The sequence below is a fragment of the Numida meleagris genome, chromosome 3 (assembly GCF_002078875.1).
Source record: "Numida meleagris isolate 19003 breed g44 Domestic line chromosome 3, NumMel1.0, whole genome shotgun sequence".
NCBI lineage: Eukaryota > Metazoa > Chordata > Aves > Galliformes > Numididae > Numida > Numida meleagris.
In genome coordinates, this window is record NC_034411.1 from 67,990,164 (window position 1) to 68,044,554 (window position 54,391).

A 54,391-nucleotide genomic window follows, 5' to 3' on the forward strand; every position below is an offset into this window, starting at 1 on the left:
TAAAGAGTCTGTCCCCTTCCTTCTTATAGCACCCTTTAGATACTGAAAGGCCTCTTTAAGGTCTCCCACAAGCCTTCCCTTCTCCAGGCTGAGCAGCCGCAGCTCTCTCAGCCTGTCCTCATAGGAGAGGTGTTCCATCCATTCAACCATTTTTGTGGCCCTCCTCTGGATGCGCTCCAGCAGGTCCACATCTCTCCTGTACTGAGGTCTGCATATCTGGATGCAGTACCTTGAGATGAGTCCTCACCAGCACAGAGCAGAGGGGCAGGATCATCTCCCTCAACCTGCTGGCCACACTTCTTTTGATGCAGCACAGCATACTGTTGACTTTCTGGGCTGTGAGATCACATTGCTGGCTCATATCCAGCTTCCCATCCACCAGTACCCCCAAGTCCTTTCCAGCAAGGCTGAGCTCCATCCTTCCATCTCCCAGCTTGTACTGGTGCAAGACCCTGCACCTGGTTATGTTGAACCTCACGAGGTTTACCTGGGTACAGTGCTTGAGCCTGTCATGGTCTCTCTGGATGGCATTCCATCACTAGGGCACGTTGACCACATGACAAAGCTTGGCAAAAGCTTGTCATCTGCAAATTTGCTGATAATGTACTCTGTAGCAGAAATGCTAAGTCATGACCTGAACCAGTGATTAAGCACCTGGTGGGAAGGCAGTTCCAACCCAGGGGAGCTCAGGTGGAGCGAGGGTCCACCCCTTCCCAGACCTCATTTAAGGGTTGGCAGTGGAGATAAGAGTATCTTGCTGGAGATCCCTGCTTACCTGAGGCCTTTCAGAGGTAAGCAGCATTTTTCCTTTGTTTCTGTGTCTATGGCTGCTGCTGCATTTGGGCTTGTCCTTGTTTGCTGCAGCCAAATGGTTTGCCACCCCGCTATTATTGCTGTACTCTCCATCACGTTACAGTGTTAAACACTCAATCCCATTGTTGATGCCGTTGTTGAAGATGTGAAAGAAGTGTTCCAACACTCACCCCTGAGGGGCACAACTTGTCACTGATCTCCATGCAGATGTTGGGCCATTGACCACCACTCTCTGGGTATGCTCTCACAACCGATTCCTCATCTATCAAGCAGTCCACCCATCAAATCCATATCTTTCCAATTTGGGGAGAAGGATGTTGTGGGGGACTGTGTCAAAGGCCTTACTGGAGCCCAGATTGATGACATCAGTGGCTCTTCCCTTGTCCCCTAACTTAATCCCATGCCAAAGATGTTTCATGCTTAAATGCTTGAGCTACAAGAATCTAGAGATGATTTTAATTCTATTCCTCAAGACTTACGTATTGACCAAGTACAGTACATAAGTGGAGTACAGGCTGACTATGAAACAAAACCATTTTGAAGAATCAGTGATATGTCATTGGTTTGACTGGTCTCTGTGGATCACGTCTGCAACTACCACAGTAGCATTTCCTCCAGCACGTCCATTCATATTTGTGTGAGATGCTCTGTACAACTCAACAGAAGCTCTCCACTCTTCCTGAGTGGAGAAATGATTTTGCACTTAATGTGCATGGACATTAAGCTTATCAGCACATGTAGAAAATATTTTTTCATGACTGCTGGGGTCTTCTTAGATGTAAGAGAGCAGGAAAATGGGATAGATCAGAAAAAATAATTTTAATAGCTTCTACAGACGAAACAATAGATTTTTTAGAGAGAACAACAAAAATAAGCACTGTAAAAGCAGCAAACAACAGTACTCTGCAGTCATTCATACCAATCTCATTATTATGACAGCAAATTCAATAACATTTTCTACTCATTTCTGAAGCAGACTAGCATAATTCAGAGTGAGAGCTTCATTTACTGTGAATAACATGATCTTCTTTCAATTTAGAAAACAATTAGTCTGTGACTGCTGATGCCTCAAAACCCTGGAAATATCCAAATATTTCCAGTGTTTATTGTTGGATAGGTAGAAAAGAATAATCTGCTCTCTGAGTGTTTTCAAGACCTCAATGAAGCAGCATTATGAGTATCTGGAAAATTAAAAAATGTGCTACAAACAGATGATTTAGACTTTACTGATGTACCATTGCTTGCATTTGCTACAGCTAATGTCTTATTTTGAAAACACCATTTTCCCTGCAAATTAGTGGAAAATAAGAAGCAATACTTGGTTCCAGCTACTTTTCTACATCATAGGCAGCCTCAATCAGAGGGCAAACTTGCTTCTGATGTTGATATAGCAAAACCTTTTGCTTGCTCTTCTATGGGTTCTTGAGGAAAAAACATAAGGAATCATTCTGTCAGCTCTCAGTATATGGAAATAGTGAAGCACATCCTAGTAAGATGTTTATCTCTCTAACCTGCAATGAACAGTATCTTAAAATATTCTACAGCTCCTATCAGTTATTTCTGCACATTAGGTAAGGCTACAATTATTAATGTTTGTATATTAAGGATGATGGAGAGCCTCTTTCAGTGATTGCATAATGCTTCTACTTAACAGCACCTCAAATGTTTTACTATTAAAATAATTGCATCTTGACTATGATATGTTAAAGAACTTCTATAACTACATTAGCTCATTGAAGAACTGATGATAAATATTTTGGGTGTAAGTACAAATCACATAATTGGCCAGTAAGGTACAAACACTTTTTATCTGATAGCCTATACTAGCTCTGAAATTTCTGACTTCTTTCTGGTTTCAGAAGATAATTGTCTTAGTTTAACTCAACTGCTTTCTCTGCAAAAGCAATTCAGAGTACAGGCAACTCTGTTGGTTGCTATTGCATATATTGCATACAGACTTGACAGAAGGTTGGGTACTGTGTTTGTGTAAGGTGTATGATGTGCTGAGAGACTGGGGACCTTGTGTTTATGTGCTGTGGGAGCACTGATTTAGGAAACTGCATGATTTTTTAATCTTTAAAGTCTTATTTTCTTTGTTATTTAATAGAGTTTATAAATACTGCTCCTGATCTGGTAGCTCAAAGAATATTTCCCTTGGGTAAACTGATTTTGGATATACTGTGGAAACCTGATAAATAATGATTGTACTGAGACTAACTTGGAAAAAAAAAATGTATTGTGTGTATACGGAGTAGACTAAAAAAAACATCTGAAATGGATAACCGTTACTTTAATATGTATTTTCTTTGCAGGGTATGATGTGTGCACTTGTCAGAAAGCTACCTGACCTGCTGAGACCCGTTTTCCTAAAGTCTCTCTGAAATATCATTTCTAAATCTAGCATCTAAATTTCTTTATCATTTCTAAAGTTCTTTTGCAAAGGGGAGTGACTGGTTTATTCTGTCTGGAGGAGATATGACAAGAAATATATCTCATATGCAGAGAAGTGAGGCAATGGGGAAGGATTTCAAAAGTAAAACTAGTGAAGTAGTGGAGCAGATTAGAGACTTTGACAGACTTCTCAGGTAGATTTCCAACTGTGTAGAGCAGAACAGACAACTAAATATCAGAGATGCTCCAAAATTTATGCCTCCTATTTGATTACATTGACCCACAATGTCAGAGGCAGATGTTGGTGGCACAATAGTAGAGGGTAAATCTTCCTGCCAATGCTCTGTTACATTTTTGTTGCTGTGCAACAGAGGGCAGCAGAGAGGCAGTCTGCTACAACGGTGTCTGACATGGAAGTGTGAATGTAGCAAAGGTGTGCCACTGAATTCCTCCATGTGGAAAAAATGGCACCCATTGATGTACACTGATGTCTGCTGAATGCTGATGGAGACCAAACAGTGGATGTGAGCGCAGTGAGGTGGTGGTGGTGTGTTTCACCAGTGGCAGCAAAAATGTGAAAGACAAGGCACATTTCAGATGGTCATGTAGATTTTTACTAGCTCATCAGGCAGTCTCTTGCTCATTGCTGGCACAAAAATGCATAGCTAATGGCAGTGACTATGTTGAAAAACAGTGTTCTGTAGCTGAGAATTTGCTCTATCAAATAGCATTACTGTGCTCTTTGTATCTCTTGTAGTTTCTATGGAAATAAATAGGAGGCGTTACGTTCAGAGTGACCTATGTAGTCTTTTTGTGTTGAAGTTATACTGATTGACCTTCAGCTTTCTCAGGTCACACCTGGTAGCCTTCTTTAGCAATCAAGTAGTTCACTTGGTTTCTGAAACTTCTGAAACTGCTTTGTGCTTATCTAAACAGTGATATCTTTACATTCCTCAAACTTTGTTTTCATGCTTGGTGCAATCCTGTTGCCGTTTATGTGGTATTTAGTAAATGCAAGCTTGTCTTTGCTGCATTACACTGTACGTTACTTACCCATAGCGCTAGTAAGCTTACAAAGACGGAAAAAGGACAGCCTCTTAGAAAACACCAGAATGTGTTTTTCAATTGATTTATTAGTGGGGAATTCAAAGTTACGTTGTAACACCTTGCTTAATTCCTAACTGAATGTAGGCAGTAACTTTCTAATGAGAGCAAATGTGTATTAATATAAGTTAGTACATTACAAATGTTTAGAGATTTGGTGGTCAACCAATGTATATATTTTCACTTTAGATTTGCAACAGATAACAAAACAAATATTTTATACAATGGCATAACTGTAGGACTCTTGATGATTGCAACAGAGTGCTTAAACGGATCAAGTGAAAAGATGCTTTTGCCTTTAGACTGGTTGCAGGCTGTGGTGTGGGTGATGCAAGGACTTTGGCAACTACTGCCAATGCAGTCTTAATGAGAGACTCTACTGAAGCAGAAATTCAATTCTGTTTGGATTTATATTGTATTTTCTCTCCCTCTTGAGCATCCATACTGGAATCTGGCACCCTGACAGGAAGGACAGACTCTGAAGGACTCAAAATACATAGTAGAGATCAATCAGATTAAATATAGGATGCAGGAACAATTCAATGAAAATTAGTTATTTGAACCACAGCCACGTCAAGCCTTTCCCCTTCCTATAGGCAACCATAAATCCATAAAAATTAAACTATCCTCCTCTTCTTGACTTCTGCCAAGAACTTTGCCAAGGAGTTACACAAAATTTCCTGATCAGCATTTTTTCCCTGATGCTTTTTGCAAGTCTTGATGTTGTAAGTCATCTTTATGTAAGTCTGGAACAGTGCCAGAAGTGGGACTGAAGAATTGTACCTCAGTCATTTCAGGAGCCAACATCTGACTCTTGCTCAGTGCAAAAGGAAGATTCAAAAATGTTATTTGCAATGACTAGGTAATTTCTTGCAACTGCAGACATAACACTGGAATGTATGGAGTCTGCTTCCCTTGTCCTATTGCTACCAGATTGTGTAAAAAGTCTGTCTCCCTCCTGTTTGTAAGCTCCCTTTAAGTACTGGAAGGCTGATGGCAAAGCCCAGCTTCTGTCCTCTCCTCTACCACCTCCTGCAGGTGTGCCTGATCTGTTGATGTCCTTAAAGTCAAAGTGTTCTGCTTTGCCTAGGATTTTCTACAGTCTTCATCTACAGTTCTTGCAGGTCATAGCTAAGACTGATAACTGGATATTCCCTGATTTCATCTCTCTGGATCAATACAATTGCATCAGAGACCGCTGATGCAGGAGGCAGGAAGCTGGGTGTGGTACCGTGCCATGCTCACAATACTAAACAAGCTGTGTGACCAGAATACAGCAGCATGTTATGTTTGCAGTACACAAGCCCTCAGAAACAAAGACCAGTAGCGTTGAAAAGGATCTGATTGTTGAGAAGTACAGGGCAAACAGCAATGCAGCTTTTTGGAGGTCACGTTTTCAAGCCCTTGTATTTTGAGTGATGCTTAGGCACAGTAGAAGTGGCCAGGAAATGAAAAGAACAAATAGTTCAATGTCAAAAGCAAATCGTGTGACTGCAAGTCAGCCTGCTTGCACTAGAAGTGCAGCCAGCTTACAGCTGGAAATTCCCACTTGAAACATCAAACGGGGAACTGTTTTGCCCTGAAAGCAGCCGGGTGGTGTGAAGACAGCTGTACAACTCTCGTGTTCTCAAGAGGGCTTCAGAAAGTCAGGTTTCAGGATGAGGGCAAAGCAGCACAACTATGTTGAGGCTTCACTGCAGTCCACTGAAAGCACTGAGTCTGAGCCAGTCACCAAGGGCATGGCTCCAACAAGCTGCCTGCACCTGACTCTGGGCTCCTCTGGGAGCAGCCCCTCTCCTGTCTAGGCACCCCTAGACACAGCTCTGTCAGTACTGGCTACGGAGGCCTGATTTACGTGAGTACATGCAAGCAGAAGAAAGCCACAAAGGCCTGGGCAGAGTTTTTGCTGTAGAAGTGCCCTTGCTCTGCTTGCTAGTTTTTGGCAGAGGTGTCTCCTACTATGCTCTCTTTAGCAGAGGATTGATGACGTATAGCAAACCCCTTCTGACATTCTCAGGGCAGTGAGACTCTCTCCCTCTTTAACAGTTAATGATCTGGAAAGAGAAGCGAGGGGTAAGGTGACATTGGCAGTGCTGCAGCTCACAGGGCAGACTGGCTGTCTGTAGGAGCTTGGACCTGATCTGGAGATCCTGGTGCTCCCTGGGCCTCAGGGACCCCCACTGGGAGCATCCTGTACTGAGAAGAGCTGGTCTCCCAGGGTTCTGGCAACAGGATGCTGAGCAGTCATCTTACATAAAGATGACTTATAACTTTAACTGCTCTCTTTAAAGCAGAGCAGTTAAATGAAGGCCCGCACTAGGGATTGGATCTTGCGGCTCTCATAATGCTTATGTACTTAAAGCATGATCTGTTTTAACATCCATGCTCCTTTGGTGAAATCCCCAATGTAAACACAGCTGTGCTGGCACAGTGTGGTGCATCAGCAGGGCTTGGCCTGAGCTACTGCCAGGCCGCTGTGTTATGCTTCTCCAGAAGCAGTTTTTGGTACAGGCCCCTAGAGAAGCTCTGGCCCAAGGTGGGCTCAGCATTGGTGTTTTTTGCCATCCCCAGAAATGACAGGAGCAGCAGTGAAGAGGCAAGACAGCAGCATGAGCTATTCCCGCAAAAGCAACCTCTTTTTGCTATCAGTCAGGTGGCAACGGATCGGTAGGGGACTGGAAGCAAGAAGAAAATGGTGACTGCTGAACTGGCTGCAGCAGCAAATAGCTATCAGTGATGTGTTAATTCTCATGAAATTAAGATAAGCTTGACACAGTTGCTTGGTGATGTTGTTATCCACTTTGTGCAGACTGGAAGCTGCTTCAGTGCTTACAGGAAGAGCTGTCATGAGCATGCTGGGTTTTGCCAGGAAACCCAAATCTGGGCAGGTCTTAGGGTGTGAGAGCAAAGTCTTATGGTGCAGTGCCAGAGCTCAGCACCGCATCTTTCTTGTCCAAAACAAGTATAAAAGCTTTCAAACTCCAGGCCCTAGAACTGAGGTCCTAAATACACTACCTAGGACATAAAGTGAAATTCAGATTTTAAGACCAAGTTGAGTAGTCAGTAACTCCTAATGAACATATTACTCCTTCCTCATTTCTCTGAATCAGATGTTTCCAAAAGTGGCCAGTCCCACTGTGTCTTTTATCCTCAATTAGCACAAAGATCTGCACGGTATCTGCTTTGAAAACTATTACTGGGCAAGTCTTTTTGGCCATCCTGGACTCTCAAAAGATGCCCTTTCAGAGAGAAAACTATAGATGCTTGTGAGATGTAAAACAGCCAGCTGCTGTTTTTAAATTGTCAACATGTCACTACTGCTCAGGTATCAAGAATGTTAGGAATACAACAGGGTGACAAGAGCAAGACACTGCCTCCTGCCCTAACCACCATATGAATAATTGTAGCTGTGATATTCTCATCCTTCTGTTTGTAGCTGAGAGCAGAATCAGAGGTGGCAAGGAATTGTATTTCAGTTTTACACACTCAGATATATTTCCAGTGCGTTTATATTTTTGAATTGAGTAAATTGCTGGAAAATACAAAGCTTTATTTCTTCCCTGGATCCAAGTAAATGTAAGGCATTGATTTAAGACTAAATAACCATTAATCCCTTTAGTTATTTTGACTTTAAAACTCACAGTGGCAATGCTGTTTGGAGAGAGTGAATTATCTTTTGCTGGCTTTTAAGATTGCAGCAGAGAAGATGAAGCTCCTCCTGCTCAAATTCTTGATGTCACTACAAAATAATAATGATAATTACATCACACCAAATAGACATTCACAAAGCCAGCAGCTCAGTTCAGCTTAGCTTGCAGCATGCTGTTGGCATTTTGGGATGCTTTCCCTATTTGCTGGTGTGATGGGGTGTTCTGCTTGACAGTGTGCTGTGGTACTTTAGCCTGGAGATAACCAGAAGATAACTGCATGGCATTTTCAGTGAGACCTTCTCCCTTTGTGCCTTCAGCTATATTATACACATATGCTCTCAATGCTTATAATTCTGTTGTAGTATCATTCTTGTTCTTGGCTTGTTTCTGGGAAAAACAGTTCTACCGCATTTTTTCAGAGGGATGATTAAAAAAAAAAAAGTGGGTCCCCAGGCTCCAGAAAAGTAAAAATGTTGTTGGTTCAGGTGCTTTACTTTAGAAAGATGAAACTACAGCAGTTCTGACTTTTCATTTTCCCTTGTCCCATCATGTGAGACACCTCAGGTCAGGTTATTTGATCTGAAGGGCACGAAACTTGCACAACCTGTCGTAACGTGCGGGAGAAAGCAGCGAGGATTGTCTGGGCTCAGGAACATATGGACTGGTGTGCTGGCATCCAGCAGCCCTGGGGAAGGACCTGGGGATCAATAGCTCTTTCAAAATCACCAAGAGCTTTACAAAAGAAATCACCCTGTCTGTGGGCTGCCCATGGAAGAGGCAGGGAGTAATTTTGATTAAAATGCAGCTCTGAAATTGGACATGCCTACAGAGTACAGCTTATTCTGCCACAGACTGTCATGGTAGATAAAATGCTACAAGCTCAATGCGGGTATAAAGTAAAAAAGCAAAGTTTGCAAAGAAAAGTCACAATTCTTATCATAGAATCATAGAATCCTTAGTGTTGAAAGGGACCTTTAAAGGCCATCTAGTCCAGCTCCCCTGCAATGAACAGGGACACCACAGCTGGATCAGGTTGCCCAGAGCCCGATCTGGCCTCACCTTGAAAGTCTCCAGGGACGGGGCATCAACCACATCTCTGGGCAACCTGTTTCAGTGCCTCACCACCCTCACTGTAAAAGACTTTTTTTTTGTATCTGACTTAAATCTACCCTCTTTGAGTTGTGTTTTTTTTTTTTTTTTTTTTTTTTCTGACAGACCAATTTACTCATGGCAAGTACCATGCTTGGTGGCAAGTGGAATGTGAATGGTGCTTCAGGGGTCCTGGCTGCCATGACACCAGGTTGGGATGGGCTGGGAACTCCATGCAGCTTTGCTGAAAATTGATGAATTTCTGCATAGTTGTGAAAAATACTTTTGTACATTTGCTACTGATGGCTTTCCAGATGCTTCTTGTGTATTTTCTGTTGCGTCTAGGTTTTATGCTATCTGAAATAGTCACGGTGCTCATTCATTCATTTGCCGTAGGAATTGTGACAGATGAACCTTGGAGGGTTTTGACAACTGGCTAGAGTGCAATTGGCACATGAAGAGGATATGTTATGTCAGTGGCTTTAGCAGCATGATCAGTGATAAAATAGCTGAAAAACTCTTCATTCCAAATGGTTGTCTGCAGTCCATTGAGATGCGTGAGGCAGTTCATGTGTTCTGAACACCACTGATTTAGTCTAGCTGCCAACTCTGGGAATTAATGCTGAGGCGATTTGCACTTGTTTCATGTTTCCATAGCCATAGATCTGGAAACATAAGTACAAAAGCAAAACCAGACCCTTCCGTTTTGGAAGATTTGAGAATCCTGAGCTCCATGGACTATTGATGAAAGAGTATAAATATGAAGTCCGGAATGTTATTCAGATGTGATAGTTTAGTGCAGCCGGTACCTTTATTCTTGGTGGCTATTTTCTTGTTTTTGTTTGTTATTTTTCTTTCTCTAGGCAGAATTGCAGGTCTCAAGGATTTCCTTGCAATATCCTTGTGGCAGGATTGGCCTTGAATTGAATCCAGTTTCTTGAGGCATTTGAAGCAATAAGGAGGCCATTAAATGTGAGTTTGTATTAGTCTAAGCAAGCAGAGTAAGGAGTGGTTATGGAGAATGCAATGAACGTTTCCTAAGTAAGAAAATGCTTCAGATGTGGGAGGGGAAAAAAGTCTCAGCTTTTAAAGTGACTATGCAGGCAGCAGTTCCTCCAGGACACCCTGCAGAAAAGTTGCTTGTTTGATCTCTTCAGATGATGTAAGATCTCTCAGCTCAAAATGCGGAGACATTAGATAGAAGATCTGGAGGGAATCATTTCTCTTCTGGGAGTAAGGGAATACTGCAGCTGAGATTTTTATTCTGCAAAGACATATAAAGGGCTAGAAGTAGAATATTGTGCTACTGTATTGGCAGGACGACAAGATTTGAAAGTGGCAAATACATAAAATAAATAGGTGCAAGAGCAATTACTTTGAATAAATTGCTTTTTCTCTCCTTTTCTTTCACCATTTTTCTCACTTTCTTTCGTTATTGCTGTTAAGTACTAATTACAGTATGATTTGTAGAGCAATCTGCAAGAATAATTGGTCCTGGTTTAAAGCATATCCTGTGAAAGAACCATTTTAGAAGGCATTGACAGAAGATTGCAAAAGCTGTTTTTGTTCAATGTCCAGTACTTCTCAGACAAGACCAGGCATGATTTCCAAGAAGCATGCGCTCTGACTGTTTGTGTGGTGTAACCACCCTGATGCTATTTTGTAGAATACTAAAAATCAAAGGGCAGAACTGCACTCATTAATGCCTGAGTTGATGCAGAATGTACTGGTGTTAACCTTTAACAGGGTTCCAGTGTTTTTAGCATCACCTTTCCTATAGAACAATGAGAGCTGAGAGCAGCAGCTAGGATATAGATAGATAGAATGATTTTTACTTTTTTATTTTTGCTTTAAAGACTCGTTCCTGTTTACCCTCTTGTAAGGTAGTCATGAAGCAAAGGTTTTATTATTTTAAGGGGAGAGGGAGAGCTAAAGCATCACATTGTCAAGTATTAACCAGAATAACAACAGAAACCACTTGTGCATGCCTCAGAAAGCAGGCTTCTTACCGGGCAGGGGGAGCACCTATAAAATGCCTCCAAAGAGGAAAGTTTTCAGGCAGTGCCAGTGTGACTCAAATATGTAGTATTACAGTAGTCTGCTGGATTTGTTTGAGAGGGAGGAGGATTCTGGATGAGTGGGCAGCCCCTAAGCAGGCTGGCGGAAACCACTGCTTCTTCCCCTCCTGGGAAAGGGACTCACAGATGCAAGCATGGGACCTCTGCAGCTCAGGCGTTTGTAGAAAGTGAAAAGGGGTGGGGGGGAGTAGGAAACAAAAATCCCCTGGTCCCTTAACCATGCTCCAGTGAATAAAACCAACCCAGTTCCCAAGGGCATGAGGAGGAGAAATTATTGAGCTGCTTAAGCCAGTGCAAGGATCCTAGATAATAAACAGGCAAAGTGGAATTGCTCATTTATGACCATAAATTCAATGGCATTGAGAGATGGCATTGCTGAAGCTTGATGGGAGACTTCTTCTTGTGAGTGAAATCTTTAAATCACTGGCTATGACCTCTTTAGAAAGGTCTGGTGGGCAGAAGGAGATGAGAAATGGCACACTGTAACAAAAAAAAGGCATGATTTATTTACTAGTGACTAACGACAAAAAGAAAACGATCTCCTGGATTAATTTCCCACCATGAAAAGCACAAAATGCAGTATAGGTTGCTGTCTGTAAGAGAGCAGCAGTTCTTATGGAGGAACAGATGACTGCCTCCTTGAGCTACTATTCCTATTGTATAGGAGGAAAAAGAAATGTGCATCTTCATGGGGGACCTCAATCCGAGTGATGTATGCTGGCAGTCTCCTGTGGCTAGGACTGAAGTATCTCCAAAATCACTAAATAACACTCCTAATTTTCTTGCTTAAAACATATTGCACCAGAGAAGCTCTAAGCAAGACTTTTGACTTAGCAGAGGAAAAGCGTCATGGTAAAAAATACTGTTATAACAAGAAAAATGTTTGTAACATCATTACATTTGTTGAAGGCAAATACAATGCTAATCAGTAACTTTAGCCGATATAATTCACAAAGAAAATAATTCTAGGCTAAGTCAGCTGAGAGGGAAGAAAATTGTAAATGATAACTGGGAAATGTCTAAGGGTATTTTACAGGTAATAAAGCTGTAATTGGGGGCAGGGGTGAAGGGAGAATGAGGTACACTGGTTTCAACAAACGCAACATCTTGACTAAGGGGCAGCTCGTAAGACAATACTTCTGCTCTCTTTGAAAGTATATAGAAGAAATAGAAGAAAGGGGAAACTGATATTGAAAATCATGAAATGGACACTTGTAGCTGAAACAGCTGATATGGGTCTTTCTGTAAGTCAAGGTAATAAACACTTGAGATCAGGTATGATATTAGACACTTGAGCTCTGAGCTTTGTGAAGAACAAAAATCAACTTTCTCACCTGAGCTCCTGTTTGCCTACCAGTGCCATTGACAAAATGGAAGCTTTGTCAGTAAGAGCAGAGAAAGGACTTAAAAATATTGACAAATACAAAGCAAGGCTGTTACAGCTCTGTTATACCAGTGTGCAATACCTTCTCTTCCCATAATAATTTGAGAAAGTACTAAATAGCACCTGAACACGCCCTGTGAGGGGTGACTGAGGGAACTGGGGCTGTTTAGTCTGGGGAAGAGGAGACTGAGGGGAGACCTTATTGCTCTCTTCAAATACCTGAAAGGTGATTGCAGGGAGAGCGGGGCTGGTCTCTTCTCACTGGTGACAGGACAAGGGGATAATTACGGGATAAATAGGAGATAATGGGCTATGAGAGGCTGGTTGGTCACCCAAGGCTGCCTTTACAGTGAAGAGAGAGCAAAAAGCACTTCTTTCGCACCTTCATCACACCTCAAAGCAAGAAAACGCATGGATTGCTTTTCCTGTCTGTTTACTGTAAAAGGTAGTCCTAGCTTTGACTTCAGTGACTTGTCTCAAAGTACCTAAAGAGAGGTAAAACAAATGCCACTCCAGCAGCTATGCCAGTTGTGCACAGAGGTCCTGCTGAGAAATGTCACAGTGTTGTAGGTGAGGCAGGGCTGCACAGTCACAGGACTTTTGGCCTTCTAAAGCCCAGTCACTGAGAAAAACAGAAATGAATACAAGATATTGATGCCCTTGGATGGCTGCTGTTGCAGTTTGTAAGGCATGTATCCCAATGAATGAACAATGTAGGTAGTACACGGAAGAGGGGAGAACTGGACTTTGGTTGGCAGGTGGTGAGCAATTGCTTGTGTATTACTTGTTTAGTGCACGTATATATGTTTATACATTATATATATATACATAATTATCATTATCTTTTTTTCCCTCTTCCCTTTCTGTCTTAATTTTTATCTCAACCCCCAGTTCTTTGTTATTTTTTTCCCTTTCAATTCTTCCCTCAAATCCCCATCTCACTGGGAGTTGGGGAGTGAGTAGATGACTGTGCGGTGCTTTGCTACCTGCCAGGTTAAACCACAACATTTAGCCTTATTGAAACAGCTCCAAAGGCTATGCATGATCATTTTTACATTTCTGCTATGTTTTCCAAGAGTTTACAATTTTTTAATGTTATTTCACACCAATGCTCCTTAACAGTAATTACAGGTAAAGGTTACAGCTTGCGGCAGGTCCTAGAAAGAGATATTAAGAGAGAAATAGATCAACAAAGTAATCAAGTGGTGCTTGGTTTTCCCGTTCTCTGCCTTAAGTAACAGCACAGTGGATGGGTAATGTCAGCAATTTCTGACTATGAGAAATAGAGTTTGGGATGAGTTAAATTTTTACATCTTAAATAATATTGAAATAAGTACATTCTAAAATGGCTCAAAGTGTTGTTAACTCATTAGCACTTTTACTCTATTAAGGCTGGAGGGCATGGAAATACAACTTCCATTTAGTGAGTGTGGTCGTGAAAGCCCTAGGTGATGGTTTAGGGAATGTCTGTGCTTTTAGAAAGAGTGGCAGGATTTTGGACGCTTGTGTTAAGAAGCATGTACATCACTATGGTTACTGACTGTGAGATGTTAATTTTGATAACAACACATCCAATCTATTGACAGCAAGTAGAACCTGTTTTCTTCTCACATTTCTCCAGCATCTCTAGTCTGTCAATGAATTCTATGTTGATTGGCCAAACTCATTAGGAAATCTTATTTTTAAATGGAATGCATTTGGTGTTGGAGTGAAAGAGCAGGAGTCAGAGATGGGCTGCTTGTAAAGTGCAGGTATCACCCGGAGCTGAGCAGTTGTTCCATAAAGTTCGTCTGTGTTGTAACTTGTCAAAGGGTCTCACTTCAAAAACAATAATTAAAAAAAAAATCTTTAGTATCTATTTTATTTTCAGTTGGGATGCTAGTTCAGTGCAGGCTCAGCTGAACTTGCTGTTAGCAGTTCATCTTAATGACAAGGCACCATTCTATCTATTGAAGGCTTTGTTTTAGCGTTTCAGCATGTTTCCATTGTCTGCAACTGAGAGCAGATCATTCAAGCTCTTGCATTTCCAGCGCTGTGGATACAAAGCAAAAAGGCAGCTCTTGTTTGAAAGAGCTTATTATATCCTGGGTGTTTTGTTGTTGGAGGGGTCTTTGGATAGTTGCACAACAGACATATGCTCTTTCAAGGGAGAGGTTCTCCATATTCTTCAACAATGTTTGTCACAGCAGGGCTCTATTTGCTTGTAATGCTCAAAGGCAATATGAGACAAAGTGGGGACCAAAACCCCATGTTTTATTAAGGGTGGTTGGAGCTCCTCAGGCTGTAGCTAGCTGCTGCCAGTAGGCAGCAAACTGACCCAGTTCCTCAGTGCATAGGTTAGACTTTCAGAGACCACAAAGAAGAACCTGACATGTATTGTCCTCTAAGTCTGTGTGCAACAATGGCTTATTGCGATGAGATTAAATCAGTGGTGATGAGTAAGTTATTTGGAAGACATATTCTTTGTTTTTTGATGACACGAAGCTGGGTGTTACTGTCAAAATGGTGGAGGATTGGACTCTCCAGGAAGAATGGGAAAATGCTGGAAATATGAAGAGCATTAAGGAAAAGGAGTGCAGCATCATGAACCTAGAGCTTTAATAATGAGTTTTCAGCTCATTAAAAGCTATGAAGACAGAGAAAACCTTGAGTGTATTGGTTAATCATAAATTGCCTTTGGGCTGCTGGTCTGGTATAAAGTGTCTGAGCAAAAGATAAGTGCAATTCCAGAGTGTTTTGGGAAGGCATTCTTCAAGAGATGGGGCAATATTAAAGCAGTTGTGCTTGTAAAACTGCACCTGGAATTGTCTTTACAATGCTAGTCACCCATGCCAGAAACAGATGAATTCAGCTGGGGCAGGTGCAGCGAGCGGCTGCAGGGATTAGCAGTGCGCAGTCTAATGTAGAGGAGTAAACTAAAAGAGTTTGCCTTGTCTGTTCCTAGCAGAATAAGTGCTAAGGAAGAATGCAACTGTGATTTATAAATACAATAGTGAATTAAACACAAGGAGTGAGAAGGCAGATTAAGCAGAACAATATTGCCTTGAGCAATCAGGTGTGTGTGGCTTGGCTGCAATCAGTTTTTAACAAAACATTCTGATTGGGAGAAAGAATCCAGAATACTCTTTAGACTCGAAGGTTTTAATACATTTATAGAGATGACTGCATGAAATAGTTACCCATAAAGAGAAATCTGGCCCACAAGGCCCCTTTTGCTGTGTGTTCCTAAGCTTCCTGTTGTTAATAATGTTTTCATTTTGATTTTAGTTAAGCAGATACTGTGTACCAGTCTCAGACCGTGGGACTTCCTTTTGAACTAAACACTGGCAAATGCAAGTCTTAACCACTCTGATCTTGGACTAAATCAAGCAGACTCTAGTTCAGAGAGGTACAACTCAAAAATGCACCCACCTTCAAAGGTTTCAGCTTAGGAACATGGAACCAGGGCACCTCCTTCACCACACTTCCTTATCCCCAACTGCGTGTGGCAGCCCCGTGGCTTCCCATTTCTTTCTCCAGGTGCCCTGCACTGCTGAGCTGAAGAATTCTTTTACTACTGTTCAACAGCAACCATGGGAGGATGCCCATGCTAGGTGCAAAAAATAAATCTTGTTTACAAAAAAAAAGTTAGCTTGGAATTCCTTAATTGCATCTGGACATTAATCAGCCGAAGGAGTGGTAAGCTAACTGAGATAATAGTGTTTTTCATTTCATGCCTCTTTCTAATGATGGTGTAATCGGATACCTTTCTCTTCATTTGAGAAACATAATAAAAAATAACAAATGTAGGTAACCTTTTTTGCTGCTCTTTTTTGCTTCTTTTTCCCAACTTCTTGGAGCCCTGGGCAGCCTGATCTAGTCCTTGGTGACCCTGTCCGTGGCAGAGGGGTTGGAGCTAGATGATGTTTAAGGTCCTCTCCAACCTAAGCCGTTCTATGATTCTCTGGTAGTGTTCCGGTCAATAGATTAAAATGATGTTTGACTGCCATATAACCCTTCCAGTCTAAGACTTTCAGACATGCTCTGTGCACCTCTTTATCCTCTTCAGTTACCCAGGTCCTGTAGGAACGCAGCATTACAGCTCACAAAGGAAATGTACACTGGGGGTAGAGCTGAAGGGAAACCCCGTGATGCCCCAGGCAGCAGTGCTGGTAGCCCGTTTCCCATGGCAGCCCTCCGGACAGACTAGTTCCTAGCTAAATCCTTAAAGAAGTGGAAAAAATGGCTAACAAACACTACGGAATGGGAAGCAACAATGAGGTCACAGTGATTATTAAGTGACCTACACCTGAAAACTGAGAAACGTGGTAATAGTGAAGACAGCTGCAGTCAAAAGTTTGCTTTGAATTTGCTCTCAGTGTGAGCTCATTACGGAAGGTGAGGAGAACAACATATGCACGGAAAGTAGATGAACTGCATCACCAGAATGCAGTTGCATTTAAAAACACCTTACAGCAAAAGGTCTTTATTTTCTGTTGAAAATAACTTCTCCATTACATAATACCCTTACAGTTTCTCATTGCCTGGAGAAAAGATTTAGCACCCCCAACTGTTTGAGCAGATTGCTTGTTTGTTAATGCTCTAGCTATTGTTTCTTCGGGACACACTGGAATTATCCTCTAGCTACAAATCAGGGCTGCCTGTGTGATAGGGTTACACCTAGCCACCTGCTGTGGCCGTGCTACAATGCCATAAAAGTTTCAACTCTATTATTTCAGCAAATTGTTTTTCAAGACAACTGTACAAAATGTTCATATAAGCTTTTTTTTTTTTTTCCTTTTTTTCCCCTAGACTTACTGTCTTGTGTTCTGAAATTGCTCTGCTTCTCTAAGAAGGGTTTTTGAGCTTTTAGTAATCCATCACAGAAACTTCTGCTGTTTAAAATTCTGGAGCCATGACTTGGCACTAGTAGCAGCTGCACAAAGATCTGGTCAGAGATACCACTTGCAAACTCTCTATCATCTGAGTTAGGCTGTGTAGTCAAGCTACTTCAGGAACTGCTGAAGGGCCCAGAATTAACTATAAGAGAGTTTTATAACACGGGGACTGCAAAACTCCCTTAGATACCATGTACTCTTGCTTACATCCTGAAGTTGCTCAGCCATACTGGTTCTTAAGCTCTAACCTCTAGCTTGGTGAAATTTCAGTATTAGGGAAGCATCTGGTACATGGTCCCCAAAAAACACAAAAGAGCAGGGAGGAAGAGGAGGACAGAAGCCTTGTCAGGGCTGCTTTCAACCTAGTGACCCAGAAACTTACCAATCTAACCTAAAGTTTTGTTTCCAAATCTTAACATCATCTAATTCAAAGGTGGGTCTCAATCACTAACAAAGTTATAAACGTCATGCTATTCAGGGCTGGAGGACAGTGTCTGTCTACTTTGTACTCTACTTCAGAATCTATTAACAGAAGAAATTCTGAAGGACTTGTGTCAGAACAACCAGTTGCCTTGATAATCTGAATGCTCATTTGGAGGATACTGGAAACTCGATTTAGTATTCTGCTTTAAAAAGGAGCAGTGCAGGTATGAGACCAGTTTCCCCTCACCTACCCCCTGCTTGGCAAACGTGCCTTGATCCAGTTTTTCCATCAGATTTGTCTTAACAGTAGAGGAAGTCTAAAGAGAAAAATTGTCTAGCATAAGTCAACACCTTCCTCTGGGCAGGCAGTCAGTCCAGAACTAATTTCTGTGCACTCTTCTATTTGCTTGTTCTCTTCCATAGTACTCTAATGCCCTTTATGCCCAAGGAACGCTCTCCACAGCCTCCACAGGATTTTGTCTCTCTCTCTCATCAGAAGACATTGATCCTTACTTGAAGAACCACTAAGCAGGTGGGAGATATGGACATAGGACTTGACTGTAAATCAAAAAGTAGGGATTACAAGTTGGATTGTGGATAATCACGCTGACAGCTCTGGCTTGAAGGCAGCTAGAGCACAAGGCACACACAGTGACAGTATGATTCGAGCATAACAAGACAGTAGTTAAAGTAAAGTAGTCTTTTGGGACCACCATTTATCACCACCCACTAACAGCATAACCAAGTACCTTGAAGACTGTTTTATGACAAGAATACAGCACCAGACTAAAACAAGGTGTACCTTGTTTTATGACATTTACAAAAACAAAATAAAATTAATTGTGCAGCACTTAATTGCGGGAGAAAGCTATTGGTATAGTTGACATTAGGCTGTGGGAAATTCCTCATTTGTGATTTTTAGAAATGATGATTTTTTTTTTCCAGGTGACAGTATGGTCTAAGACAGGAAGTATTCAGGAAGATTCTATATGTTATTGTATCACAATAGTTTTCCCTCACCCTACGCTCCTTATGTCTTTGCAAGCTGTAAACTGTAACTGAAAACAAACTTGATGCAAAATCAAATCTACAAACTTAAAACTCCGTACTTTTTCCAGCTTTAGAAAAATGGAAACTACAACAGCTTCTCAGTTGTTTAGTTATGTCTTCTAGTGTACTAACATTATGGTTGGGAAATTTATTTCGAACTACTTTTGTTCTGAATAAGTTTCCAAGAAGGAATAGATGGTATTACTTGTATGGAGAGTTACACTGCAGAAAAGAAAATGAACATTAAGAAATTAACCACTGATTATAGAGAATTACAATGAAGAAAGAAAAGGATTAATCAGCATCTTTCCCCCGAAGAAGTCTGGAATTCATCCTTCTGATGATGGATGTAACCAGAGATCGGCAAGATTTGTATACGTAGAAGGTACTTCATCTCCTGCTATGAGTTTGCTAGGAGGATGAGGTTGTTTGTTTGCTTTTAAAATCAACTATCTATATGCTGTTTTCTTAATTTCATTTGTATTTACTTGTTGGCAAATGGACCCTCAATAACTTTGTTCCATTACAGCCTGTGTGGTTGTTTCCATTACTAAAGTCTACGTTCCAGAGAGAAACCAAGCTCTCTGGCAACCATGCAATTTTCACATGAAAATTCAGGTTAGTTTTTTAATGAGCCAGATACCTTACATGCCCTCTGGGGATGGAAAAAAGCAGCTCCACAGATGTAAGATAAATATCTTCAATCTGGTGTTTTTAATATCAGTAAGAAGTGGCTCTTAGTAAGATATACGTGTTTACTTAATGATTTGCTTTGCCTTAATTACACAGTAACAGGCTCTCATTCCATCCTGCATTACTTCATAAAGTCTTCTTAAATGGGATTTTTTTCCTGCAGAAGTACATTTTTAAACTATCCCAACAACTGTCTTGCTTTCACTGACCAGCAAATCTCATATTACAAAAAAGAAGCAGATTTCTGATGCTGAAGGACACCATCATCACGTTTCTTCACTTCTTCTAGCTGAATCATTGGGAATTGTACTTGTTTTTCAAACCATTTGGCTACTGTGAGCAGCTGCTTCTCTTGGAATGAACGGCCAATGAACTGAAGCCCAATTGGCAAGCCTCTTCCTGAAAGAGCTGTCGGAACATTTACGGCTGGCAATCCTGAAACAAAAGAAGTTATGCACACAAAGGCTTACTATTAAACAAATCCAGTTAGAGTCATTTTTGTAACAATTCTGAAAGAACCAGAGCAAAAATAATGCAGAGGAAAAAGAATAGCTCAAATGACTTGAGACAATGAACTACAAATACCAGCACCAGTGGTCACAAAAAAAATGAACTGGAATGACTGAAGGAGTCAGCATGCAATCAAAGTTTCCTCAAAATCAGACTTCAGTCTCTGGAACCCAAATGGATTCACATTATTTGTGACTCCTTCTCAGCAGCATTTTAAAATCTAGCCTTACATTTTAAAGCACTTTATAAATGAACCATGCTTATGTGTTTATCACTGTAAGTTAACGAGAGGGTGAGATATCTTGATTCTATGTAAGAAGTTAAAAGGCTGAAAAGAATGGATGTTATAGGCCAGAGAAAACATAGTTGAATTCCTGTCCCTGCTCACCAGCCATGTTTGCAGCCTGTGTTAGGATGTCATCTTGCGTGCTGCGGGTTCTGTTGTCTTCTTTGATGAATTCCATATATGGGACTGCATCGCTCAGAGTGGTAGGAGTGAGTAAAATATCAATACCGCTTCCAAAAACCTTCACAAAGTCATTGGCAATGAGACGTCTGACTTTCTGTGCCTTGACAAAGTAATCCTCATAATTCCTACAAAGAAATATGGGTGTGAGGGCGGGATGCTGTAATTCTGAAAATACAGAACAATTTCTTACTTACTATAGAAAAGATAAGCCCTATATTCCTCCTGATGAAGAGGCTAACACTTATTTGAGTTTTTCATATACCACAAGCTTAGTCACCAAACACAGTGTTTATGCTCTCATAGCCATGAAGATGTCAGAGAAGGAAGACACGAGAAAATTATGCTGAAGAAAGGTGAAGGGAAAACAAAACCCTAGTTTAAAATACTCAGCTAAAGATCAGAGTAACACTCTTATGGCCTTTCTGAAACTAAACTGTATACTGGATTTCACTGCAGAAAGGTACAGCAAAGTCTAGAAATAATATAGAAGCAGGTTTGCAAAATAGGCATTAAACTCTAGGATTCAATCCAGCTAGACACTTAATGAATGTGAAAAACTCCTATGATCTACAGAGAGATCCAAATGGACTTAAAACCAAGTATGTGCTTGTAGTACGCTTCTTACGAGACTATTATAAAGACCTCATCTTTCCTCGATTGTTTTCTTTACGTAAATATTGGGTTTATGGCTTTCTCAACTGTCTTTACACAATTCTGAAGCAGAAACAAATTAGTTACCTTTATGTTTATTGTTCTTTTTAACTTCACATGCAGAATTGGTAAACATGTAACAGAATTATTAAATTCAGAGTTTAGTTTCAAAAGCAATCACCAACAACTACTCATAAAAAGGAATAAAATACTGATAAATCAAACCTACTCAGTTAATTCTGATGCAATGTCTACAAACAACCATTGTTTCATGAATGATCAGCTGGTTATTTTATAAAAGGCAAGACAAAAATATTCTGTAAAAGGCAATGTTTGCAGGAAGCACAGATGTTTGCACTCTATTTGTCTCAAGAATGCTTGTAGAACCCTGGATTTTGTTCTTCAAAAGTAACTTACTGTTGACAGAAACAGGACTCTCTTGTTCAGTCCTGATGGAACCTAATCTTATGCTCCTTCACAAAAAAGTGAGCTGCGTGAAATTTAAAGCAGTCCTTGGAAAGCTGACCTGGACAGTTGTGACCAGAACAAGCATACTTGGCAAGAATATCAGCATTCCATAAAAGCTGCTTCTTACATACTGACTGACAACATTCCTGTCTCTGAGAGCAACTAGAAATCACTTCTGATGAATGCTGTTGCTGACAGAAAGAGCTCTGCCATGCGCTTGTTTTGAGACAAATTACAGAACCAGTTTTTCTGTTAGTATCTAAACAAATTAAGTGTGACTCTGATTTTCCCTAACGTACTTGGGCTGTTAAACAAGGAGTGAAAACAGATGAAAAAAGTTAAATAGATCCATTCACACGGTTTGCTACATGAGCTGGATAAAAGACTATCTTCTATAAAAATATTAGTTCAGGCACCTTTGCATACTAAGGGAGAAAGCTATAGTTAATTTAATTGCTGTATCATCTGGCTTGCTCTAGAAGACCTCAGCAGAATGCACCAGCAGTTTTTCTACGCAGCTTTAATGAGATTAACACCTACAGAACTTTTAACATTACTAGAGGGATGGCTTTACTATGATTTCAGTGTCATTCTATAGAATATATTTTTCCTCATTTTAACTATTAGGTGACAATAATGCTCTGTTGGGGAAAAGAAATCACAAAGGTGTTTTACTTAATTCAGAAGGCTCCCTGGTACAGCTAAGGAAAAACATTTTAATACAGTGCTAACAGTTCACTAGGTATTACATAGCTAAAGCAATAATAACGATAAAAGTAGCTACTAGCTTGAGGACATTCTTTTTCATGCCTTGATGACCAATTCTTCGCCATTTGCTTACCAAATTATTAACTTAATAAATTTGAGTTTCAAGATGTGTTCCACTTACTGTTTCAACAAGAAATAGTTTCCTGATAGAATTCTTCCTCTTACAGCATCACTAAATCCTTCTCGTCGTGTTGCAGCATACATGCTTTCTGTGGACTTGTTCACGTTAGAACGATGTCCTGGAAAGAAAAGGCAATTTAGAAACAGTTGTTGTGATTCTTAAGATTCAGTAACGTAATGGGACACATAACAGGCTGCTGTTTGCTGCAGACTGACATGCTGCTATTCTGGAAAATCAACAAACCATATTCCTGTTCCATTACTCAGAAGATTTTAAACCCAGACACTCACGTGTGCATAAGTAAAACACAATAAAATATTTATTTATTTACTTCAGCTTTTATTTGCCCAGGGTTCTTATTCTATTCCAACCCAAAAGAAAAACACTGAACATTCAACTGCGAAATCCGTACTATCAAAACTGGTATTTCTTAATGCCACTTAGCAAGGTTTCCATCGTCTGAGAACAATATAAAAATAAAAATAAAAGGCCTTACCGTATTCCAATCCGTCAAACCTGGCCATATTTGATGCCACTTCTGCTGTGCAGAGCACATGATAGCAGACAATTGAGTAACGGGTGTGTGGTAAACTCACTTCAATTACTTTAGCACCTGCATTCTTAAAGAGGTCAGCAGCCTTGGACCAAGCAGCCAGAATTTCACCAGAAAGCCCTGGTACATGGTACTCCTTAGAGAAAAGCAAGAATAAGGAGAGTGATATTTACTTTTACTGGCAACCAACACATAAATACTATTTGCTAGAAATACTTTGAAACTATCAACACCATGTGTTTTTAAATACTCTCTACAGCCTAATGCATCTACTAAATATTATAAAAGCAAGCAGTACAAAATAAACTGGACTCTGTCATCTGAAGAATACTATGTTCACCTTTGGAAATTATAACCCAAAACTCAATCCATAGTGGAATTTCAGCAGTTCTCTTCTGGAGAAGCAGTCCACTTGTCCATCTAGTCACAGAGACCACACTGCATGGCTCTACAGTTCATAGGTAGAAACTGTACAGATGTAAGCCCTAATACTAGGGGTATTTTTAGCAGGGAATAGCCATGCTCACAGCACATCAGCAGCTACTAGCACGCCTCAGTCAAACAAGCAACCCACCAAAGAACTACAATCACACGGTTGGGATAAGACTTAGACAAGCAACACTCCTGTTTTAAGATATTTGCTTTAGTTCTAGCTCAAAATATCTGGGTCAAAATACCATGTGATCTCTGAATAGCAACAACTCATACGTATGAGTTCTCACTAAACCATGTCCATAAAGGGGACATGGTTTAGATGAACTATTGGCAATAGGTGGACGGTTAGACTGGATGATTTTGTAGGTCTTTTCCAACCTTGGTGATTCTATGATTCTGTATTATCATATATGCATTAACCTGTTTGGGTTAATCTGTAGCAGCAGAAAACAACTGCCCAAGAGATATGAATAATTTATCAATACCACTATTTTAGATTTACCAAAATCTAAACAGTATGCAGCAAATACATTTTCTAGACATATATTTTCTTTCATTTCACAGATTCTGAATAATTGTCAGTGGGCATCTCTTCTTACGAAGTTGAATCTTCTGGTTTACCTGTTTTATCACAGGTTCAAGTACTGAGAATCAAACCAACAAATGTTACGCACATTGCCTCTTTGAAGACAGAGCCTTTATAAAACTATAATAGATAATTAAAAAATAGGCTGCAGCTCCAAATGTCATGCTTAAATTACAAGCATACTTACAAGAACGACTGAATTATATGCACTGGAAGCCAAATTACTTGATGAAAACATTAGTGGTTATCATGAAGTTTTCTTTCCATCCCTATTAGAGCTCTGTGAGTCACAGCTCCTTGTGCCACTCAGTTGCCTTTAAAATTATGCTTTATCACAGTGCCATTTAGACAAGGACTTCAAAACATTGCACAAACCAGTAGTAATCTCATCGTATGAGAAGTCGCTAAGAGTAACTTGTTTGAAGTTGTGGAGGTATCTGATGAAAAAGCCCCAAGAAAAGCAAGAAATGAAGTCTCCCATTTTCCCTGGAACTTCCTGGCAATGTTTCCCACAACGATGACAAAGTATTTTAGACAAAGCGTTAGCAGATGCTCTCACTGAATCACCTACATGGGCAACTGAGCACATACTGCTCTCTTCTGGGAGCTGCTCATACTATCTTCACTGTTTCAAATTATGAGAGATTGGGTGGTGACAGGCAATACAAAATACTTTATTTTGGAAGGAGTTATATTTGCCATCCCTGTCCGCAACTGTTGATGGGATTTAAATGTTACCTTAGGAATCCCTATGGAGAGCTTGCTGACATCAGTCAAACTTGGCAGTGCAAATGGCTGAAAGATGTCCTGAACCGTGGTAGAGTCTTTAGGATCATGTCCAGCAAGTGAACCTGAAACATGACATGGCGCATTGAAAAAACAGGAAAACGTATATTGGGTAGGTGGAATTCAGCTTGCTTTGAGACAATCTTTTGAACAAAGACACAGAGCATACAAAGATGTATGTAGTCACAATACCTAGCACAACTGCTGCATCATCCACGCATCTGGTTAGGATTCCTGGCACATCCATGGAGTTCACTAGGGGAATGAGACCATGGCGAGAGATCAGTCCATATGTTGGCTTTAAACCTACTACACCACAGTGAGCAGCAGGGTTTCTGGTAGATCCTCCTGTGTCTGACCCTAAAGCTCTATGGTTTCAAAAGGATTACCATTAGTAAAATGATTCAGAACATTTCCAAACAATAAATATTTATGGCTTTAAGATGCATGGATTTAAAAATGTCTGAGTTCTTCTCAACTACAAGTCATAACCACGCAACCTAAACTTTAGTCCACTCCCTACGTCTGCTATTTTTCAGCTGTTCTTAGCATTTTTCTTATGTCCTCTGAATTAGCCACTGGGAGAGATTGGTTCTCTCTACAAATCAGAGGTAGATAAATAGAAATTAGGCATTCAGAATAGAGCCCTAGATAGCTACTTCCTGCTTCTCTGTTGGTCTGGTCCAGTTTTGTGGTCTGTGAAAGATGTACTGTGTTTCAGTGTATGATTTCCAGATATTCATGATCACGTATTTATTAATACACGATGTATCACATTCCAGCATACAAAGAAGCAGTGACACAGTATGCTTTCTGTTCCTAATAACAAGGCATCATTTTCAATATATTTTTTCATGTTTCCAAGCCTACAAAGTACAGTAGCAGAACTTCCAGTTTTGAGTAGTTTCAATGCAAATTTTTTTTCTTCTCTTTAAGTTGAATTCTTTTACTGCTCTTTCACAAGTGAAACCTTGTCCTAAACTGAAATTTTCACTGTCAGAATTTCAGTGGAATTGGAAAGTCGCATCAAAATTAAGTCTGTTCTCTTGTATTTAGCAACTTTAAGACCATTTAAAAAACAACAGTACCTTAATCAGAATAAAAAAAAAAAAAACCTCAAGTTTTATGCATAGAAATATAATGTTTTCTTTTTAAAATCATAATCACCATGAGCAAAAGTATTTTAACAAGAAAGCAGACACATATAGTATATGGATAAACAAAGACGTAATAACGAAAGAGCATTTTAAACATCTTCCAGTTAAGAACACAGCTGAAAATGTGGTCCCAAATGTAGCTCTCAAAACTGCATAAAATGAAAGGTGTACATTTTTAAGGAACAGATTTCTTTTAACAGATGGATGGGAAAGAGAGTATAAACAATCAATTTGTTAAATAGTGTGTTGCTTTTCCATGTAAGTAATTGTGGTAAAAAAAAAAATACAATTTTTTTTTTAATAAACTAAAACTCTTCTAACTTTTTAAAAACAGACAGGATTCCAAATATCTTTATAAGCTGGCTTCCTGTTTTCAAATTGGGTATTTGAAAGCTTTTAGATGTCAAATCTCAGGTATCTATATTATCACATACCCAGCTATAAAAACAAAGGCCAGGAGGAAAGATTTTTATACTGTTACAAGTTGACAGATACCTCATCATTTGATGAATTAAGTTTTCAGTGTGCACGTGTTTAACATACTTCAAGAAGTAGAGGATACATCTCAATCTCTGTGTTATTTTTAAGAGTATGTGGGAACAACAATAACGCTGTCATTCCTTTACTGCCATTATCACTTTACCTCATGCACTGCAAAGCGGTCATATCAGTACAGTGAATAACATTCTAAATGAATAAGCCTAAATCTGCCTGCAGGGAATCCTGCTGGCTTCATGCAATGCCATGAAAAACTGAGGATGTTGAAATAAGTTCTTGCATGCCAGCGCAAATAACGCTCCCATCTCAGGCAAGATCAACATCTTTTCAGAAATTTAATCTATAAACTACATTATTAGAAAATTATTAAGTGAAAACCTTGCAACATATTTCAAGACATTTAATTAGAAACAATTCCAAAAAGCTTCTTACGCAAAACACGTGAAAGCCGATACAGCAGCTGCACTGCCTCCTGAGCTCCCTCCTGTTATTACCCAGTTAGAGTTTTCACGCTCAGAATCAGATTTTGGTACAAATTTTTCCTTGTACTGTCTTGAATAACTCCAAGGATTTCTGACTGGTCCAAATACCCCATCTGTACTCCCAGATCTAAGACAGAACAAATACAGACAGAAGTGACAGACAAAACATTGCATTCTCCAAGTTTTTCTTCATCCGGTTCCTCATCCCTTACCCTAACAAATTCTCTTTCAACACAAAAAGACTGACATATGTACAGTCTAGCGCAGACAGACAACTTGCACAAGTTGAGATCTTCAAAGGGATCTTCACCCCTCTCTCGCACAGAACCTCAGCTTGTACTTCTTTCTAACTTCTGCTAGTGGGTGGCAACCTTGCCTATGGCCGGGGGTTGGAAATGAGTGTGCTTTAATGTTCCTTCCAACACGAACCATTCTGTGATTTTAACACCACTGGAAAGGATGCAAACACAAAAATATGAAACAGATTTAACGTACCTAACAGTAAAACTATCTATTTGCTACAAAACAAAGGCACTCTGGCTTCTCAAGCCTGCAGCTGGAAGAAGTGAACAAAGATGACCACAGCCTTGTGGGACACCACTCCAGAGGAGGGGAGGAAAGCCCTGCAACAGCAGCAACAAGTGCTCCCCTGTAAATAACCTACTATTACTTACTCTATAGCTCTCCCCTGAGGCCACAGTTCGTTGCTTCAGAGTGCTAGACTGGGTCGTCTAGGAATCTGATTTCAGCCTGTGGTAATCTAGGTGCAGGCCGACACCAGAAGCAAGGAGGGGCTTTCCACCTTCCTTGCAACTGCCACCTCAGGTTCCCCAGCTCCATAGTGTCGGTGTTATTAGCCAAATCAGCTGAGCTGGCAGTTTACACAGTTGACAATGAACTTAATTGAGACACTGCTTTTCAGCTGGATCAGTTCCCCGATCAAGCTGATGGTGCAGCCATATTGGTGCTGGCGTGAGATCATACAAATACATGGTAAAGAGATGAGAGCCCAGGGGTGAGATAACCCTTTTTAGCAGAATCCTGTGCTTTAGTGAGCTTAGACTACTTCTAACCCTGCACAATGAGGGGGTTTGGATGTTTCTTCTTCTCCTGTGTTTTTTCCCTGCTTTCCCTCCGAGGCGTGTCTCTGACGCGGAAATGACTTTATCCAAAATGACCCAATCAAAGTATTTTAACCCAACCAAACCTATGCCTTTGGCTTAGATAAAATAAAGACAAAGCCAAGATGCAACACGTAATGTTACTCATTGGTAGCTGAAGTCCTGGACATTTATAGAATCATTAAGGTTGGAAAAGACCTCTAAGATCATCTAGTCCAACCATCAACCCATTACTACCATGGCCACTAAACCATGTCTTTTCAGTATCCAGCGGATCTGGTGACAGAGGCTTCTGTCTCTGCTCAGGGCTGTCCCAGGCTATTGCATGCTGCCTTCACTGATTTGTCAGAGAAAAATTTGTGACAGTATTTTCCAATTTTTTTCCTAGCAGAATTCACCAATATTAGGCAACATTAGCATAGGCAATTTGAAGTGTTGCTCTAGTTTATCCTGTTCACAGCAAATCAGAGAGTACTCATACATATTAGTCCAGTGGCTGGCAGAGGCAGTGACTGTTATCAAGGGCATAACAATAATTAGTTAAGGCAGAAACCACCAGTAAGAAAGGAGAAAAAAAGTCAGCAAATAGCCAGTGTGGTAACCAGATCTACTCACTGCTGGATATGCAAGTTTAGTCCTCTGCTTTCTGCAAAGGCTGTACTACTCGTTCCCCTCAAACACAGCCATCGTTGAACTCTACGTTCATAAAAACTTGACATTTAGATAATTTACACAACAGTATAAATGTTTGTGCAACGTTTGAGAAATTCACGCAACTCTAAATTCTCTTCGCAGATAAGTGTTTGTTATTTTCTAATTTGATAGAAAGAAGAGCTTAAGGATTACAGATAGATCAGAGCAGATGGTGTGTAATCTGTTTAATGTAGAATCACATGTTAAAAAATAATAAACATCACTCACCCCATTGCAAATTCATCCAGGTTTGTTTTTCCTAAAAGCACAGCTCCCTGATCCAGTAATTTCTGAACCACTGTAGCATTGTAAGGAGAAATATAACCTGAAAACAATCAAAACAGTTAAGGGAGTGGTTGGTGAGATACGGTTGATTTTTAAACAAAGCTACACCTCTGAACACTTCAAATTTGTCACTATTCGTGCATAAAATTAATCACTGCACAGTGCCCAAATTTTGCTTCAAGACAATATGGGTAATTCTCAAGATTTAGCAAAAGTAAATCAAACGCTGTTCTGTCTGTAATACTTTCTTTTTCTCTCCACAATTTACAGTCCAGTAATTCTGGATTATACATGTCTAGAATGTGGAACTAAGCCTTTACACAAACAAGTTACCACAAGGGCTGCAAATTATGGCATTTGGGCAATTCGCAGAAGCTGTCTAAAATGAGAAGAAATGAGGAACAGCTCTTTACAGACAAGCACTAAGCTATCTCAAATTTTTCCCATTACCACGAAATGTGGGAGCATACGGTTGGTTTATCACAAGCTGAAACACAAACTGGCTATCCTGTGACCTCATATAAACCACAGTGAGTATCGTGCCACTTCCATGAGATCCTGGGTTGCAACCAACTCCTTTCGTGAATAATGACAGTGATTTCTGCACTCCACCCACAGCTGGAAGAAGGACAATGTCACTTCAAAAACTCTACCATTACACTACAATACAGCACAATGGGTCTGAGAATGAACTTAAGGAAAAACATCTCAGGTAATGGAATACATTCTTTAAATTGCAATACCATATTTTGTTTCTTCTGTTTAAGAAGATATGTAATAGGATTAGCTCAAGTAAATCAGAAGTCTATGTTTCTCAGTACTTTACAGTTTTACTTTATGCAGAATAAAAAAGATAATAAGAAATGTTTTCAACTTTCGCTTTCACTACGGAAATATTAGAATGTCTTGAAAATTTTCCTGGAGTGCTAATGGAAACAATAAGCTTGGGAAATTTAAAAAAATTAAAAAGTCATACAAACCTGTTCTGTAAAGCAGGAATGCAAAGAATTGTTAATATCTACTCTTCCTACAGCAATATGAAAGCACTACGTAAGGCAACAGTTATTAACAGAACACAAAAGGACTGTCTGCATTTTGCTGGACACAAGAGCAAGCACTAGTGACTGCTCTCCTCTGTAAATCTAAGTGTAACATGAAGCAAAATGTGAATTATAGAATGACTCCTTTTTATAGATGGGCTAGAATAACCGTTGCATTGTTAATAGCAGTGTAGCTACGTGAATAAAGGAGATAATGCACTTGCATAAGAAAAAGATACATCTGTAATAGTAGATGATCTTGACAGAGGAAATCAGATAAATACGTTTCCTCAAATCAGCTCAGCTCATTTTTGAAAATGCTGAGATCTCTGGAAGACTTCACTTCACTAAACCTCTGAGGAGAAGAGCCAGAGCTCCGATTTCACTTCAAAAGCTCTACTGCACCTTTCATACTGTACCTTTTAGCATGTTTGATGCACATGTTGTCTCAATGCCAGCTGTATTAAAGTTGTCCTTCACTGCAATGGGAATTCCATCCAGTTCTCCCAGTGGCTGACCTGCGTTATGAATTATTGCAAAGACCACAGAGATTACATCAGCGTGCTACGTACACAGTCAATTATAATTTACTATATGCGTCACTTCCAGTGCACGAATGTTATCCATTTAGCATTTGATGGGTGTCTGTTACATTCCCAAGACCCACTGCCTAGAATTCCTATAAGCACTATGGCCAGAGCTGTATCTGCAAAGTGCAGCGGGTCCTAAGGCAGCAGGCAACTGCTTTCAGTCAGACTCTGCCCCAGCAGAGTCCACGTTGCTTCCAGTGTGACTACATGCATCCCAAGAGCCAGGAGTTCTGCCCACCTATCACGCACAATAGATACAACTTACAAAAAAAAAAAAGCGCTCTTCCAGGAGCGACACCGTTAATAAACAGGCTGACGTACCTCTTCGGTATCTTTTCTCCGACTCCTCAGCCTGCTTTAACGCAGTTTCTTCCGCTACCGTAATGTAGGCATTGAGAAACTGGGTGCTTCTGATGACAGCGAGGCACCTCTGGCAGAGCTCTGTGGGGGTGACCTGTCCTTCCTTTAGCGCTGCTGAGATCTGAAAGGGCAGCGCCAACTGTCAGCGGCACGGAGCTGCTACCAGACCGCAACCCAGAGCGTCCCGGCAATAAAACGCGTCCCCGCACACGGCACGTTCGGGCCCCGCGAGCCGCGGTCACCTTGAGCCCGCCCCGCTGCCGGGCGCAGCACCCGCACCACACAGCTCGGCCCGGGGCCGCTCACCTGGCGGAGAGAAACGCGCAGCATGGCAGCCCACGCCCCGCCGCCTCACCCCACCACGACCTCACTCCCACCCCGGCTCTGCGACGAGCTCCTGGGCGCCGCCATCTTGCCGCAACACCGAGCGACGCCATTGGCGGAGCGGCCAAGACGGCGGCCGCCGATTGGCCGCGGGCGCTGCGGAGCTGAGCGTCGCCCGGCGAGGCCGGGGACGGGGTTACGGACGCGGCGGGGCCTGGTCCTGGTCATGCTGGCGCGGAGAGCGCTGCACTGGGCAGCACGGCGGGGCGGGCAGCGGCCGCCGGTGCGCGGCCTCCGCGGCTCTCTGCGGGCGCGGTCTGCCATGCCTTCGTGGGTCATCGACCGGTACGGCCACAACGACGTGCTGCGCTTCACCCGGGACATGGTGTTCCCCGTCATACATTACCCCAACGAGGTCATTGTTAAAGTGCACGCCGCCAGCCTGAACCCCATAGACCTTAGCATGAGAAGTAAGTGGCGGGGCCCGAGCGGCCCTAACCGCGCTTCTGAGAGGCGGGGATGTGAGGTGGCGGCAGCTCCGGCGTGCCTGCGGGGCTGAACCCTGGGCTGTGACCGGGATTCCCCGAGTGAAGCTCCCAAGTCGATAGCGTAATCACGGCGTGATTTGTTCTTGGGCTTTCTCCCCCTTCCCCCCGCCTGATTGCCGGTTGTGTGTCCCGGAGCCAGTGTAGCAGGGCTTCCTCGGGGGGTCCTGGCTTCCCCATCTGCTTTGGATCAGCGGGGTGAAGGTCAGTCACCTCCAGATGTGTGTGTGAGCTCAGCAGAGCTGTGATGAGCGTTGTCATCTTCCTTCTTTCTTCCCTGGCCTCCCAGTCCCCTCTGTGAGCTCGCCCAGGAAATCCCTGACTTGGGCTAACTCTTTGACACGTTTGATTAGATGTTTCCTCAATTTCAAGCTTCAAAATTCAAGGAAGGTGCAGTAGTAGAAGACTAGTGATAGGAGAAGAGATGATTAGGTTGTGCCAGGGGAGGGTCAGCTTGGAGATTATGAACAATTTCTTCTCAGAAAGAGTGGTGAGGCACTGGCACGGGCTGCCCAAGGAGGTGGTGACTCCACTGCCATCCCTGGGGGTGTTCAGCACACGTGTGGATGTCTCAGGGACTAACCACTGATGGATGTTGTTAGTGGGCACTGTGGGGGTGAGTTGTAGGGAAGGGTATACATGCCTGAATGCAGATTTCTTTTAGGTTATTCCTTAATTTTTACAATGACGTTTATGTTGATTGCTTACAGTACTTTATTTGAAAAGGTGAACGGAACATGGGGAGTTCTTTTGGATTCCTAGTTATGTGATGTTCAAAATGGAACATGTCCAGCAGAATTCTTAGAATTTCTGTCAGTGTTGCTGCATAAGAAATGTTTTTATAGTAAAGAGCCATTTTATGTAGTCTAATTAAATCATGACAACAGCTTGTTAAATTGTTATATAGTGATTTGTGTTTTTATATCTACTGCGTGCTCTTTGTTGGAGGTGGGTGAATAGACCATAATTAAAATTTCCTTATTGCTTGTAAAATCACAAAGTACTGCAGATTTTGTGCATAAGTAAATTATAACAGAAGTGCAGAACATGCTGAAAATGAGGCATTGTATACAGGCAATTCCACTTTCTAAGTGGAATGTTCCAGTTAATAGATTAAATCCCAGCGAGGTATGTCGTAGCTAATGTCATGTTTTCTAGGTGGTTACGGTGCAACTGCATTAAATATGAAGCGGGATCCCCTGAAAATCAAGAGCATGGATACAGAATTTCCACTGACGCTTGGTCGAGATGTCTCAGGTGTTATCATGGAATGTGGATTAAGTGTGTCTTATTTCAAACCCGGAGATGAGGTGATACCACTGATCTGATTTTTTTCTATAAGCGTGTAGTTAAAATGTAGCACAAGCTGTTCAGCTTCGTTTCTCCAGTAAGAAAATTCTTACATTGTTGCACTCTAAATGAGGACCGTCTTGCAGAACGTTCTTAGAATGCTGTCTTCCCTGTGTTTTTTCTCTGACAAACACCTTTCGCTAACTTGTGTCTGCAAGTTGGTTTTTCTTTTGATTTTTAATTTTTGGCCCAGCATTTGTGAATGCACTCAGGTGAAGGCATTCTGCAACTTGAAAAAGTTTTCTTTACTGAATGTGGCTTTTCCATGCAGGTATGATTTTGTGCACAAAAGTTGATAGCTGTTTTCTGTTTGTTTTCAGGTATGGGCAGCAATTCCTCCGTGGAAACAAGGCACTCTCTCAGAGTTTGTGGTAGCTAGTGCAAATGAGGTAAACCTGCAGATGAAAAAACGAAATTGTAAATACTGGTGTTCTCTTCCTTTTTTTCCTTTGGTGCCTAAATAGCTGTCCATTTCTTAATATTTGACTTGATCTAGACTCCTGCTAGATGTTAATCTTCAAGATAGTTGAAAATGTGGAATAGCCGATCTGCAATTCAGTAAAGCTGATTTAAATATTTCAGTATCACATAGGATCCGCTGTGTGATTTAGATAAGACTGATTTTATTTCAGGTATCTTTTAAGCCAAAATGTCTCAGTCACGTAGAAGCTGCCTCCTTACCGTATGTAGGTCTCACAGCGTGGTCTGCAGTTAACAAAGTTGGAGGACTGAACCAAAGTAATTGCGGCGGGAAAAGGTAAGTAACTAGTGCTGGTGCTAAAATATAGTGTTTCATTTTTATACTGATCTGCAGCTTGTAAGACATGTCTAGCAGTGGTGAAGGCTGCTACGCCATGGCATTCACAAAGATCAGCTGGCCTGAAGATGCCAGGTTCAGTCTGTGCAGCTGCTGAGGAAGAGGCTGCTTCAGAGGGAAATTCAGATGTAGAGCCTAACTGAAGTTTTACGGCCACTTGCTGCCACTGCCTCTCTTCCTCTAAATAGTGACTCTAGAGAAGCACTCCAATGTATCTGTACTGTGTATGACTATATTGATAATTAAAGGACAGTATCTTTAGAAATTTATTGGGACTGCCTTTCTGCTTGCAAGGGCAACTGCCCAAATATAGTATTCTCTCTCTTAAACATCTCATCAACTCACAGAAAGTCCTCTCAGTCACAGAGGTGCGCTTCACTGACTCACTCCTGCGTGCAGGAACAATCTGGGGCAGGCTGGTTTGCCAGCTCTTTAGAAAAAAGCGACTGGGTCTCATTTGACCATAGGACAGAACTCTGATGAGGTCAAGAAGGTAGAAGAGGGGAAAACAGGCAAGACTATCAGCGAAACAGGAAAAAAAGTGGCTTTGTCAGCTTGTTAGTTTGATGGTGGCAGGTGAAGGTCAGGAGAGGAGAAATGCTTTGAAAGATTGGAGCAGGTACCATTTTTCTCCTCATAATGGAGATGTGTAAGGTTTAATGGGAAAAGTGAAAATACTTGAACTGAAAAATAATCACTAAAACTACGATGCTACCTCAAAAGTTTAAATCATAAAAGAATAATTGGGCAATACGAATTGAGTTACTTGCCCTCCTCCTGTCTGGGGTGTTAACTGTTGTAACGCAACACATAGCAAAGGATGCCAGATTTACTGAAATTCTTCACTCACCTCTTTAGAAAGTAATTGAGAGATTGGTTTTTAATACGTCACGGTAAATTTCATCACAAAAATACAATTGTTTGTTCTAAAGGCAATGTTCTGGGAAAACAAATTGCAAAATCTGAAATAATTTCAGAGATATCTTTGAAATTAACCTCCAGCTAGTGATAACATACTGAATGTATCATCTCCTTTTTTCTTTCTTAAGTATTTAGATTATTGTTTGTTATCTTAACTTTCATATGTAAATGGAATTAACCCAGAAATCAGTTGATGGGCTAACCTTATTTAATGTGTATTACCAATCTTCGGGTAAGTGTTTAGATTCTTAAAAGTGAAATGCAAACTGCATTTACACCACGTCTTCATGTGTAACATTTACTTCTAGGTTCCTAACAAGTATGTAATTGTTCTGTCAGCAAAATAAATAAATAAATAAATAAATCAAGGCAGTAATCTTACAAGGCAAAAATTTACCTCATGTTTCTTAATTTCTTGTTATAACTGAATGTGTTAGTAAGAAGTTGCCTGCATAAATAATTTTATGTCGGTCTTTTTGTCTCCTGTAGGTGTGTGTAAATAGCTATGTAGGAAGGTGTATAAGAGTGTGTCTTATTTTGAAAGAGTACCTGTATTCCTTGATGAAAGCTCCTTCACTGGTACTTTATTGCAGTATTAAGACATCTTAGAAACAACAAGTGTTTCTACTGGTGTGTATTGTTTTCTTTGCCTCTCTAAGGTGGAAGGGTGGGCTAAGCACAAGTACTTGCTGTCAGTCCAACAGTGCCTGTACCCTGATCTGACAGAACGACCTGCTGCATCAGCTGCACTTTCCCAAACATGTTTTCACAAGTTACCTGAAGTGTGCTCACATTGTTTGTGATGTCTCCTGCTTCACTGCGGCTCTAGTCATTTTGCCACAGTTTTTATCCTAAATCACTGTAATTTATGTCTGTGCTCTTGCACAAAGTAAAAGTGAACGTGCTTGTTATCCAGGGTGTGTGGATAACATAACAGACTGGTTTTCAGGTTCTCTCTGGATAATAATGTGATGAGCAACTTGTGGGTAAGGAACCTGCTTCAGTAGAAAGGGAATGGGATTGTTCAGCAAAAGCTGTTAAATCTTGCTTGCTGTATTCACAAAAAGCATGTTAAAACATGACCATTTGAGAAGTCCTTGAAAGCTTATATGCTGATAAGGAATGGGGGTCTTCATGTAAATAAAGAGTAAGCATTTCATACATTGGAATGTACTGGGAAGAGATGCATCAGGATTATGCTACTGTGGGTTGTTAAACTTACGCTTCTGGTTTACGTTTTTGAAATGAAAATTTGAATGATACAATAACCCAGGAAATTTTTTTTCAAAGGGTGTGTGTTATTTCATCATTTTATGTGATGAGAATTTCAAAGTGAGTATAGGTTGTAATAATTCTTGATAGGGTAAACACTTCTTGATACAAGAATAAATGTTTAGGGACATTTTGTTGGCATAACAAATGAAATTTGATTTTATATTCTAACAGCCCTTACACTGTCAAACACTTTCCCGCATCCTTAGGTCAGGCCAAACAGTGTGCCCTGTCTCCAGCACTGTACAAAACACTGAGTTGCTGAGCTGTGGCACACATACCTCCTGATAATACAAGCACTTCTGCAGACGTGTGACAGGCACGGCAGCATGCACACAGCCCAGGGCAAGTGCTGTGCAGCGTGGATGAGGGCGGTGACCTGCTTTGTGGGTGAGAGTCACTTGTCACTTGGCCTGGAGGGTGGTACATTACTCAGTTAAGCTGAGATGCCCTTAGAGCATAGGTATAGTTTGTAAAGTGAAGAGCTTTCTTAAGGCTGCCGTGTATGAAGTTCTAATAACTAGAACTTTTGGTAGTAAGTAGCCCATGTAACATAGAAACAGAATAAAGCTGGACCTTACTTCTACTTTGGGAATACTGAGCGTGTTTATTGGAGCCCTAGCCAAGCAGCTCCCCACAGCTGAACATGTTACATCAGTCCTCAAGCAAAATGTACATTTTGAAATTACAGCTTTCTTCACATTCTGTAATGAGAGAAATGCCCTTTAGACAAGGAGTAAAATTGGAAAGACAATTTGACAGGGTGTTTTCTGTTTGTTGGGGTGTTTTCTTGGAAGGAGTTAACGGTAGCTGTCTTTTGTAACGACAAAGATGGGCTTAGCCCAGTATCTTGAGCCTAGTATTCCTGAGACTTTTCAAGGATAATCAGATCTGAGTATAAATGTTGCTTCAGACATCTGTTGTTGGAAGCGTGGTTCTGAGCATAAGTACATTTTGGCAGGTTTCAAAGCAGCGAGCATTGTGCTTTCAAATTCTTCAGCTGAGCTCTACAGTTTACATCAGTGAAACAGGGAACAAAATCAGATGAGTTTCAAAAGAGTATCCATTTTAGAATGGTTACTGTGACCAAAGCCAGGTCTCTTAGGTTACTTCAAAGAATTTTTGTCAGCTGATACTCTAGATTGTCTACTACAATTCTGCATTGCAAAAGCAATTTCCCTCAGCATACGGCACGGTGCGATATAGAACAGGAACATCACCGGCTTTTGAAAATACTGAAACTTTTCTGGCAAACAGAAGTTGTGAGAAACATGATTCTTCACAGCCCTGTGCCAGGACTTTGTCTTGGATGTACCTTTTGTTCTAGAATTACCAAATGAGTCCAAAGTTGAAACACCGTTTGTAGCTTCGCCTGCAAGGCTTTCTTACTGATTCCCTTTTTGAAGTTTAGCTAATGAATAAAAATACTTAGGTGTAATTTTTGAGCAGTGATTAGGCTGCTGTAGCATTAAGGTTTTCAGGCCTTTGAAATTGCATTCATTTGTATGAAATTTAGGATGATGTGTTCAGTTAAAATGAACTCTCATTTGATTATAACTTGGTGATAATGCGCCTTTGTTTTCTTACTTGTTTGCCAGTGTCGAGAACTGGGCATTTTACATGGTGTTGCCATGATGCACTGAACTGTTAAAATTCTACTGCCATTTTCTTCAGATAATTTAATAGATTTTGTGTTTAGTGAGGCTACATCACTATCATTTGTCTTCCTTTTAGATAAATACTCAGTGATACTGGAAAATTATGTTCTATATATTCTGAATTCCCTGGTCTCTTTAAGTAAGATGACACCAAACTACTTCTGCTAGGTAGCACCAATTTGTGTAAAATGTTAGCAAAATCTTTTTTTTTTTTTTCTTCAGCAAAAGTGACAACGGAGTCTGGGAGACAGAAAGATTCTTACTGACTTTCTCCCAAACTAAGCAATTAAATTTGGGAAAGTGTGGACAGAGACAGGATTTTTTTTTTTTTTTCCATGATAAATGTTGACAGCTCCACTGCCGGGAATTAGTGGAAAGCACATCTGAGGAAGTCCGTGTGGCTGCGCTGAGATAATGCTCTTAGCTCAGGAAACAGGATGAGAGCTGTTCTAAATCACATTATTAGGTATCTGAAGAGTTAACCGTAAAGTAATACTGAATGACAAATCTTTTGCTTGTAGTAATTTGATGTTGGAGATATATAAGAATAAATAGTTGCTACACTGTTTGTTTGAAGAATTATTCAATAAATGTTCATTTTCTCTTACAGAGTGTTAATATTAGGAGCTTCAGGAGGAGTTGGCACATTTGCTGTACAGGTATTATAACACAGCATCCCCAGGATGTGTCTTCAAACTGTTCAGTACAAACAAAAGAAGGGAGTCGAGGGACGTGAAATAGGAAGCTACCCATTGAGCTGTCAGAGCACCAAGTTTTGGGACTTGCTCCTTTCCATTTGTTATGTTGTATTGTTTAAATTAGGAAGAAGGGGGCTTTAAAATAATGGCGTTGGCATGTAGCTACTAAAAGAATACGTTTCACAGTTTAAGTGCAGGAATCACAGAATCATAGAATGGTTTGAGTTGGAAGGGGCCTCTAAGGTCATCTAGTTCCAACCCCCCCTGCTATAGGCAGGGACACCTCCCTCTAGACCAGGTTGCTCAAAGCCTCATCCAGCCTGGCCTTGAATGCTTCCAGGAAGGGAGCATTCACAATTTCTTAATTTAAAGAAATCTCTTAATTTGCAAAACTTGAAATATGACGCTTGTTTTCATTTTCTTTCAGTCAGCTCTGCTCCATAAATATCAAAAGAACTTGGCATATGAGTAGAGAAATGGAGTATGTAGATGATTGCAGTTGTGATTGTCTGTACTATGGTAGCATTTATAGCTGTTGTGGGTGGACAGTGATACAGGAGGCACGAGGCTTTCACAAGCAGTCTAGGGAAAGCATAGGGGCTTATGTTAACGTTCCATCATTGTCTTTGCTTTGTTGCCTTCTTGCATTCTTTCTTTCCAGTTGCTCTATACTTCAGAGAGCCGACAGTCTTATATTGACCAGTCTTTTACTGATTAGTCTTTAATTTACTTTGCTTTAAATTCTGAAGCAGAAGAGAGAACCTGACATACTCCTTGGGATAAATCAGAGATTATGTTTTCTCATTATTAATACTTTATTTACTGTGAGATAGAGGTGTGGAATACTTAATGAGCGGGTAGGAAGATAAAATTAAATCCCTACAGTGGTTGATCTGCTGACAGTTTCAGAGATTGGCTCTGTTCTCTCCCATTTGTCTTAAATATCAGTTGGTTCTAACCATTGTTTGATATGTGATACGTTACCTTGTGTAATATAATAATATTTTTTTCTTTTTAAGTATTTCTTGCTGAATTTTAAACCTTTGCCTTTTTTTTTTTTTCCTGCTTTTAGCTAGTGAAGGCCTGGGGTGCTCATGTGACAGCAGTTTGTTCCCATGATGCTAGCGCACTGATGAAAAAGCTTGGAGCAGATGATGTGATTGATTACAAATCTGGAAATTTGGAACAGCAGCTTAAAACCTTACCCTCGTACGTGTTTGTGTTGCTTAATACTGAGATGAAGGAGTTGGCCATCAGTCCTTCTGCCTTTTGACTCTGGGCTGCAGTCTGTCAGGACTCCCTCTTTTCTGTTTTTTTTTTGTTTTCTTCTGACCCACTTCTAAAACCTTATTTTCTAAAGCAAATTCATCCTAGTCCCTTTGTGAATGTAATTTGCGAAGCGAGTATTGCAAGCACAGATTTCATTGTAGGATTAAGCCAGTTAATTGGGTTTGTGGAAACAAGCTCACACTTTCACGTGTTTCTAATGACTGTGATTTGAACAGCTTCGTCAGCTTTCACTGTAGGATCTGGGAGTGCTTAAAAAAAACATGAATAAATCAAAACAAGTCTCAGGAATCCTGCATGAGGTTAGTAAATAGAAAAACTGATCTTCTACAGGGAAGAATTATGTCAGCAAACAGTTAAGTGACTTGCCTCAGGTCCTGTAGCCACTGTGCAACGTAGCTGGAAGTAAATTTCTATAACACCAGGTTACAGCTGCCTCTGATGAATAATCACATGTATCTGGTCACAACTGTTATGTTTTCAGTAGCTTGGAGAGATTTCTCAAGAACTGTAGGGTTTTTTTCTTTTTGGCTTTTGCAATCTTTCCACATCTGTTTAAACTTGGTCTTCTATGACTTTTATTTGAAGATGGTTTTTACACTGCTGGTTTTAGCTAGACTGAATTAATCTGGGTGGAGAAATAGAAGCTGTTCAATCGATAAAATGATCTTACTATTAATGGCTCTAAAGAGACGTGTACCCTTTTACTGGGGTGTGATTGCTAGCAGGCCTGAGATCAATTGTGAGGGTGTTGGTTCTGTCTGTTTGGGCAGAATATACAAAAATTAACAGTTTGCAAGCAGCGATAAATTGCTAAATTGTGCTCTTGAAGATCTTAAATGCTAAACATCCATTCTAGCAAACAGCCATTATTTAGAGCTATGAACCTTTATCAGAGTGCAGTTTTGTGATATAGCTAAGCCCATCAGTAACGTATACTGACAGGAAGGTTCCTATAGCCCTCCCCTTTCCAGTTGTACTGACTCTCCATACTCCATAGTGAGCTATTCTTTTCTGGACCATTAGTTTTCACTGCGTTAATTCCTGTTTTGTTGACAGCTGTTAGGTTGACTCAGCTATAACATGAAATCTCACCTTTGGAAGACAGTCAGGAAAACTCTTTCCAGAGATAAGAACTTTTCCATTTATTTACATAAAGTATTTTTCCTTTTATTTGTGGATTCGTTAGATGAGGTATATGCATTTACATAATCTGTTATCTATTTATATAATCTATAGTGCATCTATTCCTATCTGGAGATTGCTGGAAATGTACGGCAGAGAATGAGAATGAGCTGTGTATCTAACAGAATAGGTTCAGTAGCTCCCAGTTGCCATGTTCAGCCTTTACAGGTTTGTGTGCTGCGATAATAAGAACAAATGGTGAAACTGTGCCTTATTGCCAGTGGTCACACGTGACCATAATGTGAAGAAATAGTTTTAGACCCTTTGTGTTGTGAAGTTCTACTTCAAATTGGGAGATGCAGAGAAAAGAGCTAAAATGTCAATAATTTGTTTATGTAATTTGGGCCATTGGAACCGGCTTCCGTGTGAATACAGCATGGACAGGAGATGTTCCTAGTCAGGGCAGGAGTCCAGACCAGAATTCAGACATACATAGCATACTGTTGAATGCTAGGACCAGACCTCAAGAACGTTTCAGTAACTTCAGTTGGAGGGATGAAGAGAGAAAGCTCTAGAGGGCTTCAGGCAAATAGAGAATGTAATTGTGCATCTATGAGTCTGCTTTTTGGAGTTAGGAGCCATTTAATTATTGAAACAGCCTCTATCTGCTATTCAGTGAATGAAATTCCGTAATTTTTAACTCCCTTTCTACAGTAAAACTGGGGTTTAGCTGAAGTCTTGGGGTTTGCTTGCTACTGTCTTAGAAGCAGATTATTTTAATGTATCGCAATGACAAATAGAAATGTGAACTAGAACCGATTTCATACATTAGTTCATTTATGATTATTTTCCCTGCATCATGACCTTGAGCCTGTTCTTCACATGTCTACAGATTTGATTTCATCCTAGATAATGTCGGTGGATCCACTGAGAAGTGGGCACTAGATCTCCTGAAGAAATGGTCGGGAGCAACATACGTTACCTTAGTGACGCCTTTCTTGATCAATGTGGACAAACTTGGAGTGGCAGATGGCATGCTGCAAACAGGAGTCACGATAGGCTCCAAAACCGTAAAGGTATTTGACAAAATCCTGTATACCTGAATGTTGTGCTATATCCTCATGGCTTCCTTTGTGGCTTAGGCACTAATCTTGTGGTTCATCTGGAGACATCTATTTATTTTCCTCAGGTATCGTTAAGCATACTTCAGATGCATTTTGGTGCTGTCTCCTTCTTTCTTGAACTAAAAAAAAAAAAAAAGCATCATCCCTAATATGTGTACACACATATGCATATGTGGTAGTCTAGGGTGCTTTGTCGTTTTAATTCCTTGTTGTGTGTTGCCTTTTCTGTGTGGCCTCCTAACGAGTCCTGCTGACAGCTAGTGCTTTATAGTAAACAGAAGAAATCCCTGCCTTGTTGAAATAAGGGTAATTTTACTACTTGCCTTAGGCTGGTCACGGTTTCTCTCAAAACGTTGTTCTATTACTGATTCTATTCATCCTATACCAGCACCACAGAGTAGTAAAAGCAGTTGACGGTGGCTAAAAAGTCTTTCATCTCTTCCATGTTCACGTGCCTGGATGGTGATACAGATATTTCTAGTTTAAAGCGTTCTCCCTGTGGTCAGTTCAGCAAGGCTTTTTAGAATTTGTTCCTCTCTCAACGTGTGTACTTACTATCCAGATGAATGCTTTTCAGGCTGCTTCCATGGTATTCCTGTGATGAGGCTGAGTGAGATTCTAGGTCCAGTAACAATGTTTTCAAAGGAAATCTCAAAAAAGAAAGCCTGGAAAGAAGTCACATAATACGATTTCTCAGTTTGCATGTTTTCATGATGAAGAGCATTGTATGGCACACATTAAAAGTCAGCTGGTTTTGGCAGCTGAAGACTTATGCCTATAACAACTTTCTCAAAGAAAGCGCTCTTGACGTGTGCTTGTGTGATCTTCCTGAAATGCTTTTTGTGTGAGCTGCCATCTGTCATCAGATGGTGACGGCTTTGGCAGATGTGATGGTGGAAAATTTAATCACTGACACTGAGGTGGAAAGTTCAAAATGTCGCACTGCTAGATTTATTTCACCCTCTTAGTGAATGTGTATAAACATATAGCGCCATTCCTCTCTTACGTAAGAAATAATGCTATTTCTAGCTGCAGAGACAAGGTCGTTGTTTTTCTCAACTAGCTGACTTGTGCAACTGGACACAAAATTCACCCTGATCCTATTGTGGTAATGCAGCCCCCCCGTCTGTACGTTTAATCCACGTGCTTAGGTTATTGTTATTTTTTTTTGGACGCTAGCGATTGATTTCCATGTTCTTCCCTTAAGTTGTTTCTCTGATGTTTCTGTCCTTACTTCTAGTTCCCATTTCAGTTTCCTCTCATTATTTTTTTAAATATATTTGTGATCTTTCTTGCAGCATCTCTTTAAAGGAGTCCATTATCGGTGGGCCTTCTTTATGCCGAGTGGCCCAAGTTTGGATGAAATAGCGGAACTAGTTGACTCAGGAAAGGTATGTCAGCACTGGTTATTTACGTCTTTGTGCTGAAAGAGCTGCTATTTCAACTCAAAAACGGTGTAATTCACAATTAAGTAATCTAGTGTGATGAGTCACAGCGGAGAAGTTGACAATTGATTTGCTCTGATTTCTAACTTCTGCCTTTGGCATTGAGTTTAGGTATTTATAATGCTTAAGGCTGTTCTGCTTTCTCCCTCTTAATCCTACCCCTTTTGAAAAACACAAATGTAATAAGTTGTGAGGAAAGAGTGCCCAGTGATTTGGTTCTTTGTCAGCAGGAATCATTTAGTGTAAACTCTGCTGTTGAAAATGTTAAGCTTTTAGAGGCCTTGTTTGGTTCATTTGGTCAGAATGAACATGGCTGCATGTATGTCTGCATATGCAAATCCCCTGGCACAGATGTTCAGGAGTCCTGCACGTAATGCGCACAGAATGAGAATATTCAGCTTACTGCAGGCCATGAGGGATCTGCAGTGGCAGACTGGTGTCTGATTATTTCAGCATTTCAGAGTATGATGTTTGTGATGATTCAGTACACTGACCTGAGGTCTTGTGGGTGTTCATAAGCTTTTGGGGAATCTCAGAGTAACTGATCTGTTCAGGTTTATGAACTTGTTACAAAATGTATGTGAGACTGAGAGGTCGACCACCTGTTTGTGTATTGGATACGTGGTGCTGTAGGTCCTGGCATGTTCTCTCCTGGGGAACTTCATGTTGGTAAAATTTTCAGAGCATAGAATATGGACAATTGCTGTTCATCTTTTTGCGTGGTGCCTAAGTAGAGGAGTATGCCCTGGTAGCTCATCATTCTGGTAAGTGAGCTGACAGACCACGTTGCACTTAAAATCTGCACATACTTAGAACAATCTAGCGCTCTCAAGGACAGTTTGAGTTCGGATTTCCTTTATTCTTTATGCATTATGTTCTAAAAATTCATATCACAGTATCTGCTTGCTTATATTTGCTTTTTCAGTGCTGTTGCTAAGACTAAGAATCTTCCTAAATTCAGCCACTTCTGTTTTGTGAGTGGGGTGCTGCTGATACAGCCCATGGAGACTCTGTTTCCTAAGAAGTTATCTACTCATTAACAAAGGCTGTAGAAACAAATAAGCTGCAGTGAGTGGCAATCCTGGTTAGTTTTACACCACTCCATGTTGCACTGTGTGCAGTGCTTTATGCTTTATTTCACAGTCTAGAAAAAAACCCTGGAAGATGCTTCTTATCCTGTGAGTTCATCCAATCATACAACCGAATTACAACTGACTAAAACAGAAAAGTCCTTGTCTTTGTTCTTGCTGTTTGTCCTGATCCTTAGCTGGTCACAGCTTGTTTTGTGTTCTGCTCCTACCTTGTATGCAAAACAGAAATGCAGAATATGGCCATGAAAGCCTTTAGGAAAACTCCTGTTTATGCAATAGAGATGGGGCTTAATCAGTATTCATCTGTCTAATAATCTGGACAGGTGAGCTGTAATACCTTTTAAAATGTACGTCATACATACATGAATGACCTGATGTACTTTTAGTTGTTAGATGATCGCGAGGATAAAGATGTTTGCTTGTTGATGGTTTTTTTTCTTCTTTTTAATTCTGCGTTGGCAAGACCAACACAGAATGGTCAATAATGACACACTGTGTATCTGCATAGTCGTCATTCTACCAATATTGTGCTCTACTTTGTGAAATGTTGTCAAAACTGGTGTTGCAGTGTTTTATGTTCCAGATCTGGTCCATACATACAGGTGTTAGTAAGTTTGAGTTTTGTTGTCAAGACATAAGGGTTTCCTTAAACAGATTGATCATCCATTCAGAAGAGTAGGTATTTGGAAAAAGGGGAAGAGAGGGATAAGTTACAGGAAATTATGGTATACTGCCTCCAATAAATGTTTGTGTTTCAGTTGGAGTGTAATAAATGAGAATTTTAGAGACAAAAAAAAGACTATTGAAGTGTAGGAAGAAGGCTAGAGGAAGGTAGCAAAGTGAGCTTGTGTGGCTGAACTTAGTTTTGAGTGAGTACAGATTTGAGTATGGCAGATCGTGGTTATTTTGAAATTTCAGTCAAATTTCTTCTGTTACAAACATCTTGGGATTGTGTGAAGTACGAATAGGAGAGCTACTGAAAAAGAGGAAAGCATAAATCTTGCAGGTGGATTTAAATGAAGGAAATTAAAAAGAGCTGGTGGTTTGAAGAGATGGTGTTATAGTAAGTGAAGCTTTGGAGAGCATACAGATCAGATCCATTTGTCAGGTTGTTTTTCTGTAGTTCTTTTGCACCAACACATATTTCTAGTTCTGTTGTGTTCCATCATCTTTGTGAAATCAAAAGGAGTCCCTATCCTTTAGTGGATGAAGAGGCACAAAGCAGGGTATTTTGTTTAAGGATGCTTGGTTTTCACACAGATGACCTTTGCAACAAGGAATAGAGATTTGCAAAACGTCAGCTACGATGATGACTTTCTTTGAGCAGCCTTTTTTAACAGGGAGAAGAGGGAAATAATTTGATAAACTGGTTGGGCAAGGAAGGAGAATAATGTTCTCTTTGTAATTCACTTGCACATCAGCTCAGTTCTGGGGATCATAAAAACCATTTTCAGCTTATGAGCTGTTTTCTCTGCCTTGCAGCAGAACAGCTTGCCGAGAAACTGGTGTGAGACTGATGGGCTGGGAGACTGCTGCGGTAGCGGTGGGCACAGAGAAAACTGAGCATTTCCTTGTCAAATTTTAGGAATACTTGCTGCTTTATTAACTGCTGGGATGTCCCTGTTGTGGGTTCAATTCAGCCAGTTAATTGCAAGCTAGTGGGGGCTGGCTTAACATAGCCTCCGCCAAATCAATAGATGAAGTGTGTGTCAGAAGCAAGGGATCTCTTCCATGGCAGTGCATTCGTTTTGAATTACAAGGCTCTCAGTTAAAGACAACTGAAATCAATAGAGTCTTTGGTTCAGAACATAGATTTTCTGGCATACTAGTTGCTGAAGCATTGTCACTGGACTCTGCTGGCAGCATTGTCATGGAACAGCTTTTTAGGAATTAGTTTGATGTATTTGTTGTTAGTGTTGTGGGTTTTGCATTGACAGTCTTATTATTTTTCTTGCTTAACTTTTTAATTTATCAGCCCCATACAGTTTTTCTACAGATTTCTGTAGTTAAAGTTGAGCACTTTGCCCTTTATAAACCTGGTGGAGGAAGGCTGGCTCAAGAGACTCATTAGAGTAGTAAGGGGAAGTGCTAAGTATTTTGTATGTTCATGCTGGACCGTGACATGGTGTGGGTTAATGTATAACCCTACAGACATTTGAAAATTTCATTTTAATTAAAGTGTGTGTGTGCAGTATTTTGGTGGCTTAATACTTGTCTCAGAGCAAAGTTGCACCAGATGGGCAAAAATTGATTTCAGAGAAGTAAGGCTGAAGGAAGCAGTAGAGTCTCACAGAAATGAATAGAACATTCTTTGTATTGTTTCCTTTCTAGATGAATATTGCAGCACAGATGCACATAAGAAAAGCAATTGCATATCTGTAACTTGTGTAACTTCTGTGCAGTATACTGCAGAGATAAGTTGTGTTGGATTTAGTAGCCTGCTTCACCAGGTTGAATATGGGATGCTCGCTGTTCTTTGGCCTTGCTGAGCTTCTTCCTGTGCAGTGCTGTACATGCTCACTCTGATGACCATCCTTCCCTGTGCTAAACTGCAAAGTTTGTACCTTTCCCATTAATTTAGAATTTTCTTATTGCAGTGCTTTTGCTTGCCAGGTTGGTTGGATAGAGCCCAGAAGTATTAATCAAGGAGGGGTTGCCAAAGACTAATCAGTCCTTCCGTCTCTTCAAGAAGGAACCTCTATCTGCATTTAATTATGGCCAACAAAAATATAGTGATTTTTATTAAAAATGCATCTGCACCTCTTCCGACAAGTGATAAGGCTCTTTATGAAAGCTGTGTGATTATGTCATAAAATGTCTGAAGAAGACTAACGGAAATCTTGGGAAATGGAGAAATAGCAATTGAATATATGAGCTCACATCATCCATAATAAGGTCTGGAAAGCTTTCAGCAGATATCTGGTGTTTAATCAAATGTGCTGCCCGAGCCCGATATGATTGCAGATTCAGTAGCAAGTTACTACTGGTCTCCTAGCATAGCAGGGAACCACGTTCAGCACAACAGTGAAGTGTAGGATCAAGAAGAAGACAGCTCTTGCCTGTTGTAAGTTGAGTTTGCTGAGGCAGAAGAAGATGCAGGTCAGAGAAAGTTATCTTTATGCTATTTGTAGAACATGTAATATGCTTCCAGATGGTTCATACAACTGTAGTAAAGTTCCATCTTATTGATATGGTGGTGTTGCCCCGGATCAGTATAATCACCAGCAAAAACACCAGAACAGCCACCATGAACGGGACTGCTAGGGAATTCTTGAAGATAGAGTTACATTTTGCTTAATAGTTTTCCAGCACAGCTCAGTAGTAACTAAACCCGGGATCATCTTCCTCACTTCTGCTGATTTAAACTTGGGCTAGCTTGGCACACGCTGCCCCTCTGGGCTTGTTCCAGTTTCTTATTGCTCCTTATTTTGTTCTGTAGAGGCTGCTGCCAAGGCCAATTAAGGGACATGAGATTTTTAAACCTCTTCTACACTCTGAACCGTAGCCTGCTTAATTGGGATTTATCTTCTAGCATTTTAATAATTGTAGTTGATGAGTTACTGTGAGCTGCTGTTACATGTTTGATATTAAAGACTGCATCTTGGCTTCAGAGACAAAGAGTGTCTGGTAACACAATTGTTTGTAAGAGGACCATGGGAGTAGGCATTTTTTTTCCATGAGATGACAACGAAGTATTGAACAGATCACTGCCTGTTTAGTTACAGGACGGAGGCTGTTCTTTGTAATGATTTCTGTCCAAGTCTCTCATTGACATTGAAGGGATACTTACTGGAAGACCAAGGCAGAGCATCAAGCCCTACATTTGTGCCTTGGCTCATACACTGCATCTAGGCACTGCGGTCATGAGCTTCCAGCTCAGCAAAATCTAAATAGCACGCTGGTCTTTTCCATTAAAGAAAGCATTTGAGGATTCTGAGGTCTGCTGGAGCACGCCACAACTCTCTCTCTGCACATGGAAGTGCCCTGTGCAGAATGTGTGCGGAAGCTATGCCCAAACTCACAGCCAAGACAGAACTGCTGTGTATGAGGAGAGGCAGCTGGGAGAGAGGCACTGCAAAGCTGGGCTGCCCTGTGGTGTGCACACAGCCACCCTTCACGAGCCTGGGGAAGAGCCAATGCACTGTCATCGCCCTTGTCGTGATAAAACTTTTCTTTTTGTTTTTGAGCTAAGGTTGCTCTGTGGATCTCTGAGGTTCGGTAGGCTGTAGTTGTCCCTCCAGCGGCAGGAAGCAGCTACAAACTAACAGCAACTGGTTCCTGACAGGTTCTGCTGTGTTTGGAGTGGGACTGGAGCGGGATGGGATGCAGTGCTACTCCTGTGCTCTAGGGACAGCCCTAATCAGCATCAACTGTTACTCTTATTTTTTGAAACACAAAGTTCGTCTCAAGAGACTCGAGATTCATTTCTATAGTATGGTTTACATCAGAGAGAATGGAGACGAGGAAAACACCTTTCAGCCCCAGTCTGTTTTCAGATAAACATTTCAGTGCAGGTGTGTGTAATCCTTTCTCTGTCAGACTTTAGTTTAATCCCTTTTCCCTGAACAAATAGGTGTCCTCTGGCAAGGAACCGATGTGTGGCTGTAAATAGGCAGTGTTTGTATTATCCAGTTAATCTCCATTTTTTTTTTTTATCATACATTCAGCAAACAGTAGACGCTTCCCTGCTTGTTTGTCTGTTCACAGGAAGAAATTTTATCTTAGTCAGTGGATTATGGTAAAGGCTGAGTGAATCACTGTGCTGCGATGTGGTCAGCCCTTTTGGGGTTATTCAAACAATGGGGCTGAGCAGCCAGCCAGAAAAAACTTTTAATGCTCTAGATTGTTGGGATCATCAATTCGGTATTCATGTCTCTCTATAGCATTGCCTAAAGCCAGCGTTTAAATGGAAGTAGAGGTTACATCAATGTAGCAGATGGGCTTTCAGTGCTTGGTGGTCACAGTACTGAGGGGGTTTTCAACTGTCGGGGTTCCTCTGAATCCCTGTGTCACCACTTTTCAGATGTGATGCTTTGAACTCCACCTAAGAGGGAGTTCCGTCAGGGCTGTAAGTTGCAACCCACAGTACAGGACTGCAGGTAGCAGTGTTGAGAATGTTCTTTTTGCTCAATTACTGCACGCGTCTGAAGCGAACTCCTGGCACCCCTGGGCCTCGCAACGCTGCGCTGCTAAACTGCATCCTTCCTGGGATCCCCTTCCCTCCTCCCAGCCCCTTGCCCTGTGTGGGTCAGCGGTGCCCACGTGTTTCCATATTCTTATTTTTCTGCACTGAAGCACATCTCTGTCTGTCACTGCATTTAACAGTAACTACTTGTATGAGTGCTGCACGTGTGCTTGGCTCAGCAGGGTTACTAGATATTGTTTTATTTTTGAAGGCTTCTGCTATGATTGGTCTCTTCTGGACAGTGACTGAGGAGCAGCACGTTCCTCCTGCAGCTGCCATGACAAGCAGCAGCTTGCTCAGATGCTCGCTTTACCCACAGACATCTCATGCAAGTGGGGTTGAGGCCGTGCCCCTGACTGCCAGTGCTCGTGATGATGTTTCCACTGTGTGTTAAACATGATTTTCCCTTGAACTTAGTTATGACCCACATCTATTCCCTGGTTGAGCAGCAGTGTTAAACAGCATCTTTCTGTCCCTTCTGTTGCTTTTTACTCTTCCCTTTGCTAGGGGTCTGGCTGCAGAGATTGCCATGGCCAAACAAGGGGAAGGCATGACCCAGCCTCCTGCCCTGCAGCCTGGCAGAACCGAGGCACTCAGTGAATTTTTGGCACAACTGCTTTCCTCAGGAACCAGCTGGGAGTTCTTTTTCTTTGAAGGGATTCACTCCTTCCTCGTTTCTGCCATGTGTACTCAGACATTACTGCTAGGCATGCACTGACATAATAAAAGGGAGAACCCTAGAAACAAAATTAAGAGACACTGTAGTGTAATAGTTTGACTATTGGTATCTCAGAATACCGTTAAAATCCAAAAAAGCAGTTACTCTAGTACAAGAATTGGACTTGAAGGTAATAAACATGCCCTCCTCATTTGTTTCTCTTTATGTGAGTGTAGACAACTTCTGGATTGCAGTTGTGCTGTTGGGGAGGGTGCTGGATGCCTGGAACCCAGCTTGGGAAGCACGTGCTTGTGAGAAACCTTTCCGGGGTAGTGCTGTGTTCTGAGCAGCAGTCTGAGTAGCACCCCACCTTCTGGTAGAAGTAAGGCTGCTGAAAGAAGGCACTGCTCTGACACTGGCACGCTGGTTGTCTCATTCCTTTCCTAGCGAAGCACGTTGTACTGCGAGAGCCATTACCGGTTCCTGAAGTACTAAGCAAGATAAGTACACGTGCTGGTCTCTGCAGGGAAAAGGCCTGAAGATATTTTTCAGTGATATAAGTAACGAGGCCCTTTTCTAACACAATAAAAAGAGTGTTTGGATCTTTGATTCTTAGCATTTTCATCACTGAAAGACCTGGCTGCACACTCATCCGTTGCTAATGTCCTCTGCTAGGAGGAGTGGGATCAGTTCAGCAAAGGAAGAGCGTGCAGTGGGCTGATAGGAGGGGATACGAAGTACGAGCACTGCCTCAGGGTAGGGGATCTGGCAGCTCCTATGGGCAGCAGTTGTGTATACAGAGCGTACTGAGGCCTCTGGCAGGGTGACTCAGAACATGGTGAAAAGTAATTTTCAGAAGCAGCTGGGATTTCTTCTCCCTCCACTGGTGTACTGCAATATCTAAAGAAAATGCTGGTGGGGTGTTCTGGTTCCTGTCACTGATGGGCACAGCGAAGTGATAGTTTCACCTTCATTATTAGCGATTGCTCTAAAACAATCCAGAAGGCTACTCTACAAAATTAATGCCAAAATAGCAGTGGATGCAAGCCAGGCTTAATGATCTATACCAGCAGGAATACACAGTGGCTGAGTTTTCAAGTGTATCCAAATGATTCAGCAACAGCATACTTTCTATTTGTACTTAAATTGTAGCCAAGTCTTTTGAAGATACTGAGGCCCATACTGGTGCAGATGGGCACTGTATTCTTAAGTATCTTGAAACATTCAACCTCTTGAAAGGTTCTTGGTTTAAGAAGAAAACCATATAGATACATGGGAATTTAAGGCACCATGCTTTTAGTCCTGGGCTAGGGCTCTGAGCTTGTGCTACTAAAGATATTTCAAAGCTTGGGAGAATGCAGCAGAAACTCTTCTCCTGCATACAGAAGAGTCCCTGAAAAGAAGTTAAAAGGTGGTGACTGCATTGAGCAACTTCTGCCCTAAGTACTATTAAAAACCCTTCCTCTTTCTTTAAACAGTGTGAAGGTGCTAAAACTGTCATTTTATTCCTAACGCAGTGACATTTTATTCTGCAGATTCAGCCAGTTATCGAACAAATCTTCCCTTTTTCTGAAGTTCCAAAGGCCTTTCAAAAACTAGAAGGAGGACACGCACGTGGAAAAACAGTGATTGACGTCGTTAATAAAAAATAAAGCATCTCTAATCGTTGTGCCTTCAGTCACGTGCTTAACTGGTAAATGACACTTGAACCTGAATTGGTATGTAGCAATTGTTTCTCTTTACAAAGCGCTAAAAGAATGAATCATTTAAAAAGTGGTTTTGTTTTAGAGAAGCCTCTTTGGTTCCTTTCGTACACCGCCCATTACAAACTTTTAATACACAGATAAGAGAAATGCCTGCAGAGACATTAGTGTACGTGAAAACCATCTTACAAAGGTAGCTGTGACTTTGCAGGATGCTCCTCAGTCTTGGACGCAAGAAGCATTGCAGCATTTTCAGTTTGGAGCTTTTGTTTTCTGGGTGGTTTTAGCTAAATACCACAAGGGTGAGGCACTGTCATCTGATTGTCCATGTGGAACCTGGGCCACCCTTCTCTCCCTTCCTCAGATCTGTTTGCCTTTATTAATATATATGCCGTAACATACATAACAACTCAGTCTGGTTCATTCTCAGAACTTGTAAACTTCTCCTGTACGGAACGGTTGCATTGCTGTCCCAAGACTGTACTTCAAGTTTGAAGTACTTTGACCAAATCTTTCATGGCATAGCTAATCTGAGTAGAAGCATGAAACAAAATCAGTCTGTAAGTGAAAATTATTCTGATAATCTGACTCACTATACCAATTCAGCTGACTGTAGTGTTCATGCAGGAAGACCAGACACGATTTGGCCAGTGATCAGGCCCTGTTCCTTCCATGCCCCCTCTCACAGCCAGTGCTGCTGAAGTGTTTGGGGGCTATGCGGCTGTTGGTCTGTTTTTAACGCTACCATCGTGTTGGAGACCCATGTGAATTACTTACCTGCAGCTGCGTGGGTAGAGCCAAGGACAGTGGTAACCTCCTGAGAGCTGCAGCTATGGCCATGGAAAAAAATGTGTCACACAGTGCATTACCAGGGGCAGAAGCAGCAGCCATAGGATAGTGCAGACCCCTGTGTACTGAGCACCTGTTTGTACAGGAGCAGCACCCCTTCCTCAGAGCCTGCAGCTCTAGCAGAGGAATTAGTGCCAGAGAAAAATCACAAGAATAGAAGCAGAACTGTCAAATGTGTCCTTTCTAGTTTAACTTAAAAATAATTTCAGTAAGTTGTTGCGTAACTTAAATTTATTTGTGAAATGCTATATTATATTTAGCAAGAGCACATCGGTATGACAAAGTACCACTGTTTGGAACCAATAACAACACATTTTCTATGAAGAACTAAAAGCAGCACATTTCAGAGCAACAAGACTTCAGTACTTCGGTACAGAAGGAGGAAAATTAGTAAGGCACTTCCTCTGGAGTGGTGACAATTCAAGCACCAGTGTCCTTTGAGGCAACACAACAGTCATGAAAATGTTTCTTTTGAACAGACTTACTGTGCAAGACAAAGGCCCGGGTGCTCCTAGGAGCACCATGTAATAACACTGAGCTAAGCCAGAACAAAACACAGCAGCATAGTACAAAAGGTTTTTTTCATATTTTACTTTTCTGCCAATTTTATAATGGGAAACTAACACAGGTTCAGAGCAGGGTAACAGAACAAGTGTCCAGGAGTCACTGCGTGCGTCTCATGTGTGACACATCCTTTACTCAACCTGCAGTGCTTGCTTTGAGTGGGCAGTGCCTTTGTATCCGTTCTGCTTCCCAGCACAAACTGGGAGTGAGCAGCACAGTGCTGCCACTGCTTTGCAGAACCACCCAAAATCCCAGGGAGTCTGGCATTCTCCATAGCAAGCCAGAGGATAGGCCAAAAATTGGTGGCTAAAAGCGTTGGTAACCATTGTGCTTAGATGCTTTCGCAGTCACAGTTATTGACAGTTTCCTTAAGAATTCTTTTTTTCTATATAGAAAATTATTCTAGAGTTCATGAAGACTGTACTTACTGGAGCCATTTTAAAAGGTAAAATTTGACTTGGCAAAGAAGTAAAATACATGTAACAAAACAATTAGGCAGCTTAGGAAATGGGCAGGCAAGTTCTTCACATTCTGAGAAATTCTTTTATCAACCCTCTCTTTTTCTAACAACGATCTACTCATTTATATCCTCTCTCTACATGAGAAAATCTAGATTATCTTTCTTCTTAATTTAGGACTTACTACTTTAG

General features: G+C 41.0%; 2 protein-coding genes across 2 annotated transcripts; one reads left to right on the forward strand and one right to left on the reverse strand.

Moving 5' to 3' along the window:
- QRSL1 (glutaminyl-tRNA synthase (glutamine-hydrolyzing)-like 1) lies at nucleotides 16,959-31,585 on the reverse strand. The gene is made up of 11 exons (XM_021389669.1): nucleotides 31,432-31,585; nucleotides 31,087-31,246; nucleotides 30,595-30,693; nucleotides 29,079-29,175; nucleotides 26,987-27,163; nucleotides 25,092-25,267; nucleotides 24,852-24,964; nucleotides 23,036-23,228; nucleotides 22,540-22,657; nucleotides 20,451-20,656; nucleotides 16,959-19,987 (listed from the first exon to the last, which is right to left on the reverse strand). Exons 1-11 carry the CDS (start codon nucleotides 31,453-31,455, stop codon nucleotides 19,776-19,778), a joined length of 1,575 nt encoding a protein of 524 aa, XP_021245344.1. The 5' UTR covers nucleotides 31,456-31,585; the 3' UTR covers nucleotides 16,959-19,775.
- RTN4IP1 (reticulon 4 interacting protein 1) lies at nucleotides 31,587-52,401 on the forward strand. Its single transcript, XM_021389670.1, has 9 exons — nucleotides 31,587-31,919; nucleotides 33,153-33,304; nucleotides 33,665-33,733; nucleotides 33,977-34,101; nucleotides 38,623-38,671; nucleotides 39,783-39,919; nucleotides 42,015-42,198; nucleotides 43,545-43,637; nucleotides 52,161-52,401. The coding sequence occupies exons 1-9, from the start codon at nucleotides 31,676-31,678 to the stop codon at nucleotides 52,275-52,277; spliced, it is 1,170 nt and encodes a 389-aa protein (XP_021245345.1). The 5' UTR covers nucleotides 31,587-31,675; the 3' UTR covers nucleotides 52,278-52,401.

What these genes read in the sequence shown, in the direction of transcription:
- QRSL1 (XM_021389669.1), bottom strand. Translation starts at nt 31,455, where the DNA reads ATGCTGCGCGTTTCTCTCCGCCAG. An exon ending in CTGGATGAATTTGCAATGGG is followed by an intron (nt 27,164 to 29,078) that starts GTGAGTGATGTT and finishes GTTCTGTCTTAG; the next exon opens with ATCTGGGAGTACAGATGGGG. An exon ending in TCTCCATAGGGATTCCTAAG is followed by an intron (nt 23,229 to 24,851) that starts GTAACATTTAAA and finishes CTTTTCTCTAAG; the next exon opens with GAGTACCATGTACCAGGGCT.
- RTN4IP1 (XM_021389670.1), top strand. Translation starts at nt 31,676, where the DNA reads ATGCTGGCGCGGAGAGCGCTGCACTGGGCAGCACGGCGGGGCGGGCAG. An exon ending in ATTTCAAACCCGGAGATGAG is followed by an intron (nt 33,305 to 33,664) that starts GTGATACCACTG and finishes GTTTGTTTTCAG; the next exon opens with GTATGGGCAGCAATTCCTCC. An exon ending in TTGGCACATTTGCTGTACAG is followed by an intron (nt 38,672 to 39,782) that starts GTATTATAACAC and finishes TCCTGCTTTTAG; the next exon opens with CTAGTGAAGGCCTGGGGTGC.